Consider the following 63,946-nt stretch of genomic DNA (forward strand, 5'->3'; position numbering starts at 1 on the left):
GTTTCGCCAATGCGAATTGAAGGATATGCCGAGCCTGCCGGCATGGTCCCTTTTGGCCAGTGCCCCGTGCAGACCGCCGTAATGTTGAATGCATTTCCACGTGTCTGGTACAGGAGCTCTCGTGATCGGGCTATGTTATAAGCGGGCCAAATCCTCCTTGACTTAGCACAGGTGATAAGCCTTCGCCATCTAAAGCCCGCGGCTGCAAGGTAGTGCAAGTAGACGCCTGACAGCCGTCAACGAAACACGGACTGTATTTACCAAAGGGCTGCCATGAGCAGAGCCTCGTCCGGCCAATCCGTCAGCCCGCTTCTTCTAACCAAGAGGAGGGTGACGTTGAGCGTGCCGCCCAGACCATTCAGCGCGTCTCTGCACTTCCCCACTAGCCTGGAGGGTGTCATCGATGAGTACAAGGCCTTGATGGCCGCTTGGCTGCCGGTCAGAATGGCTATGTTACGCTTGGGTCTCGGATTTTGCTCCAGCCGTTGACAGACTTCCAATATCGCCAGTACTTTCGATTGGAATACACTGGCGAAACCTGGGAGACCATATACTGTGTGTTTTGGAGAAAACGTCGCACTGACTCCACAGACCATCTTTGATCTATCAGCAAAGAATACTGAGTCCTAACCGTGCAACACGACGCCGGTCTTCGACTTTGCCCTGGTTGGAAAGTCCACAGCAAAGTTTCTCGTGAAGTTCAACTTGGGTGTAGCATAGTCCGTGGGGAATGCCCAGATTTTCCCGAGGTCATCTAGGATGTTACTGTGGCCCTAGGACTTCGCTTTCCAGTATCCGGACTCACGTAATCTGACGGCACTGCACGCTGCAAGGTAATTAATGTGCAGGTCTAAGGGGAGGAGATGCAGTAGTCTATTGAGAGCATCAGCTGGGCAGGACTGCAGAGCCCCAGTAGCATTTGCATACGCGGTTCTTTGAATCCTATTAAGCTTTATCCGATTGTATTTTTTTTCAAACCCTGCCACCAGACAATAGAGCCGAACGTTAGGATCGGGCGCACTACAGCGGTGTACATCAAGAGAACCATCCTCGGCCGGAGACCCCATTTCTTTGCAAAGGTTCTCTTACAGGCATAGAAGGCCTGTATATCCGGCCTTCTTAACCCTCAGTTCGATGTTCAATCTCCAATTTAGCTTTGGATCCAGGATTACACCCAGATACTTTACATTGGAGAAACGAACCAATTTCGTGTTAGATGGAATTCAGATACCATTGTCTTGGTGGTGAATGGCATCAGTTCCCGAGTCCCCATCTTGCGGGCCACAGGCACACCTTTCGCAACGCTCTTTCCATGATGTAGCCCATAATAGACGGAAACATTCCTGACACTAATATCACCAAGTCGTCGGCATACATTACTAACTTCACCCCCCTGCTGTCCAATATTCATAAAATTTCGTCCATCACTATTAACCAGAGCACTAGATAGATGGCGCCACGTTGAGGCGTGCTTCTGTTCACAGCTCTAGTTAAGTGGTTGCCTCCCAATCCGACTGGATTATTTTGGTACTTAGCATGGATATAATATAATGCGTAAGATACCCTCCGATTCAATGCGGGTCAAGGCTTCCTTGATGGCGTTGGTACTAACGTTGTTGAAAGCCCCCCCTATATCCCAGAAGGCAGCTAGGATATACTGGTTGTGCTGCACTGACCGCTTGACTGTGCCAATTACCTCGTGGATGGCGGTTTCTGTGGATTTTCCTTTAAAGTAGACGTGCCGGAACTTAGAGAAAGGTGTTCTCTCCATAATTGTGCTTAAATGGTTGTCCAGGACACGTTCTAGGGTCTTCAGCACGAAAGAAGTCAGGCTGATTAGTCGGAAGTCCTACACAAACTCACGCACCTACCTGCCTTAGGTATGAAAACCACTTGTGCGCGTCTCCAGGACTGTGGTACGTATCCCTAAGAAATTCAACTCCGGTAAATCTCAAGAAGCCACGGCCCTTTACTGCTGCTTCCGTAGCATGACTAGCATTATGCCATCTGAGCCCGGAAATTTATATGCGGAGAAGCTGCTTGTAGTCCAGTTGATCTTATCCTTGGTAATTATCGATTTGATTGTCTCGCGCAGTTGGAGTAGCCGCAAAAGTGGAAAGTGAGAAAGTGGGTTTGAACCACCAGTAGCTCAAAGGTTTCACAGGAAGATTTCGTCCAGGAGCCTTCAGATTTTTGAAGAAAGGATAGGCCCTTATGTTCTTCGGACAGAACCTTACTGAACCTCGGGGAGTCATTGGTGCTTTTGATGTTCTGACAATAGTCCAACCAAGATCGCCTTTTGGCGGTCCTGATGGCTGACTTGTACTTCTTCAGGCAATCCTTCTAAGGCTGCCAATGTTTATGCCTATGGCAGAAGTTGAGTCCTCTGGTCAGCTTCCCGAGGCTGGCGATGTCTTCATTGCACCACTGTGGCAATGCCTTTTTGCTGTACTTAGTAAGCGACAAGACTTTAAAGGGGTATCGAATGCCTTTTCCAGAGCCTCGACTTTTGATTCCAGTTCGTCCGTTATCTAGAATCTGATCTCTGCTCAGACACTCTCCAGTCCTATCCGCTCAGAATCTCATTGTGGGTTATTAGGGTGATATAAAGGACCTCTTCCCAACCGCCATAGTTCCCCGAGCTGGGAAAATGGAAGGTTCGTGTACTGCCCTGTTACACACCGGTAGGTTTGAAGTAATAATAAAATAAAAGAATGACTCATCTCTCTCGTTGATTTTGGAGCTACCCCAAAGGTTGGCCTGCTCTGTTGCTATGGGGTTCTTCAGATGTTGCAGTTCTTCTGCTGAAGCTGAACGGTCGTGAGCCATGTAAGTCGGGGAAATACATACGTTCTCTGCTTAACCACGACTAGGTCGCTGGAATTCAGGTCTTGATCAGCGTCTCCTGTATTAGTGCGACTTCGATGTCTTCCTTTAGGGGGGAAGACAAGCAGATTAGCCAAGGCGCACCTAGCATGCTGCAGATTTATCTGCGTTACCCTCAGCATGATCTGCTTGCGTAGGGGACCATCAGTCCCCGTCGGACCGTCGATTCTCATCTCCTCCAACAGCTCGTTGGCGGCGTCGATTTAATTCAGGAACATATTTTCAAGAATGAATAGACAAGGGGTAGCTTCCCTCAGACTACATGCTTTGGTTTTAAACGTAAATATATTGTATATTTCGGGGCCGAATTACCACCGTCATCAGTACAAAGCTACTAGAAACAATTGGCAATATAAGATTCATTTATACTTATTCAGTAATGGTGGTTGTCAAAGGGTAGTATAGGTCCCAGGGTGAACCGTGGATTGGCACCCACCATAGAGCATAAATCCTTTGAAACGCCTGCTGAAGCAACAACAACAGCTCTACTACCAAACCCTATCTCCGCCTCCAGGTGGTGACCACTGGGAGCTCTTTCTTAACGAAAAGCTGCAGACGGAGAAGGATGAAGACGAGTCTCCCGCGCCTAAAAACGGGACAGATTGTACCAACTGGTCCTCCAGGTTGCGGGTTGGGTAGGGCTGACAACAATACACGGAAAACAACTTGTTACGAAGCCACAACAGGAGCCTCGGACTATACGGATAACATAACGACGAACCCGGCAACGACAATGGAATAACGATTTGCGCATTTTCCCATGGAAAGTATGCTCCCCCTACAGAGATGAAACTGCCAAGTAGCTAGCCGATAACCTGTTCCACTATAAGGCTGATGTAACAGCGTTACAGGAGATGCGTTGGACAGGGATCGGTTTCCTGGAGCAGAGTCGCTACAGCATACATTATAGTGGCCACCCAGTAAATCATATGCTCGGAGTAGGTTTCTTAGTCAGCCAAAAAATGAAGCCTGCTGTCATCGGCTTTGAAACCATAAGCGCTCCTACAGAGGAGACTGCAGAGTTGGAGAAGGATACATTCTACGAGGCAGTAGAACGAACCCTCGAAGCCTGCCCCAGATACGAAATCAAAATCATACTTGGGAATTTTAACACCAAGTAGGGAAGGAGTCGGTATTCAGGCGATACGTCGGCTCCCATAACTTACACCAAAATACAAATAATAACGGACTGCCGATTATTCAATTAACAGTGTCACACGAAATGGTTGTTGGAAATACCTGGTTTACGCGGAAAGCGGTCCACAAACATACGTGGGCCTCTCCAGATGGGACCATTTTCAACCAAATTGACCACGTGTTTATTGAACGCCGCCACCTCTCAGCCTTGATGAATGCCAGAACATATGGGGGTCAATATAGACTCGGATCATTATCTCGTTGGCATGGTGCTTCAAGCTCGAACAACAACACCACTCAGAATCCCCTCTGACAATCAGGTGAGAGTTAACACTGAAGCCATCCACAACACAGCCCTCCGTAACACCTATAAGAGGGAAATGGATGCCGAAATAACCGCAGTCAACAGATATCCTGAAGATGAAGCATCAACAAATGGTCTTCACAACCGCCTGAAGAACGTTATCATAATTACGGCCACAAACGTACTTGCCCCAGCCGCAAAAAGAGTCAGAGTTGCTGGTTTGACAATGAATGTAAGCTAGCTAAGGAACGGAAGAACGCTGCATACCGAGCAATGCTGCATTTTCAAATAACGGGGGCACGCGCGGAGGCTTATCACGAACTCCGGCGATCGAAGAAGGAACTTCACAGACGGAGAAAGGAAGCCTGGGAGAATCAACAAGTCTGTGAACTCGAAAAGTACAGGGAGCAATCGCACCAAGCGCGCAAGTTTTACCAACAAATCAGCAGTTTATCCTGCCGAGACAAAGAGGGAAATCTGATTTCTGACAGAATGGGCATATTGGAGCGATGGTTTGAGTATTTGGATGATCTACTGAACACCCAGAACATCGGCAAGTTGAAGGTCCCGCCAACTGAAGACGACGGTCAAATACTGCCACCACCAAGTATAAAAGAAAGAGTCCGTGCAATTCATCAGCTTAAAAATCATAAGTCTCCAGGAGCCGATGAAATTGCAGCTGAATTGGTTAAATATGGAGGCGACCAATTACACCAAGTGGTTCATCAACTTGTGCCCAAGGTGTGGAACAGCGAATCAATGCCTGACGACTGGCAAAAAGGCATTATCTGTCTCATACAAGAAAAGGGAGATATCATACAGAGCAGCAATTATAGACGTATCAAGTGCTGAATACCATCTATAACATGTTCTCCGCTATCTTGTCAGGCCGAATAGCCCCATATGTCCAGAACATCATTGGGTCATACTGTTGGAATATGGACATCAGTTGCACCATCTTCTCATCGAATTTAAAACCGCCGACGATGGCATAGCCAGGGTAAAACTGTACACGGCCATGAGAGAATTCGGTATCCCGACGAAATTGATAAGATTGACTAGGCTGACCCTGACCAATGTGGCATGGGTAAGCGTTTTAATAAGTACTTCTGGATATGGTTGCCTAGTCTTGAATCTGATTCTGCTTCCAATGGAATTGGGGCATTCCTTTCGAAACACAAACGTTGTTCAATAGTGAGTTTGAGAACCTACATCAGTTCTTCAACTTTAATAAGCTCTTTGAGAAAAGCTTTTGGATTGTATCTTGGAACTTAACGAAAGATTTTAGTGAGTCGGAAAACCGTAATTCTTTGATGGAATGCTATACACGAATATAAGCAATTCAGTGCTATCCGGGGGTTTTCAACTTCAACTGCGGTTATCTGAATACATCGTATAAAACATTGAAATGGAATATAAAAGAAGAAGAAGAAAGATAAGAAAGATTCAGAGAAGACGAGACAGGAAATCCAGCTATAACAAGGCTTGCTCTATTCTCATTTAAGCTTTACACGAAACGTTCTGGAATCCATTGAGAAGTTCAATGTAATCCAGGAGAGGTTCCTTTACCACCTCGCCCGCTGTTGAGTGTCCGTTTCGGTGAATATAATTCATACCTATGTCGGGTTTTTGAATTAATATATTTGGAGTCAACGTCAGTAGCCACTTTCGGTCCCAAGCCCAGGTAAAGGCGGAGGGTTTGAGGGAACGTACTCTGTACTATCCTCAGTAAAACAAAAATAAAATGCTGAGATCAGGGAAAGAGATAAATAGAGTATAGTTGGAGTTATTCTACTATGCTAAATCCTATCTGATCTCTCTTGGTGACAGGCCCCGCGACAGGTCGACCAAGAAAATGCATAGAATGTCGTTACAAACATGATGATCGGATTAAGTCACAGGCCTCGGAGAAATGCTAGGGCGTCCACCTCAGTCGACGCAGCAGGACGGGCCCCGGTCCTGTCGAGAAATGGGCAAGGGTTCTTGACGCATGGACGGCGTCAGGACGTAAGCAAGTTAGTCCGCACACAACGAACAAAACAAATACGTGTCTGCACGCTAAATGTTGGTACCCTAACTGGAAAGACCGAGGAACTCGCAAGAGCCCTTCGGAAAAGATGCATTGACATCTGCGCTCTGCAAGAAACCCGATGGTCTGGTTCCAAAAGCTGCGACATTGAACGCGAACGCGGTAAAAATGGCTACAAACTTCTCTATTTTGGTAACCCACACACTCAATATGGTGTTGGAATTGCCATCTCAGAGGATTTCCGTGATGCCATTAAAGAAGTCGAACGATTTGATGATCGGCTGATGAAGCTCACCATTATATCAGCTGATCGCACTATTCACTTCTTCACCGCGTATGCACCACAGACAGGCCGACCTGATGCCGAGAAAGATGCCTTTTTTCAACTTCTCGATGAAAAGACTTGTCACGTGCCTGCTGACGATTACATAATCATTGCCGGCGACCTTAATGGTCATGTGGGTGAAAAGGCAGACGGTAACAGGTGCCATGGAGGAAAGGGGTTCGGAGCGCGCAATGAAGGTGGCGAGCGTATAATCGATTTTGCGGACACCCATGACCTTGTACTTATGAATACATGGTTCATCAAACGATTGTCTCATCTTCCCACATTTTATAGTGGGAACAATAAAACGCAAATCGACTATATTCTCATAAGACGTCAACATTTTACCACTGTCACTGATTGCAAAGTCGTTCCCTATGAGACCATCGCACCTCAACATCGGCCGTTGATTGCTGTCCTGCGAATTAAGCCACCGATAAAACGGCGTGAGGAACGCACTGGCCCGCCGCGCATTAAATGGTGGCGATTTGGTGAGAAGAACGAAGAAACGGTCTCACTCATACGATTGCCAACCACTACGAATGTGGAAGAATCATGGAACCAAATGAAAGACACCATCCACAAAGCGGCCTCTGCAACCCTCGGGGTCACCAAGCCGGGTAAGCGGTACATCAACCGAGATACTTGGCTTTGGAATGATGATGTTGAAATGAAGGTCCGTGAAAAGAAACGCCTCTACCACAAATTTCTCGACGATAAAACGCCTGCTAATTGGCAAATTTATAAGAATGCCAACCGGGAAGCAAAGAAAGCGGTCGCTGTCACCCGAGCGAACCATTTCAAAAATCTTTACGATAAACTGGACACTCGGGATGGCGAGAGAGATCTGTACCGACTTGCTAAAAGCCGTGATGAACGCACACAGGATATCGAACACTTCTGTTGTGTTAATGACAAGAACGGTACTTTGCTTACTGATCGTCGAGCCGCGACGGATAGATGGCGAGAATACTTCGAGCAGATTTCAACTGAAGAATTTGCTCATCCTCCACTTCCACAATCATTGCCGACATTTGGAGCAGTTCCACCAGTCAGCGCAACTGAAGTCGAGGAGGCAATAAAACAAATGAAATCGGGGAGAGCAACAGGACCTGACGACATCGCATCTGAGCTCTGGAAAGCAAAGAGCTGGGACCCAACACCGTGGCTGAGTGAATTCTTTAACCGGGTTATTCAGGAAGGAAGAACGCCATCTGACTGGCAAGAAAGTACCACTGTTCCAATATGGAAAAAGAAAGGTAGCCCAGCAGAATGTTCAAATTACCGTCCGATCCGGTTACTTTCCCATACCATTAAGATTTTTGAACGCATTCTTGATAACCGTATTCGCGAAATCGTTGAAATAACCGTGAATCAAGCCGGATTTGTCAAGAACTGCGGAACTACTGACGCAATACACGCTGCGCGCCCTCTCACCACTCCTCTTTGTCCTTGTTATGGACACCGTCACACGGGATATCCAACGTCCAGCGCCCTACACACTGCTTTATGCAGATGATGTTTTCCTAGCATCTGATAGCAAAAATGATCTCGAGCAACTTGTTCAAAAATGGAATGATCGCCTCATGCAACACGGTCTCAGATTGAATTTAAACAAAACTGAATTTTTGACGACCGATCCCCATGAAACAGGCACAATCACTGTCAGCGGCAGTGATCTGCCCAGATCTGAGCGATTTAAATACCTCGGGTCAACGCTATCAGCCAATGGAGAACTGCGTTATGAAATTGCTTCACGCATTAACGCAACCTGGATGAAGTGGCGTTCCACAACTGGTGTCCTTTGTGATCGACGTATCAACGAACGTCTCAAATCTAAAATTTACCGCAATATTGTCCGTCCAGTCGCTCTCTATGGTTCTGAGTGTTGGCCGACCATAAAAGACAATGAACGGCGTCTCGCGGTAATGGAGACGAAGATGCTACGTTGGACTAGTGGCGTCACACGTTTAGATCACATCCGAAATGAGGATATCCGCGATCGTTATGGGGTTGCACCGATCGTGGAAAAGTTGCGAGAGAGGCGTCTTCGATGGTATGGTCACGCAATTCGTGCAAACGAGAATTCACTTGCAAAGATTGGTCTGAACATCGAAGTCGATGGTAAACGACCAAAAGGCAGACCTAAGCAACGGTGGCTTGATACGCTGGATGGGGATCTGAAAGCCTCGAGATTGCACCCAGATCAGGCATTCGATAGAGCCAAATGGCGAAGCCGATCACGACGAGCCGACCCCGCTTGTGAACGGGACAAAGGCTGAAGAAAAAGAAGAAGCAAAGCAGCGTCTGATGGGTTATTTCTGTCCTGATCACGAGAGCTGTCAGAATAAAAAGTTAAAAAGTTCCGTAGTGGCCTAAAAAGAGTGTTCCGTGTACAATGAGGAAAGGGAGCTCCGTGCACTATGAAGAAATCAGTTCAGTCCGCCATGGAGTAGATGGAGGACTCAGAATCCCTCTATCTTTAAACAAAAAAGTCAGTTTCTAATTAGGTTCGCAACGATTTTTTTGAAGTTGGATCTTATTGTTGGCATTGGTAGAACGTTTTTTCAGTTCTTTATGTGTTTTTCCTGGTATTGTAAAGTAAAGGTATAGTGGCGCCTTGCCATAACTCAACCATTTGATGAACACTATCTATGCTTGCCTTCTTTAGATACAGTTCCATTTCGCTTTCTACTTGACAATTTTACAGAAATATATTTTGCTTTTACAAATAATCCTGAATCATGACGATGAAAGATTATTTTATTCTTCCCCAGATTACGTCAGTTTGCAAAATTTTTTCATCCATTTTAGAAATAAAAGATAAAATTATCTTAGCCAATTATAGGAAAATTCCTCTCCCTATTATCATGGTGACGAAGGTGCTACAATATTGCAAATGAATGAGCTGCACACATTCACATACTGATTACGAATGCTGACAAATCGTCAATATATCTCAAATAATGATTAAATAAAAAATAACCATTTGTAGATGCCTAAATTTGAGTGACAGTATCAATATCTGCGTCCATTTTAATTGTAATCGGATTAAGATAAATAAATACTTTTCATGAGGATTAAGGAATTTGGTGTTCGCAATCTTAAAAAATCAAAAAAAATGTTGAAAGTAATCATTTGACTTGGAAGCACATATACATATATGTATAGAATGACACAAATATTTTCTGGCTGCATGTAATCAAAAGCGCCGGCTTCTGTGCAACCTTGATTTTCTGGTCTTTTTGATATGATTTATGACAATATTTGATCCTCTGCAAGTCATGAAAGATGTTTTGATTCGGCTCAGACATTCCTTATCAGGAACCTTGACCTGGAAACAAGTTTGGTGAAAAGGGGAGGGAAGGGGTTGATTTTTCCCGCACCTTGCGTTTTCTCGGGGGTCGCATTGAGATTTTAACAAAATTAGAAATATATTTTGATAAAGCAGAAGTGGTTTTACTCGCCCTTGGGTTAATTATTTTCATTGTGGTCCTGCTTGTATATGAATACTTGAAAAATGATAAATAGGAAAGATAGACTATGTGGATGTCCTATATTCCTCAAACGAGTGAACAGGAAAAGGGTTTTGATTGGTCCTTTCAATGTGAACTTACGGGGATAAAGAGCATATTGCCAAGGAATGTGGCATGACCTCCATATTGGGCGGAGGAAAGGAGGATTTACATAATACCTAGATTGCTGCTACCTGCAAATATCCAGAATTGATAAAGGTGTTAATTTGAACGGAAACATAAAATTAATTCGACCTCTATTTCGGAAGAGCCACTCAGAGTTTGCATTCCCATACCGTTTCCGAGATCAACCCCACTGGATTCCATGTAATGGTGTTTGGATTACGGATTGTAGAGTCATGATATAGCGTTGGGTGTCCAAACCATACGTGATTGTAAGAGAAAGACTTTTGTCGAATTTGGCAGGTGGCGTATACACATGTATGTGTGCAGGTCAGATTGTTACAGGACAGGACTCTTCGGACTATAGCACAGGTTACAAGGATAACCGATTTTTGCATCTCCATATATAGTCCAGTCCTAAGATCGACTGCGGGATTAGTCCCGTCCCTGAAATTACCATTGGCACTATTTCGAACTTTTGTCTCCAAGTCTGCTTCATATCGTCCGGAGTCGTAGTTTCGGATTTTTTCTAGCTGTTTTCCAACAGTCTTCCGGTCCAATGGTATGGCTACATCGATTATGAGGCACGCTCGTTCTTCCTTGAGAAGCAGGACTAGATCGGGTCTATTTTGAATAACACTCTGTCGGTGACAATAGTGTGATCCACAGTAGTTCTGTTCGATCATTTTTCAAGATTCTTTATGCAGTAATAAGGATGGTTGGTTGCTGCTAAGTTGTACTTCAACGCAAGTTTCGGTCGAGAATCTTGCAGACGGAGATATAACCACTAGTGTACTCGTTACTGCTCAACATCTTGCACACCGATGTTATGTGTTGGATGATCCTCTCTTCACAGTTGCATAATCTGCAACTGAAGTTGGTGATTGAGGATTCGTGAAGAATGTACCGTTTATATCTCATAGGGCAGTTGAAAGTATAAAAAGAACCAGAGACATGAGACAGGATATCTCACTAAAGCTTATGGCACTAAAAAAGTGCAGAAGTTACACTGAGCCAATATCGTGATTTTGCCGAGCGTTAAGTTGAAACCGGTGTTGGCCTAGGTCATAATGCTAGAAGAATCAGAAAAGGCAGGGAGGACACTCCTCCTGGAATTGCGAAAAATGTTGCACAATATGATGCTTATCTAGCAGAACCTTACAAGTAAATTCTTAGCAAAGGAGATCACAGGCAATTAATCGATGAGATAGCCCTAGAGGGCAAGCATCTTATGGGCATTATGACAGGAACGTCGATACAGCAAAAAGCTTGCGAAATGTATATGTAAGCGGCTGCTGGCCATCCAATCTGGAATTTTCCAGCAGCGGAAAATGGCTGAAGTTGGCAAATGCGATCGGGTCCTCTGTTGGAATCAAGAGAGGAAATCACCTGCACCTGATCTGACCAATGAAGACAGTGTTGCAAAAAGAGTACTTGGCAAAGAACTGCGAGAAAGGTACCTAATGGATAAGATTTTTCCTGCAAGGGTGCAGGCTTTGGTAGTAAGGACCATACCCCAGGAAGCGGGGTATACTTTTTGTCAAATAGAGATCCGAAGCAAAGTGCAAATGTGGTTCATTCCATTAAATGGCAACTGCATGATATTCTTAGTCAGTCAGTTCAGGACTTTTATCTGTACCAGTATTGAACATGAGCATTTAATCCTCGTTGGAGTCTGCAACGCATGATCTGACGTGTGGGGAAGCAAAGTTTCGAACATCTGGCGACTGATATTATTGGGAGCCTTTTCGTCGCTGGACATAGCGGCTGCTTATATTGGAAGTACTTATGCAAATGTTCGGCGAAATAAGTGTGTTCTCTAAGAGGCTTACGAAAACTTTCGCGACGATAGGTAAAAATAATAAAATAAAATATTTCACATAGAGACGAGGGATCTATAGAGTTTGCCAGAAAAAGTTACAAAAAATGATCCTTGAGAGCAAAAGCCTAATTTTCACAACTATTTCCACAGCACCATTGAAATTGTAAGGGGCATCGTCTAGAACGTATTCCAGTATATTCTGTAATTGAAGGTAAGCATAAGAAATCAAAGGAATGAAAGGAATACCCAGTGTGTCTCTGAAGATGACGATTAAAGTAAAAAGGGGAATTTTTCATTTTTGCTTTAAAATATTTGCTTGGAAGAGGGCATTTTTCGGAACAGGCGATCTGGCAGAGAAAGCAACTGTAGCCTTTCATTACCTTCTATGTGAGGAATGCTTTGATTTCTGGACATTGGCAACATACTTGTAGACATTATAAGACTATTGAATAAGCCAAACGTCCTAGATTATGTATAGGATAGGAAGCTTCTCTATAGAACTGCAGTAGGCGCAGTTGAATATTTGGTAACCAGCAGAGTGCCTCAAGAACCGGTACTGGGCTATTATTTTGGACAATGATACATGAACATGTGCCATTCATCGACATCATCAAATACGTTGGTGTTATCGGAGAAAAATTGTAGTTGCATAACCTCCTTGGTAATTGTGGTCTTCCAATTTCGAGCTTAATTTTACTTATAACTGGGTGTGTGACACTTCTTCCAGAGCTTTGTGATTTCAACCGTTCGTCAATACAAAGAAAATTTGGCACGTCTCGTTGCCCTTCTGAGCATGGAAGCTTCGCAGGCCGTCGTTATCAGGTTCATAACTGAATTTACGACAATATCGGCTGCCCCCCCCCCCCCCCCCCTTGTATCCTCTAGCGCAGCTTCACTTGTTCCAAGAGTTTTGACAAACCTCTCGGTGTTCACTTTCGCAACGTTCCATGCACAGAAAGAGCGCCGACACCGAAAGTTTGTGTCCACCACTTCGAAACCAATGTATTGATTGTTGCTCGCCGAGAAATCTACCAGAACTCGCCACCCATCCACAAGGGACACAAGTGTGACGCGAAGGTTACGCCTGGAATGTTTCCCTCGCAGCCCGGCCGCCGGAACGTTGCGGTGGATTCGATGTTTAGAACTACTAGTCCTATTCTCGCCGCCATTTCCAGAAATCGTTTCCTTTTGGAGTCTGTGTGAGGCATGCCCCATTAAAGTACCCTGGCATTGCAGTCACCCCCGACCAGGATCCGCCCATCTGTGCCTAAGATAATATCCTCCAAAACATCTGTTTTGTTTTGAGTAGGATTCCACCACCTTTCGTTTTATGAATAGAAGACACTTTTGCTCCGCTATCTTCGGGTTTGATATTCCGCAAAAGTCTTGCCTCCATCTCCGTTGCAGGTGCCGCATCCCTTTGCAAGTCGTTCTCTCCGTCTGCAAGTCCCGATGTCCTGTCGGGTATTTCAGCCCTTGTTGCATCCTTCACTAGGCGCTGGGGCGAGCGGCGCATTTTCGTGCTGCTTACAAACGCAGCCAGCTCACTCTCCATTTCCACTGCCTCCTCGTTTGTTTTGTTTTTGTTCGCCATTTAAGTTTTTTACCAGCGTGTCGAGTCCAAGGATGCTGGTAGCAATAGTCAGGAACGGGTTTACCCTTAGGGACAAAGCCCCTGCCCCAGTTACTTGAGGCCTGACCTACGATTAGCTGATCCCGGAACTCACGAACGGATCAGCGCTCGCTTGGGGCAACACGCTCTATTAATACCCGTTCAATGAACACTACCCGGCCAGGGTCCCGAAGGGGCTGGCTCCTGATACACACCACAACTACCACTTTCGCAGAGCTTGGCGCACATCATCCCATCGACAACTCCTTGTCAACAGCTCCAGGGACTCCCGGCGTGTATCGGTCATTAACAATTCGCTCTTCACCAAAAAACTTTCTCAAGGTTACCACCTAGGACACAGGTATTATGCCAGCTAGGGAGTCAGAACTATTTGCTGGGCACTTCGGGGAAGCCACTCCCCATATCGTAAGCGACCCGTTAAGGTTAGTTGACAATCCCTAAGGGGACTGCTAGGAAGAGTGTGTTCATCCATTGTGCTGTACGTAGTGTCAGTTTAGATGAATGGTCCTAAGGTGCACGAGGGGAAGATAATAGTATATCCTCTGATCGCGTTAACTGTTCTTATTGGATTTTGCCGAACATTAGGTAAAGTAGCGTTCATTGTTCGATGATATCAAGGTCTTGGTCAGAGGAAGATATTACAGCGGAAAGTTTACTTTGGAGGCGCGTCAACCACACCTACTTGCTATCGTTATCGGTTCCTGGCAATGTGCTTCAACTTACGTCACGATCTTATCTTTATTAATTAAGAATGTTTCTGGAGAAGAACTGCTGAAATACAGCAGAAACTGCTATAGATCGTTGACTGCTTCGTCTGATATTACTTGATTTGCTATTCCTGAAAGGAAGATAGGGTCCGGGAAAACTAGCAAAAGAGAACATGAAGCTCATCTTCAGCAGTTGATGGCCAAATAACCTTCAGGAATATCTAGTAAATGCAATTGCGATAAGCGGTACTGAATTTACAACTCCATAACTTTCTTAAAAGTAAACAGTTATTTCGACTTAATAGGAGGGAGAAAATGTCTTTATGACATTATTTTCAAATGCACCCAATACAGACTATAAAGATACAATTTCCTGAAGAAATCAACAGTAGATGTAGTACTGGATTATGATAAAACAACAATAACCACTAAATTCGTATTTTATGCGTTTAAAATGCTTTATCGGCTTTATTTCTTAAAATTTGAGCAATCAATAATTTATGACTCTGAACTGGCGAAGCCAATATACTTGTATTTTTGCTATGCGTCAGTGCCATTTTTTGTGAAAATAAATAGACTGGGTCTATGTGATCATACATAACTTCATCCCCCAAAAAATATTTAACAGAGCATGGAAACATATGTACATATGTACTGAAGTGTGGAAGATAAGGTTGTTATCAACCTCGCCAATTAACTAATAATTTCGATTAGCTCTTGAACTTGTCGCTAATTGTTTCACTTACGAATCAATATGTCATCGATATTATCGTCAAGTAGATTAACTAATGACAATGTTTAAATTAGCGGTGCTGGGAATTAATATTCGTATATTCACCGGTTGGAGACTGACGGTCGTGGGGTGGGAATAACCCATAGAGGACTTTGTGTTCTATCTGATAACGTTCAGTGAAATGCTTTGAATTGGTAGAGATTGAAAATGATTACGAAAAGTCGAAAATTCATTCTAACAGCGCAACATAGTAGAATTGTTTTTAACGCCTAAATTTAGTAGGGTTGAACTTTCCACTTCACCACTGGAGCTTATTAGTGATATGCAAATAGCCCTAATTGTTTCTGAGAGGACTGCTATTAGTTACATCAAAATACCCCTCTTTTTTCAAAAAAGGGGATGATCAACGCGAGTTTTCAGCGAAGAGAATTGACCCTCTGCTTCTATATACGTACCCTCCCTTTTCCATATGGTTTAGAATTAAAGCCAATGGTTTTGATATCAAATTGTCATTACATTTTAAGGAGGGCATCGGCGGCGGATGTGCGAGACTTCCTCTTTCTCTATCATACTTTCCTTGTCCTCTTATCGTTTGGGAATACAGTTGAAAATTCAAACATTACCATGATGATATGAAAAAGAACCTCACTTTGAGTAACCATAACTATTAAGGGAAAAGAGGGGCAGCAACGGGTTTTGAGTGGGCTCAAATAGAAGGTGATCTCCGTCTTTCCTCTCATACATTTCCGACCCCGTTTCATTTAGGGTTGAGAATTGTCCTTAGCCTCTGTACCAATCACTAGTGAAGGGGGCCTTACTCTCTGCAACTTACTCTCACTTTTTGGTCACAGACCCCTCGTTTGGGACATAGCGCTCAAGCATGCAGAAACAAGTCGGGAAACCGGAAGCTGAACGCTTCAGGTACGAAAGGCTTTGTGTATTTCTTAGTACGTAGCACGTAATATATCCATCTATTATCTGAGAATATCCACTTTTGGATGATTTGCAAAGAAGCGACAATTTTGACGTATTGGAACTTTGTTAGTAATAGTGCGATTTCCACTAAACTTGGTAAGATCATGCTCTATGTTATACCCTATTTTCACGGTGCTAGCACGAACTTAAGGGGGGTTTTGCAGCTAATTACTAAAAATTATAGTAATATACTATTATTCACTTTATTTGTGCAGATATCAGTATGGAGGGTATTTCGGAGCCCAGGCCCAGTTTAGTAGTTTCTGGGGATAGGCCCCATTAAAGGAATGCTCACTTTCAACCCCCCGCACTCCCCACCTTTCCAACAAATGTCAAAACTAAGACCGGCTTCGAAAAGTACTAACCGAGACCTTTAATTTGATACCTCACATGACTATTATATATTTCATGAAAATGTACACCCCCTTTTGCATGTATGGGGACCTGATGTCGCTGTTCATCAAGGAAGTACCCGCCCATCATCTCTCTTTGCTTTTGTTAGGGATACTGACACGCGGTATATCCAATGTTCTCATAGCCTCGCATAGCAACGATGATCTCGAAAAAAAACCTTATAGTGTCCTCCCTTTTAAGGCTCTATAGAAAACTTTTCCTGCACGTCTGTTTTTTTTAGGTCTATAAGTGGAAATCTTAAAAGAGACGCTATATGCAGTGAGCAGGATATGGAATTTGCACCTACTAAAACCTTCTCAGTGGAACAAAAGCCACAAAGCATTAATTCGTCGACAAGATTGCGCTTGAAGCGACCAGGCATTCCGTTCTTCGTGCCCTCCTTGTGTTTTCTGCTTTCGTAAGTTCTGCCTGTATCCTTTTGATTTTTGAAGTCACGGCGCATCGTCTTGTCTCCGACTCTAGCACTCCCCCAACAATGTTCAGGGTGGTTTTGTTGATTTTTAAAGGGTCTTCTAGCGAAATCGTGGACGGTAGATTATGACTTGCTCTAGGTCCTTAGGTGTGCATTCAGATTTAAGCAAAAAAGAGAATGAATCATCCCCAATCCGGACAGACAATTCCTGCTACCATGATGCCCTAACAGGAGTTGGGACAGGAGGTAGTTAATCTCACCGTGTCGTCGCTGAGTCCATTCCTCAATACAAGGGAGCGGTGTGAGAGTCCAGCGATCTTTCCCTGAGAAATTCCATCGTCGCTGCCACTTTTCTAGGAAGCCTTCCTTTGTTGTCTCTAGGCATTTTATATCCTTTTCAGGTACATTCATTCCTTTTCCCTTGTACAGGCAGCGTGCCTCTCTTGCCAGGATATTCATCGGCACCATTCCCGCAGTAACAAATGTTACTTCGCACGTTCTAGCATCTTTTTTGTCGTGTCTAAGGCAAATTGGGCGGAATGATGATAGAGGTCTCGGTCGCTTACTGGGCTTCAGTAGCAAAACCAGTTTTTGTCTCTTCCACCAAACGGGGAAAACTCCTTCTACCATGCAAGCCTTGAATGCCTTGAAATCAGTCGGGTCTGGTCTTAACAGAATCTAAACTGGGAGGTTTATTATCATCGATGTCCGGTAGTTCCTCCTCAGTGGCCGAAACTATAGTAAAGGCGTGCAACGCTTGTTTATAGCTTTTGCATCCAGTTTTATGCAGGGGAAAACGCCATTACTATATCGAGAAGGGGAGTCGCTCCATTATTTTCTTCATAATAACCCTGTATGCTATTCCCCTGGGGTTCGAGAAAGCGCGTATAGTCTGTTTAAGCCTACCTTCTGCCTAGATTCGTAATTACTTCCCGCTCTTCGCCGAAGTCTGGTTTTCTTCCAGATCGTTGGCAGATCCTTTTTGCTCGAAAGCATGCAGCCTGCAATTTTGCGGTTTCTTTGTTCCACCACTAGTTTGACCACTTCAGCATGCCAACATCTCATGCTTTCATTACGCATCTTTTCATTTCGGTTACCTTTTCCCCCCTTTCCGCTTTCTTGAGCTCCTTGATTGCGGATTCTTGCAGAACGATTGGTCCAATTTTTTAAGGGCTTCGTGGATATTTTTCTTGGGAGCGACTTCTTTAATGTCGTTACATTGTATGGTAAGCTTCTGCTTTTTTACTCATATTTGTGCCTTTTCCAGTACGGACTTCTTCATTTTACCAAGAAAATTTTCAGCTGTCTTGCCCGGAGACTTCTTTAGCTCCAGCATAAAATCTTCTTTTTGGGAACGCTGACGCTTTTTCCACGGTTTATCAGTTCCGGATAGGATTCGACCTTCCTGAGAATACCGGTGCAGGTCATTATAATCGTTTTTACAGATGATGATCATTTTGGGCCCATAATTCATGCTCCCTCGGTACCTTTTTGGGACATTTACTTTGCTTAAATTCATTTCTAATTTCCACAATTTTGGTTACTTTGTTCGAGTTTCGCTTTGCAGATGAGAAGCATTTTTGCTTTTAAACGTCCAGAGGGCCAGAGGAAGATGGAGCACAGGGATCCATCCTAGATCCCGACCTCCTGGAACGATTCTACCGGTAGTCTGCTAACACTCAACATGTCAGAAGTGACGCGCCTGGCCGGTTATGCAAAGAACATTGTGGCACTTATTGGTGCGGAGGTATAGGGTGACGGCTTTGACAAGGAGATGCATCGTAAGCGCCTTGCCCATGTGCAGAGACGGAGGAGCTTTGCGAGTGGCGTCTGCTTATCTGTCTCAGAACCGGTGATCGCCGGAGTGTTTCCCGTTGCCCTCCTTGCTAAAGAGCTATCTTCGCTAGGGCGTAATGAACATCAACGCACATTTACCAACTGGCAGCTCTCTTGGTAAAATGAGCCAAGAGGCAGATGGACTATGCGGCTCATTGACAATTTAGATCCGTGGCTGAACCGAATGCATGGTGAGATTGACTACTTCCTTACGCAACTTCTAAGCCGACATGGAAGTTTTCAGTTTCACCTGGATAAGATTGGGAAAGCACAATTTCTTGATTGTGTATTCTACAGTGGAATGGTGGGCGACGCTGAACACACCTTTTTCTCTTGCGAAATGTGGGATGGCTTTCGTCAGCAGCTCTATGCAGACACAATAGATAGATAGATGATAGATGCTGAGGAGCGCCAGTAGATGGAGTCGTGTTGCGCGTTATATTCGGGCTCTTCTTGTTTTCAAGATCATTGAGCTCGACCGGTGGAGGGACCGGTGATAGGAATTTCCTGACCTGAAGGCTCCCAGGAGAGAAGCGCTAACCCGAACCGTGTCAAACGATTTCAGTTCTCTGATGATAGGAGGTGTTTAGTTGGTAGTCCAACAGCGTACTGTTGCGAGAGTCCAAGACTCCCTGCGTAAACGCACTACCATCAAAAAAATATATAATATGTGAATGTCGAATTGAATATCGCATATACACTACGAGCGATATATAAATAAAATCATAGTATCCATAAAACCTCTCATACCCGAAACGCCGAGCGCTCAATCTCCAATTTCTTTAATATAATTTTAATGAAGGGATGAAATAAATGTTTTCTTTTCGAAAAAGATCAACCCCAAACCAAAAATTTGCTTCTTCCCTTATAAATTTTCTTATTTACTTGGAAAACGTTTATTCTCTGTTGGAGAAACACCCATCACTTTTCAAGGCAAGGAATGGCATTTCTTGTTTCAAACTCGTGACCTAATCTCCAAGAGGCGATAGGGCGGAAATGCCACCTGTTTTCTCCCCTATGATTTTTTGGAATCTGACATTCAAACCAATTCATTAATTAATAAACTTCAAAATCAGCTTATTGTCTCAAAAAGCTTAGACTCGAATTCAGTATAATTATCAAATCTTTGAGGATTTTGATAAATTATTACTTCCAGATAAGGCTTGCGTGAAAATTTTATTATTTCTCTTCATTTGAATTTCAGAATCAATGCACGGGAATTCCCAAGAAAAATGTATCAAAAAGTCACTGCTCGGTGATATTTGGAGTTGTAGGGATAAGGGGATAAATGGGATTCATATTGCTGCTTATTTGATTAGGTTCCGAGGGTGTATTAATTAGATATATTAAAAATGTTTGGATAGCCTTTCAGAGCCTGCTTATCTTTAATCCTCAGAATATTATCTTGTAAATGATTGATGTCAGATGGTCAAGTAGAAACAGGCTGGATACTCGATATCAGTTGAGTCATTGAATGAAAGTTCCTGAATGAAATTTGGATAATTACACTGAATCAGCGGCCTGGTCTGATTATGCTACAAGTTAAAGTAGCATAACTCTGTAAATCTTCGCACAAGGACGCTGGAGACCTTCTTCGGACGGGTCAAGAGTGTGTAGGGCCGGGCTGAGAGTAGGCTTATTCAACTGACGAGGATCTGCTTGTCTGCTGGTCCTGTGTTAGTCCCAGGAGATAGTTGCCGTCGAGAGCAGTACAATCGGGGACCCCCTGTGTGGTGGTGGTTTCCAGCCTGGAAACCATTGCCATCAAAGCTGGGTCTAGCAACTACCAGACATAGTACTCTAACCCGGGGGAACCTTCAAAAGTAAAGACCGACAAGAACGTTGGCTACTGGAAACCGGCTAGGTAGAGAAGATCCACTGGTGTCCCTGGAGCCAGTGCCAGAGGGATAGAAAGGACCTCGGTAAATACCAGGAGATTGGTGTTTACATTGTTGAATATAATAGCAAAAGCTTGCCTGACGAGCAGAAGGTGAAGTCCACCGCTCTCAAACGCAATCGATTTCAAGACGAAATCAAACAAAAACAAAGGCGGAGTAGAGGAGACAAGAGCTCGGACACTAAGCAACTTTTGGAGAAATGTAAGCAGGAACAAGCAAACTACGAAACCCTTCAGCGACGTGGCCAGGATCCACTTACGTGTGGCGCTGGCAGATGGTAATTCTGCTAGCGGGAAACCAGCGGGGCAGGTGTCGACCGGTGTTGAGGCAAGGCTGCAGGAGATGGTCATTGAACATCTCCTCGGCGCCAAAGGTAAACACACGGGATCCATCCCCTGCGTTGATTCCTCTCAGGTGGTTCATGTGTTCCACGTTATAGCTTCCGAAAACCAATACTCCAGGGGTTTTCTCGGTTCGTGAAGAGGAACCCCAGACAAACAACCAACCTATTCTTCTTTGTATAAACGGATAGTGGTTGACGGCATTGGAAAAGGTAGACTATAGAGTGCGGTTCGGTGGTGAAAGTGTTGCAAAACTGGACGACGACCTGGATCCAATCGAGGCTGCCAATAAGCTGTTGGAGGAGATGAGGATCGACGGTCCGACAGGGACTGACGAATGCCTCACGCAAGCAGATTATGCTGAGGATAACGCAGATAAATCTGGAGCACCCGAAGCGCGCCTCGGCTAACTCGGACCGAATTATCAAAGGAATTCAAAGCAAATATTCTAATTTATTCCATGACACAGAAGACGCTGATCACGACACACTTGAAGCATGTATCCCCTCCCCCCTAGATCTACACATTAAATACGTTATAGCATGCAGTGCCGTCAGACTACGCTGGACCGAATAGCCCTACGGCCATAGTAAAATCCGAGAAGAAGTACCTTGGGCAATCTGGGCACGCTCTACGGACCATGCCCCACGCAAGCTGAACTTCAAGATAAACTTTGCTGTGGACTTTCCAACCAGGGCAGAGCGGAAGACCGGCGGCGTATTGCAAGGCTTATGACACAGTATTCTTCACCGGCGGATCAAAGATGGTCTGCGTAGTCGTCGCGGGAGTTTTCTCGAAAGCACACAGTGTATCCGAGTCGTATGGTCTGCCAGGTTTCGCCAGTATATTCTAAGTGCTAGGGGTACTGGAAGTTTGTTGATGGTTGGGGCATAATTCGAGCATCAAGCGTAACTTAGGCACTCTGACCCACATCCAAGCGACCATTAATGTCTTGTACTCAGCGATGATGTTCTCCAGGCTGATCAGGCTGTGTAGAAACGTGCTGAACAGTCAGTCTTTCCTGGATTCCCGGTCATAAAGAACATAGAGGGGGAATGAGCCGGCTAACGAATTGGCCAGCGAATTCTGCTTTTTGCAGTCCTTAGGCGAGTACACTCGGAATCTACTCGCACTACTTAGCAGCCACGGACTTTAGATGGTGAAGGGTCACCACAAAAACGAGGATTTGACCCGCTTACAACAAAATCCAGTCACGAGAGCTCTTGTGGCAGACGCGTGCAAATTCATACAAGATTAGGGCGGTCTGCACGGGGCACTGGCCCATAGGAGACCATGACACACCCTACAATTTCGCATTTCTGAATCTGCGGGGAAGAGGGCTAGACCCTCAGGCACTACGTTTGGGATGGCCCAGCTCTAGTTAGAGCTGCGGATAATGAGTGAACTTTTCTTTGAGGACCTCAGAGAGTTTTCTAGCTGCAGGATGGGGGAGCTGCTTTCCTTCGTGAATGCAATGGGCTCGATCTGAAGATCTAAGCTGGCTGGACTCTGCAGCACTCTCTATAATTGGACTTCTCGTGGTGGTCACTGATACCTACCTACCTACCCGACACTGGATCACCGGAATACCGACCAAAATGCCACCAAACAATGCTTACAGTCTCGAAATGAAGTGCTTTAACGTCTTCAAGGCCTAGATTCAAATTTAAACGTGGTCCCATATTATTCAATTTATGCGATCGAAATCTCTATCATATCAGGAGATATTATGTTCACATGTGTGCGAAGAAAAAATATTCATAGTAATTACGAGTATGTGGATAATCTGTACGATCATGCATGCATTATTCAAAAGTATCGTGGCTAATCCGTTCTTTTAGATTATTCAGTTCAGGTGTTATCTAGAGTCATTTGTGCACTTTGTTCGATTGTAATATTTTGTATTATTAGTAGATACTCGGGGGAAAGATTTAGAGAATACAAACGTACTCATATTCAAATGCGTCTATCGAAGTGAGGTGTCAAATAGGCACGTGCGTTATGAATGATGAATAATATTTTATTTATATATTTTCGGCCAATGAATTGTCACAATGATTAAATATTTGAAATTAGATAAAATAATAGATTGTAAAATTGAGATACACGGTTGGGAAAAGATTATCTAGTCGTGAGCAAAAGCGATATCAGTACACCGGTCTCCGGTTTACTGCATGATAAGAGAATTGCTCACAATATATGAAATGACTACTTCAGATATCATACATACTAACTTTATCGTGTAACACATTTTCCTAATCACATGTTATCGGCTAACGTATTAGATGATAACGGGATAACGGAAAAGTCGTCAAAAGTCAAAAAGTTAAATTAATTAATCAATTAGGTTTTAGTTAATTAGTTGGCTTTGATCGAGTAGGATGCAGGCCTCCGTAGCTCGATCAGTTCTTGGGCTTGCGGCCCTAGCCCTTCTTGGTGTACTTGCTGTTCAAGCAGTGCCTGTGAAAGAAAAGGCGACCCCGAAGGACGATCCTATTTCTTATCGGTTACCGAATAATACGCGACCAATTACTTACGATGTACATATAACCACGCGTGTCGATAAGGGAGATTTCACTTTTACGGGTCAAGTCCTGATTGTCCTGCAAGTGTACGACACAACTTCCGATATTACTATTCACGCCCGTCAACTTACTATAAATTCGATCAATTTAACATCCGCTTATCTAAGTCCAGAAGTGTTTCCAGTTACCTATAGTTATGATAACACAACGGAATTTTTGAAAATAGTTCCAAACACGCCCTTGCCGAAGGACTACTATCGGTTGTATATAGAATATCAAGGGGAACTCCGGACGGATAATGCTGGATTCTACTTGTCAACATATACGGATGATAATGGCAATACGGTGTAAGTAGTTTAGTGGTAAATCTATCTATATCACATTTAATGATAGTTACAGATACTCTAAAATAGTTCGGACAGTTGGAATATATAGTTAAGTTTTTTTGCGGTTCAATATTGACTAACAGGTGTTGCTCGTAATGGTGGTTCCTAATTAAGAATCAGATTCAACAAGGATACAAACATTTCCGCATTTTATCCTTGAAATTTCAGTTTATCTTCTTTCATTTATCATAAAATTCAACAGAGCTCATTGCTTCATCAGTCCCAAACGCGAGCTCCTGTAGAGGGAGAGACATTAAAGTAGAATTGTAAATTATCGCATAACAAGGATAAGTGAAGCTTAGAATGGTTGCGTCAAGAATAAAGATAGTGATCAGACACTTCCGCATCTTCGGTGTTGGTTGAATTTCCTATCACGACATCAGTGCGAATTATATTTGGTAAAAACCGCCTGGTTCCGAACCAAGGCGGGCAAAGTGAATGGATTGAGCGAGTGGAAAAAATTCAAGTGAAGCTAATACAGGGGGCGCCATTTAAATTGAAGGGATGTTTTTTTAAAAAAAATATAAATAAAAGACCAAATATTTTCAATTTTTTTACGTAGTCATTTATTTTGCTTCAGGGAGATTTGTTTTAACTACTTTTTGAAGATGATATCGCGTAAATGTTGGCCTTTGGACTTGATGGACAAATTGGTCCTTTTTTCGGCGTTTTGCATCACTTTGGCCAACGTTTCAGGCGTAATGGCGGCGATTTCGTTTCGAATGTTGTCCTTAAGTTGAGCCAGAGTCTCAGGCTTTCCAGCGTATACTTTGGATTTTAAATAGCCCCACAAATGGAGAGCGCAGTGGCCAATCAAAATCACCATTTTTCGATATTATGCGACCAGGAAACAATGGGCGCAATAAATCCATTGTAGGACGAGATGTATGGCATGTGGCGCCATCTTGTTGGAACCAGAAGTTCTCCAGATCATTTTCACGAACAATCGGCATCATAAAATCGGTTATCATAGCTCGATAACGGTCGCCATTGACGGTTTCGGTAGCACCAGCACCATTTTCAAAAAAGTACGGCCCAATGATCATTGTTGCACAAATGCCGCACCAAACTGTGACTTTTTGTTCGTAAAGATGCTTTTCATGAATTATTTGTGGGTTTTCAGTGGCATAGAATCGACAATTCTGTTTATTTACACCTCCAGATAATGAGAAATGTGCCTCATCCGACATAATGATTTTTTGCCAGAAGTCACTTTGATTTCGAGCCATTTCCACAGCCCATTTGCCATAATTGACACGACGCACATAGTCGGCTGGGTTTAATTTGTGTGCCATTTGAATTTTGTACGGAAATACCTTCAAATCTATACGAATAATGCGTCTCAAAGTGGTTTCCGGGATGTTCAATTCCTTAGAACGGCGTTTGGTCGAAGTTGTTGGAGTGGCATCAACACTGGCTTGAACGAGCGCGATGTTTTCATCGGAGCGTGATGTGCGCATTCTGGACGCGTGGCTGGCATCATTAAGATTGCCGTGATCAATAAACTTCGCGTAAAAACGTCGTATGGTAACGTCAGTCGGTGCAGTTTTGACTTTCTTTATTTTTCGATATTCACGTTGTGTTTGCACAATTGAGAAGTTATTTTGAATGTATAGCTGCACAATTTCAGCACGTTCTTTTGGAGTGTATCTGTCCATGGCGAAAAATCTCCTAAGACTGACGTTTGTAACGCGGTATTTGATTAGTCGATTTGACAGTTCTGTCAAAAGTTATAGTGTTGCCAAATGCCTTCAATTTAAATGGCGCCCCCCATAGATAGAAATTGACATTCAAGGTATAGGTGGTGTACTAAGTTTGCGTGTAAAGCGCCCAAAGTTCCCCAGCTTCATCGATAGTATCGTCCTCGAGTAGGGGAGGGCGGGGCACAATGAAACACAAAAGTCGGTTTTATCCATAGTAGCCCGCCTGAGACTTCTTTTAACCTTTCATTTTTTTCCTAGCACTTTAGGATCTAGTCTATGTAAAAAATGCGTCAACCAATAATTTTTGCGTTATATGTCACCGTGAGCGAAGGTGTTGCATTTTCGGTATCGTAGGAATTTGACCTCGCAGTCTCCCTCATCATTTTCCAAAGCCATAATCATCTAAAATAGGAAGCCGGAATAATCCTGCAAATTGATCAGGACCAACAGCAAACAAATCCTTATCTATGTCCATATCGTCATCCGTGTCTACATATTAAACGTCTTCCTCGTCATCCTTTGATGAATAAACGTCCCTTGTTTGTGCAGGTTTTATGTTCTTTGGCCCAAACAACTTCCTTTTGGATGCCCTCTTCTTGGAAAGTAGAACCTGCTTCGCTTTTCTGCAATGGCTTTATTTCAGTAGCGCCCCTAGCTATCGTGCTCTCGCCCTTCTTCCCCGATTTTCGATTAATTTTTCATTCTCCCGCTTTTGGGTAATAATGAAAATCTTCAGGATAGAGGAAGGCTTGACTTGGACCAGCTCCTGGAAGAAGGGCAGAGGTTTCTGTATCATTGAGGGACCCAGTTGGGATCCTCCCTGAGTAATTAGACGCATATCTAACATTCTCCTCCTTCTCACACTCTTTCATTTTCTTCACATACCTTGACAACGCCACATGGTTCACATTCTTCAAAACAGCAGCACGTTTCACACTGCATCTGCCCGAGACCATTTCCACTACTGGTTTTATGCCATCCTCAACAAAAGGTCCCTAGCTGACTTTAAGCTGTCGATTCCGCACCATTCTTAGATAAAACGAAAAAAAAAACAATTCCTTGTTAAAATAGAGTTAACTGACGTGTTCGCCCAGAACAGAGGCAACTCATCAGATGCTGCCTTACCTCTGCCCTGGAAGCAGCGTGATCGAAAGTAGCGACAGGTGGTAATCGCTCCATTTATATATAATTTTTGATAAACTTGGGTGGTCAAACTACAAAAAAGGAGTCCGTGGACCACAAGAGAGGAAGTAAGTTGCCTCCCCACTGAGCCGGTCCGTCATCAAGTGGATGCGGATTCAGGACTCCCAGCTTATTCAACAAAAAACTGCTTATTGCACAATGAAAACCGACCGCGTCTGTTTCGAGGAACCCCATACAAGCCATTTTGATTTCTTTCACTCCCTGCGATGAACGTGAAGATGTTGAGAAAAGCCAAAATCGGGCAAAAAAATAAGTTTTGACTGAATAAAACTATTACTCTTACTTTTTAAATGTTAAAAACCGTTTAAATAATAATTTTAGTTTCACCACACAAAACCGCACTTCACTTTTTTCATTCTGCGACACAACTAGTGAAAAGGATGCGATTGCTGACTTTGTTGGGGCTGCCTTTAGCGCTCTCTGTCAGAATCGTTGTACCACTTCGCTAGACCTTTCGGTCCACTTGGCACACCGACTGTTTTGTTGTGTCCTGTTCCTCTCCTATGTTCTGTTTTAACAGAAACTTCTGATGTCAGATTTGCCGGAGGTATTTTGCTGATAGAAGCTAGTTCAAAATTTCATTATTAGGAACTTTTAGCATACTTTTAATTGGAGCCAGGACAGAGTCATATTTGGACTCATATTTTAGGTCCGGTCGACTCACTTGATTAATGGTTTTTAAGGTGATTACTATCTTTGCATTTTGCTTTCATTCACTCACTGTAGATAGAAGGCAGAAAGCCTTTCAGTGTATCGAAAATAAGACATTTACTAAGGAAGTCTTCTCTGTACTGCAGATATCGCAAGTAAGCACATATTTTTGGTAGTGTCATTCTTTGCTTGCGAAATGGCTAGTACGACTAACCAGCTTGACCATGATTAACGACGATTGCAGATCTATCTCCAAACTGAACTAACCTAGCCTTAACACCACTCGACGTATGAAACTTAGTAGCGACTGGTGGTAACCGCTCCATTTATATATAATCCCAAATACGACATGAATGCGAATTATATTGAAGTGAAATGCATGCTAAATTCAGACCTAGACCAGGCCGAAGTGAATTGAAAACAAGTCGGAATACCGGAAGCTCGCGCTTCAGGTATAAAGGTTTTGTGTTCATCTTATGTACGAAATTTCAACGCACATTTTTCTATCCCTATATAGCTACAAATCCAACATATTCCTTCATATTTTTCCAAACTACGAGACATACGTACATATTACAACCATAGATATTACGCTCACCCTAAACAAACAAACTAATTTTTCGGCTGGACAGGTTCTGAGAATGAGACCTGTTTCACTTTTTGAGGGTCATATTCGGGTGTGACAGACCGACAGACGGACAGACAGAGACCGACTCGATTCTAATAAGGTTTTGTTTCACATAAAACCTTAAAAAGTCCATTGCGCGCAATAAAGTCCTTGAGGACACCCTCAGTTTTACTCACCTGACAGGTAAATTATAAGACCAGATCACAAAATTTTACTTTTATTTCGTTCCTCATCGAGCAGTCAGTGACATATAAATTTTTCGTTTCATTTGCAAAGTGAGGAACACTTATTTTAAAATTTGATAAATTTAATGGAAAGAGCCGCAAATTGAATATGTTTTTTCATTGAAATTTCACACAAAACTGACCACAGAATCGGAATGAAACGTCAGAGTGCGCTTGTATCTGGAGCTGTTTTTTTGGCTGAAATCTGCGCGATAAATGTCATCTGCACGATAAGGTCCCTGAGGACCACTTATCGATTAGAGGGTTAACTCAGTGTACACAATATGTCCTAGAAAACCAATGTAACCTCAATATCAACTGCTCCTGCGCATTTAAATGCTCAAGTCTAAATGGTAACATTATAAAACGAGGACACCACATAGGGAAAGGAATGAGTTTCACCACAGTACCTTAGATGAGCCCAGATTATTCAACCTATAGTGCTGGAGTTGTTTTTCATGATGGAGAAAACTTGCATTCTGATTTGGAGATGCTTTGTTATTTGATCTTTGAACGAGAAGTCTCTTATGTTGTCCATAAGATTTCAATCAATGTATATTACAGATAGTTCTGTGATATCTGGGTTGAGCGATAATGTTATTTGCTCAGAACTTTTGGCTATATATTAGGTCAAAGGACTCCATTTCTTTAAAATTCTAACGACTCGAAAGACCACAAGGGAGCGGTTTTGGCTCAGCCAACCGTGTAAAGGGACTTTCTAGTTTCTGACTAGATATTATTTTTATTTTCGTCATGATTGATAGAATTCTGTAAATTGTTTTCTCGTGAAGCAGAACGGTGGCATCCAAATGTTGTTTGATAAAAGGTAATTCATGACAAAATGGATTACTGCAATCATCATTGATGTATGAGTATCCATCATCCATATTCTTAATATTTATTTGTTAGTTGCCTTAATGTGGGCGAGTTGCAATGAGAACAATACACAAACAAGCGACAGTGATTTATTGCATGTTAAACATTTGTATCACAATATGTAGTAATGACTCCACAATCCAATTAATGATTTACCTATGTTATACTTATTATACTTCCAGAGCAGATTATCTTGTGCATGGGATGAATTAAAATGTAATATTTTAAAATAGGTACAAATCCTCTAGCCACTGGTGACAAAAGATAGAACTATATAGTCTAACTACGATGAAATTTCCACGATTAATACAAGATTTTCCTCCCTTTTGTAAAAAACTTCATTGGAGAGTGATTTGGTAGCATTTGGGAAAGGGGATTTTTTCGCCATGATGAAGTTTTTACCACAGGCCAATGTACTCTTTTTAGGGTTTTGTGGGAAACAAAACCTCATGGCCCGGCGTTATAGACGTTGGACCGTTTCATTTCTGGCTGCACTGTAATGGCACCGGTGCAGTACACGAACAGGCACAACACTGTATTTAAGCTGCCTTGCATAGAAGCATGGGCTGATCACGGGAACATGTCCGGTTTACCGGTATGAGCCGAAGCCAGTGCTCGCAGCTTGTATTGGGACCGGCAAATTCAAACTGATCGCCACATACCGTACAAAAAGCCTGACGTGCTGTTAGTTAACAAAATGGATCGCTCCGCGTATATTATTAATGAAGCTATCCCCTAATTCCCATATATTGCCAACTACAGGTATTGTTTAGAAATCCTTCACGGCTTTCGTTGATGTCCTGGGACTCTCACACAATCTAGAACAAACCAGAAGTAGACCATTCTGGATGCCTGCTTGGTGCTGCGTAGAGTTCTCGGCGGATTCTCACACTAATGTGAAAGTTTCTCCCACTCGTTATGCACTTATCCCAAATGTTCAATTCCATAACGTAATTAGACGAAGAAATTAATGGATTAGAAACCTATGTATATCAACCACGAGGAACTGCTATCACTTGCTAAGATGCACTTCACGGATTTCATACTCTCGTACATCACATGTAACTCATTTACCCCCTAAATGCTACTGATAGCGAGATATCGCCGCTCCTTAGCAGGAGAACCATGAACCCTTGAACTTATAAATCAATGCCGAACCAGCGACTCTGTACTCTGGAAAGCCAAGTTCTAACAGACGCGAATCGGGTATCGGGTTGCTTCCAACGGCTATCGTAAGGCGCGCTCTCTTGACCTGGGAGCCAGTTTCTGATAGACTTCTAATTGCAAAATCTCGATCCAGGTTAATGAGCAGCACAACTGTACAATGGATATGTTGCTGAATAGGATTAACACAGGACTTTCTACGTTGGTAATCATGTTGGTTTTCATTTAGTGCGTGCGAATGTGACGCTCAAGCAATCTCTCCAGTCATTTCAAGGAAAATGATGTTGAGCTGATTTGTCTGAAGTTTTTTGGATTTGAATCGTGATTCCAAGGCTTAGGTACGAAGGCTACCTTCACCTTCAACCAAGAAGAAAGCAGCAAGATATCTTCGAAAAATATTTCTTAGAAGTTTCTCTAAGTGCTCAATACCCTCCTTTAGTATGTCTGGGTATATGTCATCCAAATCAGGTGAAGTAAAGAATTTAAACATAACACCGTCTCCGTCGCTAGTAATGATTATTTCTTAAGCAAATATCGATATTTCGAGAACAACTTGTTTCATCTTTCTATGCACGGGTATTACTACACTTCTTCTTGGCCACACAAAGGCTAGAGCGCAGGACTAAGTTCACGGTCATCAGACCAACTGAAGTGATAAAATCAAACAACTTCTCTCCTCTGGAATTGTACTTGCTACTGCCCCAACAAATATGCTGAGCGTTCCCATCACAACCTATTAAGAGTTCAAGTCCACTTTATTCTGCATACACTACCAGATCCGTTAGTTCTTGCATCGGGTAAGTAAGCAGAGACAACTATGATGCTTCTCCTCTTACCATTAACCTGGTATTGTAAGTTGACCGCAACAAGGCCCTGGGAACAGAATTGTCCTAATATGCTTGCCTCTAACAATTTTGAAATTAGAGCGCAAACCCTCGGGCTCGAGGACCTCTCATCGAAGAACATCCTAGTCCCCTTGGCTGATCCAATACTTGGCTCTTGAACCAGAAATACATATGGACAGTCCTACAACTTTGGCAACCTTGCTGCCAGTAGATAAGAAGAGGCTTTGGCATGCTGCAGGATAATTTGACTAACTCTTATGTTTATAGATATAAGTACAGTCTAATTTGAATACCGAAGCTAACTGAAAAGTCTGGTGCGTTCAGGGTTTATCTCACTGAGGTTACCAGTCTGTCCCTAGTTTGGATCATAGCACCCCAAGCATTAAAAATCGAAAAAATCAAGAATTGACTGACGGTTTCGTCCAGGGCAAACTAGGCATCCATGGACTAAAAAACGTGGGAGTAAGTTGCTCCTCATTTAGTCCGGTCCACCATCACGGATGTGGACTTAGGATCCCGCAGATCCTAAACAAAAACCTAGCTTTTGCCTTAGTCTAGCTTAGACTATAACGACTGGCGTCCAATATAATTCGCAACCTTGTCGTGTTTTTGCGATGATAAAAGGGAGCTTTCTTTCCAGCTGTTGGCACTTTCGGTCACGCTGCTCCCAGGGCAAAGGTGAGGCAGCCTCTGATGAGTTGCCTCTGCCCTGGACGAAACCGTCAGTCAATTTTTGATTTTTTCGACTTCTCCCGAAAGTTTCGCTTCCTTGGGTTCAATTTCTCTGGATATTGCCCCCCGTTCAATTTTTCTGGATAACACCCACGTCTTCACTCCCAAGAAACTTCACCTGCTTTTGCAGTGCCTTCCGTTTTCATCGATTGGTAGAGCCGAAGGAGAAGGTTCTGACAAGCAAGCATGTAGTTCACCTTTGCGGCTGAAGTTTCCTTCTGCCGAGCCTCTCTCTCCCGAAGAGTTAGGGAACAGTGTCACCGACAGGCCTATAAGTTCCCAGATCCCCCCATTAAGGGAGTTTCTGTACTATCCGTTCTGGCTGGCGCAGTAGACATCGGGTCCCTGTGTCCTTGTAGCATTGATGATAGGAGTAAGTCCTTGTAGCACATGTAGCAATTAGGCATGCTTTTATCTATATTTTAACAGCACCTGCTAATTATGTCGATTTTATGCCTCTATGTCTCTTTGTCTGTCACACCCGATTAATTTGGAAACGGAGCGGATCTTTCGATTCCTTTACATGCAGTATGTGGCGCCATTTTGTATTAAGTCTAAGAGGGCTGCGCATACATGCGAAAGGTGGATGTACATTTTTTTTCACAGAATGTGGCCATGTGGGTATCAAATGAAAGGGCTCAATTAGTATAACAGTTTTCGAAGCTGGTCCCATATTTGATCTAGAGCGAAATGTAGGGGAGTGATGGCTCAAAATAAGACCATTAAAAATTTGGAAAAAATCACAGTTGTGTGCCTAAACGAAATCTAGTCCTAACAATACTCCGATATCTGCACAAATAAAGTTAATAATAGTATATTAGCATATTTTAGAAATATTACCGGGAACTCCCCTTCAGCTTATGGTAGAAGTACAAAATTTGGCATTTGCATAAGGGACAACGTAAGGCGTAACTTTGAGAAGTTTGAAGGAAATCCAACTATTATTAACAAAATTATAGAATATGAAACTTTTACATTTTAGCTTTTCGTGCATTTTAAAACGTGTATGAGGTCATCATAAGATATCAATTCGTCAATACTACAACAAAGTGAACTCAGCTCATCGTTGACTGTGTGCCACACGAACTCATCTGGTATGCTCTACGACAACACTTAGTGCCAGAAGAACTCGTGCGCCGGGTTCAATTGTTCTACCACGATCCGAAAAGTAAAGTTCGAAGTTTGGGGGGTGTATCAAAACCGTTTCATGTCTTTGTTGGTGTTTATCAAGGAAGCGCTCTCTCACCACTCCTCGTTGTCCTTGTTATGGACACTATCACACGGGACATGCAGCATTCAGCCCCCCATACATTGCAGATGATATTTTGCTAGCGTCGACGATAAGAGACCAAAAGGCCAGCCGAAACAACGGTGAATCGATACGCTGGATGGGGATGGAGCCAAATGGTGAAATCGATCATGGCAAGAAGAGTATTATTGCAGCAGAATTATTGAACTTTATGCGGAGAGGGGCACGAATTGCTTGTGATAACATGGGTTCACCATAGTTGTAGAAGTAGGTAGGTCAGTGGCCGATCCGAGGAGCCCAATTAGCGTGGAGTTGTGTAGGTCCTGCAAGATTCCAAGCTAGTGTAGAAGCATAGGCTACGAATAAGTTGCATATCAGGTTTAATGCGGGGGGGGGGGGGGGGGGGCGCTAGATAGTTCTAATTAATTGAAGCTAGAACCACTTATTTGTAATTTTTATTAAATTTTTTAGAGTTCGAACAAATTTTCAGCAAAGTCAAAACATTCCCTATTGTCACCAAGTCCAGAATAATACTCGAGCGCGTCATGTTGGATTGTTTTTTTAGAGGAATTCTATTTTGTAGCAAAGACATAATTATTTCCAATATAAGCAATCAATACATTTTGTATTTTAGTCTTTGCTAATTTAATTTTTAATTTTCCAGCAACCTCGCGACCACCCAGTTCGAAGCGACCGATGCTAGACATGCTTTCCCATGCTATGATGAGCCGGCAAAGAAAGCCATATTTAGACTTTCCTTCACACACGGCAGTAGTTATACAGCCATTTCGAATATGCCAGTTATAGAAAGTCCTATTGACAAGTAAGTAACATATAATAATTTTTTTTTTTAATTTTAATTAAATTTACATAAGGGAAAGTGCTGTATTAATAACCGAGGCCGAATTGTTGGAGACTATAGTTTAGGATGTTCGTTCCTTCTAAGCGTTTTAGTCTTACCTCTTCTTGTTGAACTTAAAACAACCCCAGAAACGCTTTGGTTCATATTTTCCCATAAACATCCCCAACGGTTCCATTCCCGTTAAGTTTGTCCAGTATAGTTCAATAAAGTGTCCCTCTCCCTTCTTGTTGTCAAGGCCATAAGATCATTCCGGATTCTTTAGAAAAGTTCTGGTCTATATTGCGTCGTTTCGGCTTCCTTTTTCCAATAGGGCCTGCGACCTAGCGTGCCCAGATATTATTGTATAAATCAAAAGTATTCAATTTATCAAGGCATTCCGATGCCACCCTAGAGTTCATCTGGTTGCACCTGAGTTTGCTCCCAGCTAGGATGGCAATATTCTACCCCATGATAGTTCTTTTCAAGTTGTAGGAGGCATCTATCCATGGTGTGTACACATTTCCGACTGGTATACTTACTCCCTGAGTCAAAGTATTCTTCCTTGGAGCAAAAACCCCTGTGTCCGCTCCCTCCCCTATGAGATTGCTGACGATATATAAGTTGCTGCTACTGCTTAAGCCAGTGGGGTGCTGCTACACTGTTCCAATTCGCCCCATTGTTGCTTTCAATTTCTTATTGAAACAATTCGAGATGCCGCCCAAAAGGAATGTAAATTTTTTTTGATTTAGGTAGCTCTTCGCCGCGCTGATACCTCCAGTCTGAAAATTGCATTCATCGTTTGCGTCTGTAGTTATGAAGATGAAGTACAGTCAAAGCCAGAAGAACTTCAGCGGCCAAGGCTGCTGTTGGAGCCGTTCTCTGTGACAAATATACAAGCGTGTTCATGAAGTTTGTTTAACTCTCTGACTATTGTGTCGGTCGAAGTTGGTTCAGCCTGCCCAGATCATTGCCCCCTGGGTGATACCTAGCCTTACTGTTGCTGCATATATTCAACACGGTATTTTTGGCGGATACCCGCGTTTCCTCTGTTTTCTGTTTAATTTCTATGTCGAGTGGTCTAATGGTTACTGTCAAGCCTATAAATCCTAACGGTCTTGGTTGGGTTAGTGCTCAGCGTCGTCATCCATTCTGGGACAGTTGGATTCTGTCACATTGGGTATTCTCTCTGTGGACGACCTTGTGTCCATGGCATTAAAATTGGTACTTGTTGGTACTTGGTTTAGAAAAAGGTCTTGTACGAGAGAACGTGAGTTTAAATATAATTGTCCAAGACCTTTTCCACTATTTTCAGTAAGAAAGGGTTTATGCTAGTTGATCTGAAAGATTAAAAGCAGAAACTATTCGGGATAGAGACTACTTTCACCCCTCTCCTCGCCCTTAGTATGTAGCCCAAGGCGGCACGGCCCCTTACCACCTTCAGTTGGGAGCCCGAAATGACTTATTGGTCCTTTCGAGTATTATCGAGAAGATACTATCCACTCTAGATGAGTTCAGTGGTTTAAAAGTCTTCTACTCCCCACCTTACTTTAACTCCCAAATATACCCTTCTAGCTATTCATTTGCTTTCCTTTCTCTTTTTCGGTTTGTTATCTTGGTATCAGAAGCATTGTTACTGTCCCTCGCCGTAGAAAAAGACCCTGGGAAAACGAGTTTGCGGAGTAACTATACCTCTGACCTCCTTATTCCCGATAAACACGCTGTCTTTCTTTTTTAGAGGCACAGGAAATTGCTCTGTGCGTCAATGATGACAATATTGTCTCCAGTTCAAGTTCGTTCCTGATATTATCGGTCCATCTCTTGGTGAGTCATGTTACTGCTTCGGTGCCTTACATAGGGATCACAATGGCCGCAATGTCTTCCTTACTGTTCAATGTATTTCAGAGCTGCCCTTCACATCGAATCTTAATATCCTGTGATCCGACGACTCCTTACTTGACGATTAAGAATAGATAGACCCAGGGTTTTTGAGCCAACGTTATTCCAATGTCATCCCTAGAAATTACACTCACGATGCAGATGCCGCTTTTGCATGGTGGAGATTTTCCTGGACTACACTAGTGTTAACCGGCAACTCTATTGTTACTCTTCCTCAACGCCAGAGTGTGATCATCCCCCTTTAACATGCCACTTGTTTGTGATTTGCTGTTGCTTTGATCTTTAGGACATCCAGGTCAAAATTGTCCAGCCTTTCAAAAACAGGCCCTCCTCCTTAGTCGTTCCTGCCTCTTCGTTTTCCAAAATATCTACGAAACCTTCAGGGATCTCCGCAAATTTTCCACCTACCTGACCTCTGAAGTATCCCTCCTCCAGAGGATCAATTGTTCATCCCGATGTCGAAGAGTTTTTCTTTAGCCTCCACTTTGTTTCTGAACACTCTCCTGTCTAAGATTTTCTCCTTCTTGAGTTTGGGTTCCTTGGGAACTTTTCGCTCTTTTGGGTTGATCTATGCTCTCCTCTCCTATGGATCTGCAGTTGAATCTTTAGGTCTGTCTTCAGGGTTCTTATGAAGTTTTTCCAATTCCATGTCTGTTCTTTCGCCTTTTCTTGAAATAGTGCAGATATCAAGCGGCTTCTTAACCACTGAGTCTTGTTTGCTTTCTGACGTTTGAAATCTAAATTATCATGGAAAATTTGAGGGTTATTTACCTGTCCTATCGCTATCATGAGGATGATCGAAAAGTTTGGGTGGGGTATGGAGCCACGTTGGTTTGTTGTTGCTTTTGGTTGTTATTTTCAGTATACGGATTTTATTAGGTCATAAGCTGCTTACTTGGATATAAGTTATATAATATGTGTCACCATGTATACATTTTTTTACTCCAGTGGAGATGGAACTTCGACAACAACTTTCCGTCAGACAACTCTGATGTCAACCTACCTGCTCGCTTTCATCATATCGGACTTTAAATCAACCGAACTGCAAGGCAGAATACCACACCGAATGTTCTCACGAGCAAGTACTCTAAATGATCAGAAATTTGCCTTAGAAACGAGCGTTAAGACCTTGGAAGCAATAGAAGATTACTTGAATGTATCTTACAAATTGCCCAAAATGGATAACGCCGCCATTCCAGACTTTGCGGCAGGTGCAATGGAAAATTGGGGGTTAGTCACGTACCGAGAAGAGTTTCTTTTGTACAGTGAGGGACAATCAACTACGTCAACTCAAAATAGTATTACAACAACTATCGCTCACGAATTTGGTCATCAGTGGTTTGGAGATTTGGTCACCCCTCTTTGGTGGACATATGCATGGTTGAATGAAGGGTTCGCATCAATTCTTGCATACATTGCAGGAGACGCGGTGAGTATAAATTTGTTTTTATGGGCAATAGCCCTTTCCAGTGAGCTTCGAGTAACAGTCCAAGTAGATATTTTGCCAGTGGCATCTATTGAAATTGAACGTTTTTGATATTAATAGTCTCTCATATTCTATTCTCTGAACAATTTACATTCGTATAAAATTAATAAAACTTCTTCAAAATCTTTTTGCAGGCATACCCAGAGTGGGATATTTGGCAAGATTTCCATGTTTCAGATTTCCAACGAGCTCTCTTGTCTGATGGAGTAGTCAATCCCCGACCCATGACTCACTACATTGAAGCACCAAACGCCATCTCAGGCGTTTTCGATTCCGTGATTTACTCAAAAGGTGAGTACAATTCAGTATTTTTGTCAATATACACACAAATATTAGATACATAGTCATGCCTACAAACAACTGGCAGTCTATAAGCATTCATTTATCGGGAAAGTTGAAAAAAGAAAGAGGCGCACATCCCCTCCTACAGCGCATAGTTAGCAAGGATCTTTGCAAGCCTTGATCCTTCCTCACATCAAAAAATCATATTCTCTGTGGCTTTTTTGAACCAGGACTTCATTTTTTTCACTGGCACCGTTGTGGAGACCTCCACATCCACTTGGTGGTCTGTTGTGATAGCCGTCACTAAGTTGTTCGCAAAACCTCTGTTCTGTGAAGAAAAGCATGACCATTACATTATACATGGTATTCCTCACCAAACGGGACTCCGATTGTGATGATATTTTCTCCGGAGACCCTTTCCGTCCTATACAAGCCTGCTATGGGTCAATTCAGCACCAATTGATCGATTTGAACCGATTTTGGACATTTAAAGCCAACACGGCATAGTACCTACCAAAATTCAGCGTGTCTCTTGCTAAAATGAGGAAAAAACTGTACCTCTCAAAAGTCTTTGTCATCTATATAGGTGGTTCACTTAGCATTGTGCAGGGCTTTTTCTATGCTCCATTTCGGAGGTCACTGGTCACATAATGCGTCTTTCAGCACGACGTACTAGCTACTTATGCAGACTCATTTCATCTTTTTCCATCTCTTTTCGGGTGCTCCATTACCTATTGAAAGGTTGACCTACCCAAGCCCTTAGCATCGTTAGCAATATCGCCATGGGCCACCGGTTATGGTTAGCTATGGCATAATTCTGTGTTTTGCAATCATTGAAGTCGATTTGTATTGAGCGTTGAGCGTTCTTCTGTATTCTGCTACATGCCGATAGTTGATAACCTCCTTTTCTTAGAGCCGATTTTGCAATCCTTAAATACATAACCTTGCACTCAGCATTTTCGACATTGCTTGGACCTGTCATTCAAAGACAAGGCGTCAACACATAGGATCGCTCCGGTGCTACTTGCCCGCTAAGGTTGAAAACATAGGGGAACGACGAGCAAAGCGACGATGATAGCCTTGATTAAAGCATCGAAAGCAATCAATAGACAACATATGGGACTGTCCGCAGTGGCTCCAGTACGTTTTGAGCTTAAGCGACAAGCGGTTCCAGTATGTTGTGAGCTTAATACGACCCATACCTCAGCCTACTTTTACCTCTTTACTACCTGCAATTCCATTGCTACCTCTACCAACAGGGTGATGAAAGTCGCCTGTAATCTACTACAGGCTTCTCCCATTTTTTACTATCGATTCCCGAAATTCAAAAAGGTAGGACTATCTTATTTCTCCAAGATCTTGGAAGCTCCTTGACCTCATTCATGTCAGCGCAATGGATTGCAACATTGTCTGCCTCCAGTCGTAAGGGCTTTTCACTTTGATTCAGAAATGTGCCCGCAGTTACATCCATGGATTTCTTCAACTAAAATTTAAGCTTTCTTTTTTAAGGCCATTTTGACTCTTTTCGACCTTGTCTCGAGATGGTCATATCCGGTTATATTCTCCTACTATATCTTTTTCCAATAGGCATCACCTTTCCTCATGCCTTCTCATCGTCTTTGTGAGGCTTTTTTCACAATGCCTCCTAGAGGGTACTGTAATCCTGTAGTGCACTGTTACGTCTTGAATGAAGCGCTCTAATGCAATTCAACTCCCTGATCCAATTGGATTGTTGCGCCCAAAATTATTGGTAGATTGGTGACTGTGTCTTATATGACTCAGATAGTTACCAGAATTGCCTCTTTGCGGTGCTGTTACAATTTTTCCATAAAAAGATACATTCCGAATCGTGAGTAAAGATAAAGGTTACATATTATTCGGCGTCAATGTTAATGTAGGCGAAATGTAGAATGCTTAGTTTTGCGCGTCGTCAACTCTGCTACCCGAAGATGCATTATCTGACCGCTTGATACTGTTGGAGTCGCATATAGAGTAGCCTCAGGATCGGAAGTGACAGTTTCCTTTCTATGATGACAGTATTAGTTCTGTGAAAACCATAGCTGAAATTTCAGACCGCTGCAATGCGAGGATCAGTTGGTGATATGATCTCGTCATGGTTTGGGAGATAGATGGGCTCTCTTGGTTGACTTCTCTAAGCAATCCTGTCACTTCTCTGCTTCTCCGCAGTTGCAGTATTTACGTGGGTGGATAGCTTCCAACTCGGCTTCTAGGGATTCGGAGATATCCTTTCCTAGTGAAGTTTCGAGTTAAAGCACCCATGGTTTGTGCGGTTTCTAGGTAGGCCAAATCATGAACATCTCTGTGGTCTAACAGAAAGGTCATCATGATGAATCAGCTTTTCCCCGTTTAGAATGAGAGAACAGAGCGAGGATAAAATATTGAGGACGGAATGGTACAGCTTGAGCCGAATGTCTTCCTATTCCATTACAGTTCCATCTCATCTGTTAATTTATCCCGACTAACATGAAAGTTTCCCGGCAATTCGTCAAACTTAATTGGACAAAAAAATCGGCACTCAACATGCTGGTAGGGAAAGACACTCCTCAGGCATCCAGACGGCAATACTTTTCAACCTAAAATCTTAAATACTGAGCCTTTTGGGAGGCAAATACCATTGGAATGATGAATTTCAATATGAATATAGAAAATAGCCAGCTATGGAGCTATCTATATGAACTAACAGGAACGAAAGGGTATTAACCTCTCCATGCTCACCTGGCCTAATAATCCCAGCCTTCCAATTCCCTCCAACAACTTCTTCTAGTCTCTTTCTATGGATATTTGTGCCCTGAATTTCAACTCTACCAAAAACTCCTTGGGCCGCAGTCTCGACCTCTTCCTTTTCAGCCTCCACAAGCAACGCCCCTCTTTATGTCCTTGCACATCCCCGTATGTCAAAATTGATGCTCACCATCCTCAACGATGAAGCGAACTCTCACACCTCATGGGATGTGTAGGTGGACTTTTGCCTCGACATGGGGAATTACTTCTCAGGTAGTAATGTGGTAGCGGCCGATGTTCGCTCATGCATCCGTAGTGTGGTGGGTTAAGGTGAAACAAAAGAGTTTTCCCTGTAAACTATCCAGACTGCACCACTGAGCACCACTTTCGGCGCAGCTCTGAATACGTAACTCAATTTACAGACCTTAGATTTGTTTATTCAGAGCGGTGTGGTGAGAGCAGCTGATCGACTATTTAGATTAGATCTATGGGGAAACAATAGACGTGGGAGGCATAGAGCATTGGAAGAGCTATTTAAACAACTGAATCCAGTTGTCGAAATGGCTTCTGATTCTCAGATCCCCATACATCTGTTTGGTAGAAGATATGAAGTTATCTTGAAACGAAGAGAAAACTGGGACGAACCACAAGAACGTTTTCTACACTGATGGCCCGAAAACAGAACAAGGTTCTAGAACATAAAAACGAGAAATGGACTTTTCCCTTGGGACAATATACAACGCTCTGGCTAAAGCGTATTCGATCCTAAGGGCGGTAATCTGGATGATTGAGGAGCAGTTGAAAGGCGTTGCAATCTGTAACGATAGTCAAGCTGCATTGAGGGCGATGAGTAGTACTTTGATCACTGCAAAAATCGTCCAGGAATGTTGGTATCGATTTCCCCCATACTCGGACCAGAACCAGCAATTGAAATGTCAGCAGCATTGATTAATGCTGCTATCAGAAACTGGGAATAAGCTTCCCATAATAACAGGTGGCTAAACACAGCAAACTTTCCCTGTCAGAACAAAGAATACATACTGCAAAATTTATCCTGTCGAAAAGCAGGAAGCCTAGCATTTTGATAGGTCATAATTTACTTGCTGGGCATATGTTATATAATATGTGTCCGTCCTGTGAGTGCCCCCCCCCCCCCCTATTGAGGCATCAAACATCAGATTTTTGGTGATGATGTGCTTCAACTACCGCGACTAGCATCACATCCACTAACGGAAATCCTGCGATAGATAAACAAATCCAGGATATTCCGTTAGGGGGAATCGAGAACAATCGACCATTATGGTCTGGGTGTTTAGAGATCTCCCCCTCCCCCCTTTCTCAAACACACAGACACACCATCATTTGAAGCGGACCTCCCTCGTTCAAATTCCAAAACTGCACGGAAATCTGCTAAGGTCAACTTCCGCAATGCCAAATTTGACGGTCTCAACTCAGTGTTAGCGTCAATCAACTGCAACTCTACGGGTGATCAAGTTTTTAGCACCTTTTACACTATCCTACTTACTTCTCTTCCGTGCAGACTGCTCCGAATCTCTTGGGATGCTTTTTTGCTCCTTATTGAAATATCGATCTACTGCTTCAAACCTTCCGGTCTTTACTAAGTTCTTCGCTAAATGCCTTCATTCATGACAGGAGGTGCATGCCAATTATACCGATTTCTTCAAAGACTTTGATACCCTCGACGCCAATATTCTGTTATTAAAACTCTCCCTACCCAACTTCACCCTGCAAGGTTGCTTTCCATGGTTACTTCTCCCGTTCCTTCCTTCCTGTTATTAAAACTCTCCCTACCCAACTTCACCCTGCAAGGTTGCTTTCCATGGTTACTTCTCCCGTTCCTTCCTCCTTTCTCTACTGTTCCCCAACGCTCTACTCTTCTCCTCTACCATTCCTGTTTTTTATCAATGACTTCCCCTCTATCCTCACTCTTCCATGTTTACTTTACGCAGACGACCTTAAATTATTTGCCTTTGATTCGTCTCCGCTGGCGTATACTCTGGGATGCTCGATTAATAAGTTGACACTGAATGTCAGCAAATGCTATTGGATGTGCTATTCGCTTGAACCTTCCCCACATTCCTTTCCTACTTTCTGAGTGGACAACTCCTTTTACTACTGACCTTCTTTCAACACCTGTATGTGATCTTTGATGACAAACTTCGTTTCAATTCGCACTTCGTTGACATTATCAATCGAGCTTCCAAAATGGCTGGTTTTACACTACGTTCCTACTCCGACCCTCGACCTTCTCCATGTGGACTATTTGTCACGGCTCTGCTTTTTCCTTCCTTCTCTCCAACAACGCCCCATCTTCCTGGACTGCTCTGTCAACTCCGACATTATTTTCCGCATTGCCTCTCGTAATTCATATAGTGCGAATACTTTTGAAGTCCCCTTGGTGGAGCTCGACATCTACGACAATATGCCGGTCCTACAACGCCCTACAGCTTGGGTCCTTTGGCTCTGTTTCCTTCCTTTAGTTTGGAGGTTACATGCCGCTTACTTGCTCCTTTCTGTGAATTGTCATGTAAATTTCCTCCGAAATCTGGCAGTAGTTTGTTCGATTTATAGAGGATGTTAATACCTTATAACTTTAATTTAAGGATTTCTTTGTAAATCATATGTAATAACTTTCAACTTCAGCGGCCAGCGTTCTGATCATGTTACGCCACGCCTTTACGGATAATACGTTTAAAAAGGCTCTCAACGATTACCTCAACAAGATGGAATACGAATCTGCTGAAGAGGACGATTTATTCGAAAGTTTCCAGAAAGCGGTTCAGGAGGATAACATTTTCCCATCCGGAAGCAATGTTGATTTGTTCAAGATGCTCAAATCCTGGACTAACCAAGGAGGTTTCCCATTGATAACTGTTACTCGTAACTACGATAAAGGAACGTTTGTAATTACCCAACAACCATTCGATGGAAGCAGTTCCGCTCCAAGCTCCGACAAGCGATCTTGGTGGGTTCCCTTCAACTTCGCCACTGCCAAGGATCCTCACTATAAAGTAACAGAAATGTATGACTACTTGAATGTGGGAGAATCATCAAAAGAAGTTTCACAAACCACCGGAAATCAATGGGAGAGTAGCGATTGGATTGTCCTGAATAAGAGGTCGACTGGATACTACAGAGTCAACTATGATATCGACAACTGGAAGCTTATAACCCTGGCATTGACAAAAGATCTAGCCCAGTTCCATGTGAATAACAGAGCACAACTTCTTGATGATTCGTTTAGGCTGGTCCTTGCTAAGATCTTGAAATTCGAAACCTTCCTTGACCTGTCGGTCTACCTTCAAAAAGAAAGTGACTACGCTCCGTGGTTGACCGCCGACAGATACCTGTCCACAATTAATCGCTATTTGAATGGTGATAGCGAATATGAACTATTCCAATTCTACGTTGGAAAAATTGTCGAAAACTTTTACCAAGATGCTGGAGTTACCGAAAATAGTGATGATGAGCATTTGCTTAAAACATCGCGAAATACTGCTATCAATTGGGCCTGTCGATCAAACTACGGTGACTGCTTAGAAGTTACGAATAACCGACTCCGTGAATACATCGATATCGGCAAAAAAATTGAGCCCAACTTGAGGACTAGCATCTTCTGCAATGGTTTGACGAAAGCAGGGGAAAAAGAATTCAACTATCTCCTTAACGAGGTTATGAGCTCTGAGGATCAGGCTTTCCGACGCCAAATGATGACATCAGTGCTTGGTTGCGTGCAAGATGTCAACTTGATCCAGCAATATCTTGAAACATCTATTAAGAGTGATGGCTCTGTAAACTATCGAGTACAAGAACGTACTTATGTGATTCCTGGGGTCGTCGATAAAGGACCAATTCAGTTGGCGGCAGCAATCGACTTCCTGATCGAAAACCATGCCAAGTACAATGAGCTGTCATCCGGCTGGACCAAAGTTAATCCGTTGTTATCAGTAATCCGTTCTATTGCAAGTGTGATAGTCAACGAAGAACAACAGGCCCATGTGAGTACATCCATTTTATTACTCTTTATTCTCAGGATAGTCGATCTTGAAGTTTTGAAGATTTTCAAGCTCCTCGTATCCTAGATGGCCACAATAAGTTATTTCCGATTTCTCTTCTAGTTCGAGCAACTCCTCACGAAATTGAATGGTTATGACGATATCCAACAATCTGACTTCGATGGAGTACGTGCTACTGTTAAAACTAATCTGGACTGGATTAAAGCGCATCGTGATGAGTTGATTGCATGGCTCAAAAACTTCAAATCCACAAATGGAGGAGAGGTAGAGGGTAGTGGAGATGGTGGCGACGGAGCTGCCACTATTGTTGCATCAACTGCAGCGATGTTAGTTGCCACTTTTGTATCTATAAGATCTTGGTTATAAGTTATACATATGACTTGCATCTGTTTTTATATCTGTATAATGTAGATATTAAATATTTTAATATTCGCCAAATTGGAGGCTTTTCTACTTTATATCTTTTGATTGAATTCATTGTGCTTGAAATAAGTACTTACTAGCGTCACAGTTAAAGCTGATTCACTCTGCTTTAAGCTGTAGACCGTTGTATAAAATAGTACAAACAGATACGTCAGTGATGGCAGCAACGAGTGCGGTAGAATAATTATCCATCCACTTCGGAATAGAATTCATCAGCATCAAATACATTAGCAATAACTGCGAAGACAACAGCATATCTGGCGAAGTCATCCTTAGCGAGATGAAGGGAAGAAAAACACGAAGGCGAAAGCATTCTTAATTTCCGGTTGTAAATTAAATAAGCCGGCCCTTTTTAAGGCCCCCAAAGAAAGAAGACTTTAACCCTCATTTGAGGATGGAGACTAGACTGAACCAAGTGAACCCTCATATTCATCGAATCCGTACCACCACCAGCACTCCCGCTACATTTCGAAAACAAAGGGGTTCTATGGAAAAACTAACCTTTTTGAATGATTTGGACAAGGTGAAGGTTATTCATGCGCGAATTCTTTTTAAGCTTGTTGGCGAGAAAGGATAAACTGCCTAACAAGGAGAACCTAACTTTCCCTATCAAGAAACAATTCAACCCACTCAGGGACTACAAAAAGTATTTATGGTGAAGCATGTATTATACATACTTGGCCATACTGCCGAAGGTATTACCAGAGCAGATACTAACCTGTGAATAACAGGAAATAATTGAGGCTCTGATCGTTATGCTGATGTATGTGGGATGGAATAGGGAGCTCACCTTCATGGGCATACACTTTCGATCGGGTCTTATACTGGTAGACTGTGCTAGGGAGGACACGGCGGACTGGCTTAAGACTATAGTCCTTAAATTCCCAGAATTAAAGGGAATGGGATCGTCGAAATGTGATATACTAGAGGCATACTATACATGCTGACAGTCTCTACCTCAAAGCCGCAGCGATTGAGACGAGAAAGCCTCCTCATCACTCAAAACAAGAACCTGCACACACGGTTATGGTAAACTCCTCACGATTGGGATAGACGACTGATCCCTGGAAGCAATTAAAAGTCGCAGCTGTCTCATCAATTACAGATTTGGTAGCATACTTGCACATGTGCACGGGGAGACACCAAGGAAAGATACTTTTGAGGGCATATTTGGTGTGGAAACTTTACCGAGGTCCCTGAAGGAATTGCTGGGGCAATATAGGACGAAAGGGCAGGACGGAGGAGAGGAGCTGGATGACTTGCACCTAGACCTTCTAGGGCTCAAGTTGGACAGGGAAACATCAGGAAGCGTCATGTGGGAGGAGGAGGACAACACCCCGACATAGGAGGAACGCTCCAAACGCCAACAGAGCCGATAGCCAGCACCAAAGTACCCTAGATAAACCTCCATGCAAAAGCTGCATCTGCAGTAATTGCAAGGGCAAGTCCTAAGGATCAAATTAGAATAGTGCTGGCTCAAGAACCCTTGATGTACCAGGGACAGATTCGCGGTCTGCAAGGAGGAGGCATGCAAGCAATTTGGGGTGCCTTCTCCGAAAACTCAAGAGTTTGCATCATTCTCAAAAGAAACTTGAAATACATTCGCTTTTCAGTGTTCCTAATTGGGGACCCCATGGCTCTTCAAATCTCACTGGAAGTCGGAGAAGAGCTCAAGAGACAGTCATGGCATTAGAACACTTTCCACGAGACGCTATCACTGCAGAATTAGTCATTAGATTGGTGAGAGGAATGCGCTTCCACTTCTTCTCGACTGCGATGCTGAGTTAGAAATACATAACGTAGAGAACACTTCAATATTCATGACCAACACCACTGAAGCATTCAGGGTATATAAAGCTGTAGCAAAAGACAAGGTAGTATCTACTGTCCATCTGAAGAAGGAAAATGGGACATTTGCGGAGAATGAGGAGGATAGGATACATCTGCGTCTTTCAACTCATTGCCCGGGGACTTACTTCACATTGGAAGGCAATTGCATTCTTCCTAACACCTCAAAAACGGACAGAAGTGGGAAAAGGTGAATTGAAATTAGCAAAGGTGGTATGCTCGGAAGCCCGTCTTACGGGCAGTGGGAACCTTTAAACCACAGAAATCACCCAGAGTCGATGGCAGTTTCCCAACACTACAGGAGCAGCATAGCCTTGAAATATAGTCCATGGGCATGTGGACGGGCAAGGGTGGTTTTTACTCCGAAAGCGGGTAAAAAGAATCCTTTTCACTTTAAATATTTTATGTTAGCACGCATCTGTAATTTGTAGGGGTAGCCGTTAGCCTGGAAAACCTTGGTTTTGTTGCCGTTCACCTTCAGTTGAATTTTACTTGACTCTCTCTCCAAATCCAGAGCCATCTGGTCAAGGTCCATGACCCGGTGGAAGAGTAAAAGGATATCATCCGCGTAGTCGAGGTGTTTGAGGAAAGATGATATGAAGTATGAAGAACGTCCTCGATAACAAGAAGAGATAATATTGGTGTCAGGATGCAACCCTTGCGGACCCCGCTTTGGACGTTAAAATTCTCTGAGATTTTACCTCGGTGGAGCATGTCACATTTTGCGCCAACATATGCCGCTCTGATAATAGTTACTAGTTTCTTTGGAATACCTTTCTTGCGTAAAACACCCTAAGTGCACTCCCTGCTCACCCTATCGAAAGTGAAGATGTAAACTCCTTGCGCTGCTCCAAAATGATCCGTAGGGTGTTGATATGATCAATGCGGGAGAATCCAGAGCGGAAACCAGCCTGCTTTCGGTCGATCAAGCTTTCGAAATGTAATTTGATGCGTTTCGTGGTTACTTTTTGCGACGGCATGGATCACACAGATCCCCTCCAATTGTCATGGTCAGAACGGGTACCTCTCTTTGGAATCTTAACGCTAATTGTCCCGTTCTTCCACTCTCTGGAAACGGTGACGAATTCCTGAGATTTCCGTACGAGTGAAACAGCAGATCTGCAGTAACTGCGCGTGCAGCGATAAATACTCCGCTTGAGTGCATTGATTGTCGAAATGATTTCTCTTCTACTTGGAGGAACAGTCCGTATTCGCGTCTTACGGTGGCTAGCCATTTCATCCACAAGAGGAGGAAACTCGCCAGATGTAATTCGGTTAATGACCACGGTGGAGTTTTTTTTCCACTTCTTTGGTTGTTTATCATCGTGGATGAGAAGTCAACGGCATGCAAGGTCTTTTGTGATGCGGTATTCATTTCTGAAATTATTGCGTTGTGCGGCATCTTCCGCTTCCTTGGCCAGCGCAATAACTTCTCGAGATTTCGCTTAGTTCAGGCGCGTCATGTCCGGCATTACTCGTAGCGTTCATAGAGCTTTTAACCCCGTTCCTCGATTCGCTTCCACGACTCTGTAGTCAGCCAGGTCTTATGACACCCTTTCACGATATGGCCGTCGACCTGTGTAGCACCCGAGAAAAGAGCATTTTTGATGACGGCTGATACCAATCGTTATTCTCAGACGGGTTACCTAGAATATTTGCCGTTGGATCAGCAAGGTAGAACTCCTACTGTCAAGTGACAGCTGGTCGATGTTGAACTTGAACCCAACCCTGTCAGAAGTGGCGGACGTAAGCGACCACCAGATGGTGATCCCCCGATGTCAATGCCTCTCTTGTTACGCACATTCAGAAGACAACCCCTAAATCTACTCCTGATCGTGAAGTGGCTGATCTGATTGCTCCGACGTCGATCAGTTCAACCTTAAATGACCTTATGTTAGGGTTTGTGTTCGAACAATGTGCCACCAATGACGAGGCGTTTGAAGTTGCAAAAATCCACGAACCTCCCACCATTTTCGTTCCGGTCGCCAAGACCGTGTTTTGCCATCACATGCCCAGGCAAGGCGTTTTCAGATCCCACTTTGGCGTTCAGATCACCCATCATGGTCACAGTGTCACATTTAGGAAGCTTTCCTGAACCGCGTTTAATTGCTCATGGAAAGCATATTTCTCCATTACATCGGAATCCTTGGTTGGTGCATAGCTTTGTAAAATTCTGATCCTCTTTAACCTGGAACGAAATCTTGCAGTTGAAAATCTGTTAGAAACCGGCTCCCAGGTCAAGAGAGCGCGCCTTCTGGAGCAGCCCAACACCGAATTCGCTTCTGCTACAAGTTTCGTCGGGATACCGAATTCTCTCATGACCGTGTACAGATTTACCCTCGCCATGCTGTCCGCAGGCATCGAGATCCTATGATGCCCCTTCGGGATGTAGCCGTCGGCCTGTGGAGCACCCGATAAAAGAGCATTTTTATTGGCGGCTCTATTGCCCATCGATATTCTCTGGCGCATTACGCAATATATCTACCACTCGGTTAGCAAGATAACACTCCCACTGTTGAGCGACAGGCAGGTCATACAAGCGATTGATGTTGAATTTAGGGGTCACAGCTCCCTAACTCTGCGAGCGGTGGCAGACGCGACACACAAGCGACTGTAAGTGAAGCGAATGTAAGTGACAATTAGCGACTCCCTTGTTACTGCTGATCGCAAAGTGGTTGATCTGATTGGTCGTTCGACGTCAGTCAGTTGAAACATAAGTGACCTTATGGCAGGCTCTGTGTTCGGAAAATGTGCCGCCAATGATGTGGTAAAAGTTGCAGAAATCCACGAAGTTCCCACCATTACAGTTGTGGTTGTCAATATCGTGCTTTCCAACACATGTCCGAGCAAAGTGTTGTCGGGCCACATATCACAATCATCAATGCCACCTTTAGGAAGCTTCCCCCGAGAGTACTTAAGTAATCCAATTAAGTAATTATGATTACTTATTATTTTTATTGAAATATTTAAGCGAACTCAATGCGAATTTTATACAGCAAACTCAACGCGAATTCTATACAGTAAACTCAACTCAAATTCTATTTTCAAAAAGGACTTCCATATTCTTTAGCAATTTTCAACTTAATAATTAAATTCAGTGACAGGTCTGAAAAACATAATTACTGCGATCTTCCACTCCCTTGGTGTGCCACGCAAAGTGGATAGATCCGCGCCATCTATTCGCTCGCAACATTCGAAATAAATTTCGAATGCTGCGAATCCTGCCGCGCCACATCACTCCGCCCCCAGATGAAACCTAGGGGGTTTCAGCGACTGATCCCCGAACTTCGTTCGCCGTTAATCCACAAAGCGGACACGACGTTGCTTCGGGGCGCACGCGGGTTTCAGCCTGGACAAAGAGACCGCCTTTTTGTGACCACCGATCTCGAGCTGGAAGAAATGTTCTCCCCGCTCGAGAACGCGGTACGGGCCCTCATATGGAGGCTGCAGCGGCTTCCGGACGGCATCCGTCCTGATCAGCACATGCGTGCATGTGTCCAGTTCCTTGGGCGAACAAGCAGGTATGGACGAGTGTCGAGTGGGTGGTGTCGCCTTGATGCGCCGGAGATTGTCCCTCAGCAGACGCACCAACCCCGACTCCGTGAGACCCGATCTCTTGTCGAAGACCGGATCGCTTGGGAGTCTTGGGTTCTCCCCGTAAACCAGCTCCGCGGGGCTGGCAGCAAATTCCTCTCGGCGGGTTGTACGAAGGCCGAGTAGGACGAGAGGCAAGACTTGCGTCCAGGACGGGTCGTCGCGTGCCATAATGGCGGCTTTCAGCGTCCGGTGCCAACGTTCCAACATCCCATTGGATTGTGGGTGGTATGCCGTAGTCCGCTGGCGTTTAAAACCAAGGAGTTTGCCTAACTCGGAGAAAAGGGTGGACTCAAATTGCATTCCCTGGTCAGTGATGACCACTGCAGGGACGCCAAAGCGAGGTATCCACTCTCGACAGAGGGCTTCAGCACATGATTGCGCCGTGATGTCTTTCAGAGGTATTGCCTCAGGCCACCGCGTGAACCTGTCGATGATTGTGAGGCAATACTTATAACCATGCGAGTCTCGCAAAGGCCCTATAATGTCGAGGTGTATGGTGTGGAAACGCTTGGTAGTGCGGGGGAATGAGCCCACTTCTTTCCTAACATGCCTGGAGACCTTACATTTTTGGCATGCGATGCACTCTCTGGCCCAGGAATTAATATCCTTGTTCATGGAGGGCCAGAAGTATTTTCCGGTGACTAACCGGTTTGTTGTCCTGATGCCGGGGTGCGCCAAGTCGTGAACTGCGTGGAACACTTCCTTGCGAAATGTGGCCGGAATGTATGGCCGAGGTCCCTTTTCCGAGTCTTCGCAGCAGAGCGAGAGGTTTGAGCCGAAGATGGGCAACTCCCGAAATTTGTATTTGGGGTTGGACTTGAGGCTCTGAAGTGCTGCGTCATCCACTTGCGCCTTGGCAATAGCCGAGAAATCGAGTGAGGCGGGGATGTTAACTTCGGAGACACGAGACAAAGCGTCAGCAACAATGTTGTCCTTCCCGGACACGTGCTGGATGTCCGACGTAAACTGGCTTATGAAGCTCAGGTGTCGAAGCTGACGAGGGGACGCTTTGTCGGGCTTCTGTTTCAAAGCGAACGTGAGAGGCTTATGGTCCGTGAACACTGTGAACGGCCTGCCTTCTAGGGAGAAACGGAAGTATTTGATGGACAGGTATGCGGCGAGCAGTTCGCGATCGTAGGTGCTGTAGTTCCGTTGAGCGGGATTCAACTGCTTCGAGAAGAAGCTCAACGGCTGCCAAACTTGGTCCACCTTTTGGTGAAGGGCAGCACCTACTGCGATGTCAGAGGCATCAACAAAAACGGCTAGGGGTGCATCTTGCAGAGGGAATGCCAAGAGTGTAGCGTCAGCCAGTTGTTGACGAGATTTGTCAAACGCGCAGATAGCCTCTTCAGACCACACGATCTCTCGTGTGTCCTTAGTTTTGGGGCCAGACAAGTACGCGTTCAAAATGGACTGGAGATGGGCGGCCTTGGGCAGGAAACGACGGTAGAAGTTTAGCATGCCCAAGAACCTCCTCAACTCCCTCACTGTCTTTGGACGCGGGAAGCTTGATATCGCTTGCACCTTGTCTGGGTCGGGCTGTATTCCTTCAGGGGAAATGAAATGGCCGAGGAATCTCACCTGTTGTTGAAGGAATTTGCATTTCTCAACGTTTAGGACTAAACCGGCCTCAAGGAGACGTTGAAAAATGCACTCGAGATGGGCTAAGTGCTCAGACTCAGTGGAAGAAGCGACCAAAACATCATCCAAATATACGAAACAGAATTCGAGGTTTCGCAGGACTGAGTGAATGAACCTTTGAAAGGTTTGCGCCGCGTTGCACAATCCGAAAGTCATCCGGGTGAACTCGAAGAGTCCAAAGGGTGTGCATATTGCCGTCTTTGGAATGTCTTCAGGAGCTACTGGAATTTGGTGATAAGCCTTGGTTAAGTCCAAGGTCGAAAAGATGCGGCAATTCGCGAGGTGATGCGCAAAGTCGTGGATGAGTGGAATTGGATATCGGTCAGGAACAGTCTGTGCATTTAGCCTTCTGTAATCCCCACATGGGCGCCATTCGCCGTTTGGCTTAGGGACCATATGCAGTGGGGAAGACCAACAGCTGTTTGAGGGCCTGCAGATACCCTGTTGAACGAGTTGTTCAAACTCTTTCCGTGCAATTGCCAGTTTCTGAGATGGTAGAGGACGCACCTTCGAGAAGATCGGGGAACCAGTAGTGATAATGTGGTGCTGCACATTGTGCTTCACTGGTTTGGAGAGACTACAGTTGGTAGTAATCTGGCTGAACTTTTGGAGAAGTGCCCGAACACGAGAGTCGGTAATGTCTTCTAAAAGAACGGAAAGATTATTGCCTGGGTGAGATACCATATGTCCCGACGTATTAAGGTTGGTCGTGGAATCTATAAGAGACTTGTTTTGCAAGTCCACCAGCAATCCATAGTGACACAGGAAGTCTGCGCCTAGTATGGGGAAGCTGACATCCGCCAGGATGAAACGCCACGAAAACGTCCTACGCAAGCCAAGACTCACGTCCACTTGCCTATACCCGTACGTGTTTATGCGGGAGGAATTTGCTGCCGCAAGTTTGAGCGGTTGAGGGAAAAGTTGATGATGCTGGGGTACGGGAAGAACCGAAACCTCCGCACCCGTGTCGACGAGGTAGTTGCGCCCGCTGAGGGGGTCAAAAATAGTTAGGCGACGTGGTGCTGCGTTCTGGGTGGCCGCCGCCAAAACCCCCCGCGGACCTAGTTTTTTGCGGTAGAAGAGAATCTACACGGTAGCGTACATCTTGTCGCTTTATCCCCGAATCTGCGGTGGTACCAGCAAATCCCTGGGTCCGTGGACTGTCTTGACGACCTGCTACCTGATCGCCCTTTTCGGATGGCAGACCGCGAGCGTGCTCGCGATCTGGCGCCCGAACGCTGAGCGTCCAACGTCGCCCGCATCTCGGCCATACTGGCTGTTAATGCAGCAATCTCGCGCCTCAATTCACCCACCTCATCCGACGGTGGTTGAACGGCCGCCAAGGTTGGGCGTACGTACACCTCCTGAACCTGGTCGGCCGTCGCTGCCAGTTCCTCCAAGGAACCGGAGACGCAAGCGAGGATCGCCTGGGTCTCCGGTTCCTTGGAGGAACTGGCAGCAACGGCCGATCAAGTACAGGAGGTGTACGTTCGCCCAACCATAGCGGTGCATACAACACGGACGACACGTCGAGCTCTGGCTGACGGCAGCGGGCTGCCCGAGGGCGTCGTCGACGGGGCGGCGCAAAAGAAAAATACAACCCCTGACACTATGCCGAGTACGAGAGCTGCGGCTGCACCCGGGTTCCTTGTAATATGTAATCGGTCAAGCCGTTGTCCAAGATGAAAAGAAAATGCAGAAAGAGCGGCGCGAGCTGGGCACGGACTCGGAACAGCTGCGAGCGACACAGCCACAATTCAAAGCGATTACCAAGAAATGTCTGGCGTTTACAGGAATGCAATATGGAGATCTCGTCGACACTTTCTTTTTGTTGACGAACGTCGTCAGATTTTTACGCCATTAATCCGCACACACCTTGGGAACACTTATTTATCTCCAATCGGTTGTTGCGGCTGCCTGCTGGGCGATTGTGCTTGCGCAGACTGCGATTTGTTGATGGGGATGATGATGTGCTTGAGTTTTTCAATTTTGCAGGTTCTGGGAATTCGGGATCCTAGTTGTTGATGCTGTTGGTGCGAGTTCCGGGGTCACCAATTAAGTAATCTCAATTAAGTAATTATGATTACTTATTATTTTTATTGAAATATTTAAGCGAACTCAATGCGAATTTTATACAGCAAACTCAACGCGAATTCTATACAGTAAACTCAACTCAAATTCTATTTTCAAAAAGGACTTCCATATTCTTTAGCAATTTTCAACTTAATAATTAAATTCAGTGACAGGTCTGAAAAACATAATTACTGCGATCTTCCACTCCCTTGGTGTGCCACGCAAAGTGGATAGATCCGCGCCATCTATTCGCTCGCAACATTCGAAATAAATTTCGAATGCTGCGAATCCTGCCGCGCCACAGTACAAAGGCAGGAGGAGAGGAGTACTCTGCAGAGTCCCACCATCTTACTTCGTTTGGGCCCAGAATGTCCAGTTTATATCGCTGGAATTCCTGTTCAAGTTGGAGAAAGCGAGCATTCTAAGGACCTTCGCTACCGTTGCCGAGGAGCGTGCGTACAATGCAGGAGCAAATCATAATCCGCTTTAGATAGCCAAATTTCGTTACGGTGAGGTCGGTTCCTATCCGGGTCGTTTTTGACGTTTTGGTAGCAATAAAGTTGCTAGCTCACAAATTTGGATTCCTTTTAGTCGCCTCTTGCGACAAGCAAGGGGGGCTTTCAGTGTATTTTTAAACCACAACTCACAGTGCACAAACCATCCAGCTTAATTTCGGATGCCTGACTCCGCACTGCCAAGAATAAAGGGTCTACCTAAGATCCACAAACCTGGCAACAAAGTCCGGGAGACTATAACCGCCACAAACTCGCTCACACAAAATATCGCCAAGTGGCTGTTTAGTAGGGTTAAAGAACCAGGGAGATTTCCGATTTTCGACACCGGATGAACAACTAGTGTAATCCGGCCTTGAGGCCTTGTTTCCAAGTATCCCGATGAAGTAGGTGCTTCTTTATCTACTAATTAAAAATTCCATATGCTTGGTATGGAAAAGAGAAACAGGGATGCTCATGAAACTTGCGAGGTATGCATGACGGAGAGATACCTGCCATTCAGAGGGAAGTATTTGCAAATAAACCAAGAGGTGGCAATGGGGAGCTCCTTATCGCCGTTCCAAAGGCCTGCTTCCAAAGATCTGGTCAAGGTATGTTGATGATTCAGCATTGTTCATAAAGAAAAAGTGGATTAGAAGCGGGGAGTCACGCATAAGATACATCGGAATCTCAGATAGAAGAAGAATAGGGGTCATACGATCTATGGTTTCGTCGAAGCTTACAAAAAGGATGAAAGGATTAAACAACAATATGGTGACATGGGTTAGGATTCAGCAGCTCTAAAGCAGGCTAAGATCCCCCAAGGAGAGCAAATTAAAACACGAATCCAGCGTAATATATAAAGTGTTCAGTGTATGAAAAGTGCTACATAGGACAAATGAAAAGATGGTTTTGGTACGCTGGGGAGAGCTTGATAGAGAAGCGGAAACGGAAAGGAGAAAGAGTAGGAACGCTGAAATCTATGACAGCATTGCACCTCATTGAGGAGAGGCATGACCTCACATAGGGCCGTAGAGATCATCAAGGAATGCGGGAACAGTAGAAAGTTGGACGCACAAGAGAGCTTGGCGATCCTAGGGGAATCAAAAGGGAACAGATTGAACTACGACAAGGGAAAGGTGCAATTGAAGCTCCTGGGAGAGGTGGCAAATGGTAGCTGTGGGATTCCTAGCGAAGGCTGGATATCGGATTAATCGAACTGGAATGAGGGTCATTGAATCAAATTATGTTAGTAATCACCTAGTGCCACCTGGAATCTCGAAATGAAGGGTTCCAATATGTTTGAATGACAAGGGTCAACTTGGAATGCACTATCGATTATTATTATATAATTTAATTCAAGCCATTGAAATTCTTATTGTATTTGGAAGAGTTAGTGTTTAAACGCGTGCGCGTGCGAATTGTAATTGTAATCATTCAAAAAGGTTTGCCGCATAAGTCTATTGTGGTTAATCCGCTTCTTTATAGTTTATCGGGTCCGGTGTATCTGGAGAAATTTGTGTACTTTTTCAATTGTAATATTTTATGTTATTAGAAGATACTTGTGGTAATATTCAGGCGATAGACATTTACTCATATTTAAACGAATTTAAGGGAATGAAGGGTCAAATTGGGATACTCCTAATGAACGATGTCTAGGGGCAATAAAAGATGTCTTACATATTTTTTTCGATTAGTTGTCAGCATGATTGAATATCTGTAGTTCGATAAAGTTGTGGATCGAAACATTGGAGGGAATTATCTAGAAATGTGTAACGATGATATCAGTGTGCTGGATTCCGGTTTACTGGTAAGTTTATAAGACAACCACTGACAATATATAAAACGATTACCTCAATAGAATGCGCACCGAGTTTATCGTTCAATACATCTTCATTTCAATGAATCGGGAAAGCCGTTAAAAGTCAGAAAGTTAAATCGATTAATCAAATATACTTTAGTGAGTTAGTTGTGTTCGATCGAGTAAGATGCAGTCCTGCATAGAACGATCAGTTCTTGCGCTTACGGCTCTGGTCCTTTTTGGTACCCCGGTTGTTCAGGCAGTACCATTGAAGAAAGAGGCACACGAAAAGGATGATTTTATTTCTTATCGGTTACCAAATAATACGCGCCCTATCAGTTATGATATAGATATAACAACGCGTGTGGATAAGGGAGATTTTACTTTTACGGGTCAAGTCGATATTTTCCTAATAGTGGTCAATGAAACTCACGATATTACTATTCACGCCCGCCAACTTACTATAAATTTCATAGAGTTAAAGTCCCAGTTTTTTCCTTCAGTGTATCCAACGGTTTATTCATATGATAATGAAACGGAATTTTTGAGAATATATACTGGGGTCATTCTGAAGCCAGGCGGATATACGTTGCGTATAAAATATGAAGGTGAACTCCGTAAGGATAATGCTGGATTCTACTTGTCAACATATACAGATGACAACGGTAATACGGTGTAAGTAGTTCAATATATCTTTCTTTGTTCGTACACGAAGGTGAAAAATCTTAGAATGACACGTCCGCCCCAGCTCCGCCGCCCATATGCCGGAGCTACAGCGGGCGCTTGTGGGATTCGCACCCACTAAAAACCACCCCTCGTCTCTCCAGCTCCAGCCCCGCGGGAACACCATTTAGGTATTACTGCGCTGGGTAGGTTTGTTCTTAGGCGCTCGTCCTTGTCCTCCTTCTTTGTTCCTTCAGCAGCACCTTCTGAATTTGCATGAATGCGGAGCAAACCGTAAGCCACTTCTCCTCGGACTACAGCATCTCCGCAAGAAAGCTTGCCCAGCAACCAGTTTAAACTTCTCTTCTCCTTGGGCAGTGAATCATTACATGCTCTGGATCCTCCGGTATGCCATCGCATCTGGGTCAATTCGGAGAATCATCCAACCCAAAGCGGTGCAGATACTGCCTGTAGCAACCACCGTGTCCCGTGAGGAACTGGGTAATGTGGTAGTTGATCTCCCCATGTTTCCACTCAAGTCACACTCTAATGTTAGGAATGAGCCTGTGCATCCACCAACGTTTCGTGGACTTGTCCCATCTGCGTTGGCAGAGATCATGCGACTCTGACCTTGCTGCATTTCTACGATCTGCGTGCCCTTCCGTACGTCTTTCATAGTAGAGCACACTCAGTTCTTTAGCCAGAATGTCCACAGGGATCATGCCTGTCATCACCAACACTGCCTCATCTGCTGCAAACGCTCGAAGCCATCACCCGGTAAACCGAGTTCACCGAATTCCGTCTCATAAGTCTCCAAGAGCCTCTGTCCACAGTAGAGCAAGATGGAGCGCACCACTCCGGCTAGCACCAACCTCCGGCAGTGTTTCGTCCCCCTAATATTCGGCCACATTTTTGCAAGTGCCGTGGCAGCACTGGCTACCCTTTGGCATGCATATGCATGCAGATGTTCGCTAAAGCTCAATTTGGTGTCAATTATTACCCCCAGGTATTTGATAGCCGGCTTTGATACGACTGTATATTCACCGACCTCAACTTTTATAGTGTTATTTTTCCTGCGGTTGGTTATTAGGACCGCTTCCTTTTTCGCATCCGCCAAGTTCAGCCGGCCCTTTCTAGCCAGGACTTTACTGCTCTCACTGCTCCATCGCATAAACCTCCACATCTTTTGGGGTTTTGCTGTAACAACCACAGCTAGGTCATCAGCAAAGCCGACAATCGTAGTCCCCTCTGGGAGAGGAGGAGCAAGCACCCCAATATATATGATATTCCACAATAGGGAACCAAGTACCGATCCCTGTGATACCCCGGTTGTGACAATGTACTCTTTGGGGCCCTCATTCGTCCTGTACCAGAGAGTCCTCTCTGAGAGGTAGTTGTCCACCAAATTCGCTAAGTATCCGGAGATATCTATTTCAGCCAACGCCTCTTTAATTTTATTCCAGTTTGTCGAGTTGAATGTGTTTTTGACATCCAGCGATAACACGGCACAGCAGCCGCCAGAAATCAGTCCACCTTTTCCCATGCCTTTTACCATGCTAATTGCGTCCACCGTGGAGCGGGCACGTCGAAATCCAGACCGGTGTTCCGACATACCATTGCTGGCTTCGACGATTGGTAGGAGTCTGTTGTAGATGACTCCCCCATCATCTTTCCAATTGTATCCAACAGGCAGGTAGGACGATACGATGCTGGGTTTCCAGGTGGCTTGGTTCGTTCCTCCGAATGGCTTTTTTTGGGCAGCAACGCAGTTGCCTGTGTGCCTCTTCTTGGCCGGAGGTGCTGGTACCAGAAAATCTGGTGCCGAAAATAGTAGCATAACAAGAGAATTGAGATGCGGTCAACTCCATGATCGCATCTATCCAAAATAAACTGCGAAAGGCAGCAGAGGGGAAAAAAGCGCGGTCAGGTATGCCGCGTATAGAAGAAAGGTGACTAAGCTAGTGAGCAAGTGAGACAGCAAAATTGAACCCCTTGCTGTCCGTGCATCGCTTCGCGACCACACTTCTAGCCGGCTACTATAGCAAATGAAGCAGCTTGGTGGGGGTGAGGTTAGCGCGGAGCTGTGGAAGTTCTTGTGGCTCCAGCTACGGTGAAGTGTAGGTAGTCCATCTTAGCGTGTGCCGGTGGCGGTTCTCTCGGGGTGTTGGCCGCAACTGTGGACAATAGACAATAGGTGCACGCGTGTCTCGTAATCGCGGAGGTGTTGCGCAAGTCCAATGATATGGCAGAAATGCATCGAAGTCTGATGTGGGTTGGTACCATCGCAGTTTTTCACATTAGGCCACCAAACGTATCAGCCCAAGGACGTTTCTCACGGCTCCAAAAAATTGAGACTCCAGACTTTCCCTCAGCAGCTAAAATTAGCGGCAGCAATCAACACAATTTGTAGCTATAGGCAAGTCGACGTGAGTCTTTGCTTGCGTTGGACTTTTTTTGCAGCGCTTCATTTTGGCGGATATCAGTGTCCCCATACATGCTGATGAATATGCAGCATAAAGCCCTGATAAACTTCACAATCTTTCTTAGATGGTCAGAGAAAATTACAACCTGAGTAAAGAACGACACTCTTTGCATCACTTTTGAGGACGTTGCGGATCCACGTATTCCAGCCCTCCTCCGCAAATACCATAACACTACTACCGAGCGTAGTATATGCCAGCCTATTAGGCATGATGTTCAGTACCACATCAACACTACTGGCTCGAAAGTGCGCCTTTACTACCCCAGAAGCTTGCTGCAGCAAGGAAAGAATTCAACGAATTAATTAAGCAGGGTATATACAGACCTTCCAAAAGCTGTTGGCCATCTCCAATCGATCTGATCCCCAAGCCTAATGGCAGATGGCGAAGCTGTGGAGATTATAGATGACTGAGACGATTATGGACGGTACCCTATTCCACTTATCCGAGACTTTTTGTATTACTTTGCAAAATGACATGTTTTCTCTACCTTGGGTCTCGCCACGATTTATCACCAAGTCCGCAGCCTCCGAACATATTCCAAAGATAAGGAGTTCATACTAATGGCCTCTGACCTGTTCAATGTGGCGTAAACCTTGCAGAGATCCGTTCTGTACTACCAAACTTGGACTTTGGTTTCATTGTTGGCTTGTTCTGGTCGCCTCTTCTACCCACTCCGAGCATTTAGCAAAGCTGGAGTGCATTATTCAAGACCTGCTTAAAAATAGCCTAGGTCTTAACGTTGAAAAATGCAGACGACGTACATCCACACCCAGACAAAGTGTAAGTGATTGCGAGCTTTTCGCTGTCTGGGTGGTCAAAGATCTTAAAAGGTTCTTGGGCATGGTAAACTACTACCCTCGCTTCCCGTCCAAAGAGGCTGACCAATAGGCCATACTTAACGCCCAAACCAACTCAAAACCAAAAAATCGGGGAGATTGTCTAGTCCTCAGAAGCGGTACAAACGTTTGGAACCATCAGGCAATGCCTGGTAGACGCTACACTTTTGGCATTGTGCCGTGTTTGCCGATGGCTGAGACATCGAAGTAGTCGCTGCCCTTCACGTGATGGTGAACCAAAGCTGGCAGTCGTTGAGTTTCTACTCAAAACAACTGTGAAACCCCTCGGTTTCAGCAGCATTTCTATATTTATTTTTTTTCCGCGAGCTTTCTGGCTTTCATTTTTCAACGACACTGGCATCGAAGGACGTCACTGATGAGCATTACCTATTTGTGAGAAGGGGCGCGCCTGACGGGAGATATGCTTACTCCGGACAAAAGCGATTCTGACTCTGTTTGTCCGTCTGTCACAGACATTTTTCTTGGAAGCTGTTATACTTATTAGCAAAAACCTCGATCTAAAGGTTGGGATCCTAAACCCACAAGCATGCAGTGAGTGACATCACTCTAAGCTGATATTAAGGGGATCTCCATATATGTAAACGGGGAGTGTACACTTTTTTCACCGAATATATGCATGTGGGGTATCAAATGAAAGGTCTCGATTGGTACTTTTTGGGTCAAATGTCAATTTTGAGTGGAAGTAGTGAGATGGTGAGAAAGAGGTCATTTAAAGTAAACTTTTGTACCTGATGCGCCCATTTTCCGGTTTCCGTCTTATTTGGCGAGTTTGGCTCATTCTGACATGTGGCTTACAGGAATGGTTGGAAGATGACATACCAAATTTAGGAAAATTAGGTTACGGTGGGCGGGTCACTTAATCCGTATGGACGAGGATGATCTAGCCCACAAAGTCTATAAGGGTAATATCTGTGGTAGAAAAAGAAAACGAGGCAGACCCTGCCTGCGATGGAACGATGGCGTAGGTCAGGATGCCAGACAGCTTTTAGGGGTATCGAATCGGGGGACCTCGGCGCAAAACCGGGGCCTAGACCGGATACCGGTTGTTGCGCCGTTGATGATGATGATGATTATAGACTGTACCAATCAATTGAAAATAATTCTATAAATAATTGAATTTAAAGAATCAATAAATTTAGTTATTTAGCTTTTAATAATTTGGTTCTTAATTTTTCAGCAATCTTGCCACGACCCAATTTGAAGCGACTGACGCCAGGCATGCTTTCCCATGCTATGATGAGCCTGCGATGAAAGCCTCCTTCAGGCTCTATGTCACACATGGCAGTAATTATACAGCTATTTCGAATATGCCAGCTATGGAAAACCCTGTTGACAAGTAAGAAGTTCATAAGAGTTTTATTAATAATTTAATCGTACTCTTAGGATAGTGATGTCAATATATCACATATATCTTCAAATCAAAAGTGCCCAATTTTTATTGATAGTTTTTGCAAGAACTTGGACTTTATTATCAGCTCTAAGTGCTCCTTTTAATTTTTTTAAAAATTATGCGAAAAATTCGTCCTTGGAGTGGAAATCATGCGGGTCTGATCAAAAAAATTATTCCCATATCCCCTTGTTCATTGAAATTTTTATTTCGGGCCCCCGTAAAAAATTCCCGGCCCGATGGAATGCCGCTGATCTCCCCCCTCCCCGAAGAAAGGAAGACACGCTGCGTTTAAAGCTCATATTCTAGAACGCATTGCACAGTCAGCAAGAGAGAAGGGAAGCGAGACTAAGTTGAATTGGTTTGAGCTTGAAGATAAGAAGCCTTTGTAGCAGGCAGGAACGGGTATCTTAGAGGACCTTATCAAAGGCCCTGCTTCCTCAAAAATGTACACAATATCTTAAAAATAAGTAAAGCGGGTAGCACCTAAGGACTTCTGCATGTAGGTGGTACGATCATCGACTCTCCTGTTTTCCCCTCCTCCTTCGCCGTGAGTGTAGCTCCAGATGTTCTCGGAATAGAAAATGTCCATCATTGCCGTTTCGGCAATAGTTTGAAGCGTCAGAGTAAGTCATCAGATCGTGATAGGCCACGGAGAAGTTAAGGCTCTTCTTCAAGGATACGGCCACTCACCGAGCAGCAGCGCTGCCTTCGCCCATTAAAGAAGCCTTGAAGGGGAAACCGATTTGACGTGTACGATCGATTTTCTGGGGTATTTTTCCTGGGTAGCAGCAGTACCGTCGTATCCATCCTACCACATAATGAGTATGCCAACAAAAAACTCCTTTAGATCCAAAACCTGCAGTCGCAAACGGGTTACTAATCCAAACATTTGGGCGCAAGGTAGCGCAGCCTTCACCACTTATTTTAATGGTCGTTTGTGCTAGCAAATGTGAAAATGCCGATTTTGGGCATTGATTTTCTTTTACATTACCGCCTTCTCCTCATTTGAAAAGACGGCCCCTCAACTATGAGACTATTCTCTGCTCCATTGCTGGAGAGGTCAAACTAGTTCTCCTCCATTCAATGTCATCATTGTCGCAGATCGAAATAGGTGCAGATGGCATGCAGAAGTAAGTTGAAGCCCTCATCGCATAGTTTTATAATCGTTTTGTCGCCATTGAAGGTTTTGTCATCGTGCCAATTGCTACACTCAAGCAACGCATAGTGACCATCAGTCCGTCCGTTTTTCTCAGACCTTATCAAGTGCTTGGCACTCAAGTTAAGGCCGCTAAAGCTGGGTTTAAAATTTTATATGAGTCAGACGCCGTCTTACCTTCAAGGAGCCCGTACGCAAGTCCTCTGCTGACGACTATTTCGAAGTGTGGAAAGTTTCGTCCTTCAGGCTATTATCGGAATCTCAACGCGCAGACAATGTCGGATAGATATTCGATTAAAGGAATATATGACTAGGTTCTGCAACTGGGCGGAAAATTGAAAGAGCATTCCTTCAAATCTCGATTGCAGAAGAAGACATCCCAAAGACCGCAGTGTCTACGCCATTTCAGTTCGTCGGATTGCCCATAGGTATTAAAAATGCGACCCAAGCGTACCAAGGTTATATGCAAAACATTCTAGGGCACTTAGATTTCATCATCATCTGCGTTCATGAACTTCTCATCTCGTCTTATGTCATGCAAAAACATTTGGAGCACCTAAGCATCATCTTGAACAATCTCTTGGAGTCTGGGACAAATGGATGTTTGTTAAGGATGAGGTCGATTTCCTGGGTTTCACAGTTAGCGCACATGATTTCAAGCCGCCCAAGAAGAAAGCCGAAGCCATCTTGTCCTACCCCCGAACAAAAATACTGCGGGACCTCAAGCACTACCCGTCAGTCCATTATTTCCCACACGCAAGCCAAGTATAATCCTGCTCAATGGCCAGCTTCGAAATGAAAAGAAGCGAAATAAGAAACTAATTGATTTTACTCCACAGTTCATAGAAGTTTTCGAGACATCGAGAAAGGCTATCGCCAACGACGCAATGACGAGTTTTCTTCATCTGGACCAAAAAATCATTATCTCGGCAGACACGACTGACAGTTCGTTGGAGTAGTTAG

General features: G+C 44.1%; 2 protein-coding genes across 3 annotated transcripts in view; both read left to right on the plus strand.

The window, feature by feature from the left end:
- Positions 1-23,434: 23,434 nt before the first annotated feature.
- On the plus strand, positions 23,435-44,998 carry LOC119657015 (aminopeptidase N-like). Its single transcript, XM_038063761.1, has 6 exons — positions 23,435-23,962; positions 33,941-34,099; positions 36,962-37,442; positions 37,634-37,790; positions 43,188-44,542; positions 44,663-44,998. The coding sequence occupies exons 1-6, from the start codon at positions 23,472-23,474 to the stop codon at positions 44,924-44,926; spliced, it is 2,907 nt and encodes a 968-aa protein (XP_037919689.1). The 5' UTR covers positions 23,435-23,471; the 3' UTR covers positions 44,927-44,998.
- Positions 44,999-56,607: 11,609 nt separating this feature from the next.
- The window catches only part of LOC119658465 (aminopeptidase N-like), a 16,517-nt gene continuing 9,178 nt past the window's right edge, over positions 56,608-63,946 (plus strand). For both annotated transcript variants that reach the window (XM_038065877.1, XM_038065878.1), the window contains exons 1-2: positions 56,608-57,109; positions 61,615-61,773. In XM_038065877.1, coding sequence (XP_037921805.1) covers positions 56,622-57,109; positions 61,615-61,773 — 647 coding nt within the window. In that variant the 5' untranslated portion in view covers positions 56,608-56,621. The remainder of the gene's footprint in view (positions 57,110-61,614; positions 61,774-63,946) is intronic.

Source organism: Hermetia illucens, chromosome 5 (genome assembly GCF_905115235.1).
Source record: "Hermetia illucens chromosome 5, iHerIll2.2.curated.20191125, whole genome shotgun sequence".
Taxonomy (NCBI): domain Eukaryota; kingdom Metazoa; phylum Arthropoda; class Insecta; order Diptera; family Stratiomyidae; genus Hermetia; species Hermetia illucens.

Coding starts and splice junctions, on each gene's coding strand:
- LOC119657015 (XM_038063761.1), top strand. CDS start 23,472: ATGCAGGCCTCCGTAGCTCGATCAGTTCTTGGGCTTGCGGCCCTAGCC. Junction 23,963..33,940: donor GATGATAATGGCAATACGGT/GTAAGTAGTTTA, acceptor TTAATTTTCCAG/CAACCTCGCGACCACCCAGT. Junction 44,543..44,662: donor ACGAAGAACAACAGGCCCAT/GTGAGTACATCC, acceptor TTTCTCTTCTAG/TTCGAGCAACTCCTCACGAA.